The sequence below is a fragment of the Myodes glareolus genome, chromosome 1 (genome assembly GCF_982192425.1).
Source record: "Myodes glareolus chromosome 1, mMyoGla1.1, whole genome shotgun sequence".
Classification (NCBI taxonomy): domain Eukaryota; kingdom Metazoa; phylum Chordata; class Mammalia; order Rodentia; family Cricetidae; genus Myodes; species Myodes glareolus.
The window spans coordinates 15,996,084-16,068,172 of NC_142026.1; the positions used below are offsets into that span (position 1 = coordinate 15,996,084).

At 43.9% G+C, this 72,089-nt stretch overlaps 2 long non-coding RNA genes and 1 pseudogene across 3 annotated transcripts; 1 reads left to right on the forward strand and 2 right to left on the reverse strand.

Moving 5' to 3' along the window:
- Nucleotides 1–34,177: 34,177 nt before the first annotated feature.
- Nucleotides 34,178–37,488, reverse strand: LOC146896171 (uncharacterized). 2 transcript variants are annotated; one of them, XR_014999927.2, is made up of 2 exons: nt 37,300–37,488; nt 34,178–34,395 (listed from the first exon to the last, which is right to left on the reverse strand). It is a non-coding gene; the product is annotated as an uncharacterized LOC146896171 (long non-coding RNA). The 2 variants fall into 2 exon arrangements; XR_015735935.1 differs by lacking the exon at nt 37,300–37,488 and adding an exon at nt 36,194–36,295.
- Nucleotides 37,489–39,261: 1,773 nt separating this feature from the next.
- Nucleotides 39,262–40,270, forward strand: LOC125416433 (L-lactate dehydrogenase B chain-like; annotated as a pseudogene).
- Nucleotides 40,271–40,983: 713 nt separating this feature from the next.
- On the reverse strand, nt 40,984–59,342 carry LOC146896170 (uncharacterized). The gene is made up of 4 exons (XR_015004814.2): nt 59,129–59,342; nt 55,730–55,838; nt 54,838–55,020; nt 40,984–44,549 (listed from the first exon to the last, which is right to left on the reverse strand). It is a non-coding gene; the product is annotated as an uncharacterized LOC146896170 (long non-coding RNA).
- Between the last annotated feature and the right edge of the window lie 12,747 nt (nt 59,343–72,089).

Here is a 72,089-nt window from a genome sequence, read left to right on the forward strand (position 1 = left end):
TAAATGTCGATTTAGACTCCCTGGGGGAGATGGGGAAGGGTACTTGCGGGGCAAGAGCATAAAGGCTGTGAAGAGACCTTTGGGCAATCTGAGACACTGTCTGTCTCTAGTCTGCTTGGTTATTTGTGGGCAAGAGAATGTTCTGAGGATAATCCTCACTGTCTGTCAAGAGGGACAAAAGGGAATGTATGATCTGTGATTTTAGGTGGCGTTTCTCAACGTGGTTTATGGGTTCATATTTTGAGAGGAGCGTTTAGGAGAAATATGGAGGCCACTAAGGAACTCAATACAATAAAATTTCCAATGCTCTCCAACTTCCCTGGAGCATCATGACCTACACACAATATCCCTATAGCAGCCAGAAGGTCACTGAGCGATGACAAGTGACGGACATCTGGCCTGACGTAAGAAGCTTTTGAAAAGCTAACCTTGAGAAAAATGTTATTTGTAGGATAGCTAATCAAAGGACAAGATAGACTGATAGAGTGAAGTAAAGTTGGGGAAAGGGAAAAACCAGACATTTTAGAAGTTTTACTGACTCTTTTAACAAGACTAGAGCAGATGGAAGGTGAAAATGAGAACTGAGAAACGGGATGGTGAGTTGAAAAATTCATCATCATCACCACCACCACCAGCAGCTCTTAGTGAATATTTGATAAAAGTTCATTGGATATCAGTCATCTTTCTGATAATTACCTTACTTAGTCCAGTGGTTTCATGTGGGTAGCGACCCCTTTGACAAACTTCTCTCTCCAAAAATACATCCATTACAATTCATTAAAGTAGCAAAATTGCAGTTATAATGTAGCAACAAAAATAATTTTATGGTTGGAAGTCACTACCACATGAGGGACTGTATTAAAGGGTCACAGCATTAGGAAGGTTGAGAGCCCCTGACTTAATCCTTACCTATGCTCTTGTGAGATAAAACCATTGTTGCTGTCTCTTGCAGGCTAAGAGAGTGGGAGACCCACACAGCCTGCTTCCCAGAGTAGCCAAGAGAAGAAGTCTCAACTTCTGCAATGGCCCACACCCAGCCTCTAGAGGCCAGAAACCCACAGAGGAGCTGGGAGCCTGCTCTGATTTCCTACTTTGGAAATTTTGTTTGTCTCCAACATGCACTGTGTGTACTAACTCCTGGGATTCACTGTCATGCACTGGGTGTAACATGCACTGTGTGTACTGACTATTGGGATTCACTGTCATGCTTTGGTGCATGCAGACCCTATTCTCCAACCAACCTCAGCCTCCTTCCCCAGCATCTAGGAATCACTAATCTGCATTAAAGTCCTGATTTTTTCTTTCTCCCAAATGATAAATGAACTAATGTTTGCATATGGGAGAACCCAAAGGAGGAAAAGTGTTGTAAGGAGGCTGTTATTTAGTTCCTGACCACTTAGCCCCGAAATAATCACACAGAAACTGTATTAATTAAATCAATCAATCAATTAATTAATTAAATGCTTGGCCCATTAGCTCTAACTTCTTAATGGCTAACAGTTACATATTAATTTAACCCATTTCTATTAATCTGTGTATCGCCATGAGGGCTACATGATTTCTCCTTGACTCCGCGTCTTTTCTCCCAGCATTCAGTTTAGTTTTCCCTGCCTAACTAAGTTCTACCTTGCTATAGGCCAAACCGTTTTTTTTTAATTTACTAACCATTAAAAACTACAGATAGACAGAAGGACCTCCAACACCAAGAAAGAACAAAGGTGGCCATTAGAGGAAAAAAAATAGACCTGTTGACCTGTTCGCAAAATATTTTATGGCTAATCCTGAGCTCCTGGAGCCTCTGACTGTTCCTTTATTACAATGTCCTTGTTGAGACTGCAGAGACTTCTGCAAGAGATGGAGCCAATTCACCAAATCCTCTACCACTTCTCCAGCCTCACCTAGCCCTGACCCCTCTGGAAGGTATTCTGAGTGGAACTGGAGAGGACTTGAGTTCTCTGTGGGGGGTAGGCAGGAGTGAAGGTGGCCTCATGGGAAGACTCGGGGTCAACTCCTGTGAGTCACTGCCCAGAGTGACTGTCTACACAGTTCACTGGGCATCAAGAGGTACATGGGCAAATCTTTACTGTCCCTTGAGTTGTGCTATAAGACCCTGAGGTTTCTAGGAACCTACCGGATGAACTAGTAATGGTGGTTTATAGCCAAGAGAGATGAGAAAGGGAAAAAAAAATTAATATTACCACAAAAACAACCTGGTCAAATCAAACTGGGAAAATTCTACTAGGGAAACACAAAATGTGATTAAACCAACTTAGACTGTTTGGGGCATGTGTGTGACCATTAGAGATGTGTGCCAGGGGGTGGGTAGTTCAGCTAACAAACACTGCGAGCTTGGAGTCTGAAAAGGAGTAAGAATTCGGGCTCCTTCCTGAGGCAGGGACCGTGTGTTTAGAGTAATAGCAGCCTGGGATTGTCACAGGCATCGGCAGACAGGCACAGGGCCAAAAGCCATGTATTTTCAAGTCAGTTCCCAAATCCCTTGAATTATCCAGCGTTTTATTTTCCCTTAGAGTGGACCAGCATTACAGATCATAAACATTTCGCTCTAGCATTAAAGTTCTGGGCTGTGCCTCCTTCCTGCTCGCTGGTAGCTAGCCTCCCACCCACTTTTTTTTTTTTTTAACTTAGCCCATCTATAGAAAAGACACGATGTCCACTTACTTGAAGCCAAAAAAGAAGATTAAAAAATGGCTTTTCAAGTGTCACTCTGTGTTCGATTCTTCTCCAGGGTTGAATATAAGTGTCCTGGTACTGGGAACTAAAGTGACTCCCCTGGAGAGGTCCGTGTAACAGTCTCTGAAACCTGTGACTCTGCAGCCTTCCCTATCAAAAGGGACTTTTGGAGCTATGATCAAATTAAAGATCATGAGATGGAAAGATTAGCTTGGATTATCCAAGCAGGCTGGGCTTCATCAGAAAGGCCTCTAGAGAAGGAAGAGAGGGCCGAGGAGACAGAAGGAGCTGGCACCTGGAGAACAGGCCTTCAGTCTCACTCTGGGAAATCAGCTCTCTTTGTAGCAGCTCCCCTCACCCCATCAGCCACCTCTCCTGCGGAGCTGACATCCCCACAACTGCATTGAGTTAGATGAATTTCCAGCTGATCCTGTTAGTGTTGGTAATTCCCCCAGCACACTTGGAGGCAGGGACCATGCCAGCTCTGCTGCCTTCTGGATTCCCAGCACATGTGCTCAATAAATATTTGTTGAATAAACAAGCAAATAAAATGGTGAAGAGGGCCTGAGCCCCTGGGTTCTGAGTGTCCTTTAGTATGGGTGGAAGCCCAGCAGGCCACGAAGCACCCTGCTGACTCGCCCTTTGCTTCTTGTTTTCATATCTTGCTTGGACCAGCATATTTATTTATCTTTGCATATGGTCTTAATACATTTCTGCTGAGCGAACAGCAGTATCTGTACCTCCAACCAGTGGCTCAAGGAGTTTGTAGGAATGGAAAATTTCCTTTCTCTGTGTTAGGATTTGTATTCACATTGCTCTGACTTTTAACTCCTAACTCAGTTACTCTACTGGTGTACAGTGGTCTCTGTTGTTAGGGGAGAGATCCAGAAGACCTTCCCAAATGTGAAAGACCATCCCGCCGATCAAAAGTCAGGGTTGAGGTTGAAACACCCCAGAGGACTCCTTGTTCGAATCATCCCCACAGCTGCTGTTGGAAAGCACTCCAACTTTGCTGTGTTCCTACTTAATTTCTAGTGGGAGTTGTGGATGAGGTTACAGATAACCAGCCCTACATATTCTACAGCAGTAGATACTCTCAACACAGATGGGATGGCATACTAGTTACACATATAACCTTGAACACTCACACATTTGGCGTTCACAACTTGCTGGGTAGACAAACCTTGTATGACTCAGGTCTTGAAGTGCTTTAGGCACAAGAAAATTGTCCGCTGTGGCACCTGGTGTCCCATCCTCTTGTGTTGGCAGAGCATAGACCTGGATCAGTGTTTTCTAGAGGTGTGAACGGACACCTGGCTTTTTTGCCAAAATGTGTGTGTGTGTGTGTGTGTGTGTGTGTGTGTGTGTGATGTTTTGTATTTTGTTTTAATTGACTTCCTGGCACTACCTGGCAAATGAAGAGACTCAAATTTACAACCCAGACATTCCAGTTCCAATCTCAACGGCCTTTCCTTTCCAAAGCCCCTAAGTGGAGCCCTGGAGAAAAAGGTTGAGGACAGTGAGGACCAGAGTTTTATGTGGACGGTAGATGCATAGCAAGGCCTTTGGGTCTCTTCAGGCAAAAGAAAGTTAGCATAAAAGAAAGGAAGCCGTACCCGCTCAAGCCGCAGGAAGTGTTGATAATGAATACAAACAAAGGGGCAGGGAGGGAGGCCAGGAATTTTCTTCTTGGCCCAGCTGCAGTCCCATAAACCAGAAAGAACCCCCAAACTCAAGTAACTTGGGTATACCCCTGAAATGGCAACCAGTCCAGTCCGGGGAGGTTTATGGTCCTCAGGCTGTTTAAAGAAGCAAAAGTCCCGAGAATCCACATTCCAGGCCCGTTAAAGAAAGGTTATTTAAATACATTTAACATTTCTTTATTAAAAGCAAACAGGCAGGATATGAGCTCCATTGAAACTTTCCAAGGAGAGAACATTCTGGCATTCTGTGTGGAGAAATGATTGCCTTGTGTGGGAACCAAGGGCCCATTTCACGCTAAAGGTGGCCACACGTGGCGTGTTTTTCTTACAGGACTATGGGCAGATGGAAGAATTTTTCATTAAAACTGCGACTGGATTTCTCTTCCTGCTTCATTGCTCTCCAAGCTAGAAAGAGACTTGGGGCTAATTCTCAGAGCAGGATTGCTTAGAGCGTGCCCTTTTGGGTAGGCAGGGCTTCCTAGTGCCTCTCAATCAGTACTGTAAGGATGTCAGGGGAGCCTCCCTTCCCTTAAGAGATAGAGCTCCCTGTGGGCGTTGAGGGCCTGAGTTAGAAGTACTAATGGACACTCTTGGCCAAGGTTGCTTTCTCCATACCCAGGTTGAAGTCTGCCCTAGGAGTGTCTCAGGTGTGTGAATACAGACAGCCAACTTCTGCTGACATTCTTGTAGCTAAAGCTCCTTTGGCCACTCCTATGGCCACCAGTCCAGTCCAGATAGTGAAGAGGAGCAGCTTGTAGACAGGACCCTAGGGAAAATCCCGTGCAGGCCTGGGGAGCCGGCTCAACATCATTTGACCAGGGTCTTTGTCCACACCAGCCTTGAAGGACCCAGGTTCTGGTCACATCCATCTCCAGAGCCCATAAACTCTTAAACCACTAGAGGAGAAGCTAAAGGAGAGTCTCAGAGGTGCTGAACCCTAGGCAAGACTCTGCTCATCTGAGTTAGCAAAAATCATCGCTGGGTAAGTTTGGTAATTATCCCAGAGCCCAAGGTCCTTGCACAGGGTTTGTCGTCTTCCCAGACCCTGTGTCCCTGTCCTTCCCTCTGGTTCACCTCTTGCTCTGCATTACATCGGTTCACTGCACACGCATGAAATTCCCCACTTAAAAGATGTTTAGGGAGAACACAGAGAATATTCATTTGCAGGGTACTGATCATCGCTTTCATATCTCCTCCTCTTACTGAAGAAGAAGACAGTTCCCAGCCCTGTCGTCTAGAAGAAGTTTGCAGATAATGGTTTAGAGCTTAAACCTTCCCTTGGGAGACTACCCTCCAGGAGGGTGATAAATCAAACCCCAATAAAAACTCTGTGGAGCAAAATGTTCTCTTTGTTCACACACACACACACACACACACACACACACACACACACATGTCAGGGCGCATGTGTCAGTGCATAATGACATGCATCACTGGTGTGTAACAGGAGAGAAGAGACACACACCCCAGTTGAGCTAAGACACGCTACTGGCTGAAGATCAGCACAAAGCTCTCTGAGCTGTCCCCTCCTCTGTCTGAAAGCAACACTCTTCCACTTCCCTTGGATATTAAAGATCCAGATCTTAGGGAGTAGCTCTGCATCATCAATCACTACCTATATTTGGGTTCATGAACATTTTATTCTTTGCCAAAAAAATTTTTACTGAAGTTGACTTCTTTTTCACATAGTTTTTAGAATTTAGAGACAGAGACAAAGAGACAGACTGACTTCCCAAGGACAGAATCTGTTAAGAGTCGGGGAATGATTCAGACACAGCACACACAACTGCAATGGTTGTGTTCTTTCCGGCTGGTTCACTCAAAGAAGCAAGTTCATCAGACACCAGGATTGCTCACACTGTGGCTTAGGGAAAATCGGTTGCCTCTTCTTTCTGGAGTGTGGTCCCTTGCTGTTACCGATCACCTCAAAAGACTCTAACCCAGTGGCTGCAGTGGCTTTACTATGGTTAGGCTGCATCTCCCGAAGGTTCATTGCTGAAAGATTGGTCATCAGTACGGCAGTGTTGGGAGATGGTAGGCACCTTTAAAGAGGTGGGATTTAATAAAAGGAAATTAGGTCACTAGGGGTTCTGCCCCTGGAAGAAAGGATGAGGCTCTCACTGAAAGACTGAAATGGATGTGGTTGCATACTTGTAACCTGAGCACTCAAGTGGCTAACACCATTCAATACAAGCTTGTGTCCAACTTGGGCTACACAGCAAGGCTGTGTCTCAAAGAATCAAGGGCTAACCCCTTACTGCTCTGTATGTCTGTCTGTCTGCTGTGTGTCTCTCCCTCCCTCCCCATATTATCAAGTATATGTTCCCTCATGCACAGGTTCCCATCATGATCCCATCTGCCATGAAGTCCTTACCAGAGGCCAAATAAGTGGAGTCATCTGATCTTGGACCTTCAACCTCTACAACAGTAAGCTTCAGATATTTTGTTATAGAAATAGAAAACGAATGCACTGAACTATTACAATGTGTTAGACACATACAGGATGCGCTCCATCTTAATATATAGCTGTTGCTACGACAAGTCAAGTTTAGGCGAGTTGAGCCTCTCTCATTTACTCACACACAGGCAAGAAACACATGAGTGTATTTTTTGTTATATTCTTCTCTCACACAGTACATCCTGACAGAAGTGTCCCCTCTCTCCTCCACTGTTCCCCTTCCTCCTCCCCAGATATTCCTTCTCCATTCCCCTCCAGAGGAAAAACAAACTTCCCAGAGATATCAACCAAACACACGTAACAAGTTACAATAAGACTAGGCACAAAGCCTCATATCAAGGCTGGACAAAGCAATCCAATAGGAGGAAAAGGATCCCCAGTGTAGGAAGGAGAGTCAGAGACAGCTCCCACTGTTAGGAATCCCACAAGAAAACCAGCCTACACTCTGTATCTGCAGAGGACATAGGGCAGACCCTTGCAGGCTCTGTGGTTGTCTCTTCAGTCGCTACGGGCCCCTATGAACCTTGCTTAGTTGATTCTGTGAGCCACCTTCTCCTGGTGTTCTCCTTGACCCTTCTGGCTCCTATAATCCTTCCCTCCCCTCTTCCGTGGAGTTCCCTAAACTCTGCCTAGTATTGGACTATGGGTCTCTGTATCTGCTCCCATCAGTTGCTTGGTGAAGCCTCTCTGATAGTGATATTTGTGTCGAATATAAATGGGCTGGTTATTTGGACAGCAGGACTTCTGTGAGGTTATTAGGCTGTGAGAACAGAGCGCTCACGACTGGATTAGCACCTTTTTAAGAAGAAAAGGGAGCGAGCTTGCTTCCTTTCTCTGCTTGGAACCACAGGAGGAAGTGATCGCCTGCCACAGAACAGCCACGCTGTCACCTCCATCTCACACGTCCGGTCCCCAGAGCTGGAAGGAATCAGTGTCTGTGGTCTAAGTCACGTGCTCACTTTTGGTGTAGTGGCACGAATGGATCGAGACACACAGTCACATACACACGTGACACACACAACGGGAGGAGTAGGTGATTCCTTTATAATCACTGAATGAACCCTAGATTGTCAGTCTTCCCCCTGCCCCTCATGTGTTATTCCATTTGCTCTTTGCAATGACGATCTGTGTTTCAGAGACGAAGAAACTAAGGCTGAGGAAATTTAAATATTTGGTGAAAACTGCACAATGAGTACATAGCCGAGCTGGAAAAGAAAACCCAGGTTCGAATCCAGTACTCTTCATAATGCATTGTGGGCCTCAGCGAGCTCGAAAGTCTCTCTTGTTCTTCAGGAAGAAGATCTCACTCTGTCCCCCATCACTCAGGACCTCAGCTCCTTAGTATGATCCGAATCCTGCTCTTCGCTCTTGGCTAGGCCAGGCTATTGGGCTTGGCTGCCTGGTGCCCAAGGGAGGAGGTGGCAGCAGGGGAATGTGTTAGCTCTGCAGCTCCTGCCGTCCCTGGAGAGCTGGCATTTTCGAAAAGAATGCTGGGTTCTCAGAAAGACTACTGATAATGAGCTTGCTCATTTTTTTTTTTTTTTGAAACGCTGTAACCAGATATTCTAGGGGAGCAGACCTGCTTCCAAGAGTGCAGCTGTGTCGTCCGGGTTGCAGGTTTGAGGTCATGACTTAAGAAGGGTTTTCAGCTGGCCTTGCTGACCCGTCACAGAGCTGTCAGAAGACAGAATACTCCAGCCCTTGTTCTCACGCAGGAATCTCTGGACTCCTTGGAGCTTATGGCAACCGTGGCAGTTTCTGAATCTGGCATCGAGACCAAAGTGGACTTTTCAGACCTTCCTGGGACTCTGGGGAAAGTAGAGTAGGCATGTAGGTATGAGCATGCTTGCTTTTGTGTTTCAGAACAGAAGGAAGCCGCTCAGGAATTGCTTTGACTATCCCTCTAGCCTGTCAGGTACGGTGCACGATGAAAACGAACATGTGCTGTGGAAGGAAGTCTGGGCCACGGGAAAGACAGTGGCATGGAGCCTTTTCCCACACTTAGAGAGAATGCAATTCTCCTGAGACTCAGAGGGTTCAGCAGAGTGACAAACAGACGCTCGGCACAGATAGGTTCCTGACTCCGATAGCCACAGTCAGAAGCAAGTGAGCCACTGGTAGGTCATCATGGCCAGGCACTAGTTTGCTGGGCCTCTTTGATCTCATCTTGCTCCCATTTTCTTGATATGGGATGAAAAAGGAAACGAATATTTACTGCATTTAATTATGCTCTATTTGTTTCCCTTGGTTAATCATAGAGGCTACCATATCCTACTAGCTAACACTTATGCTGTTATGCATGGACGCAGGTCTATGTATGGGAGGCACTTTTACTTACATTTAATTCTCACAGTAGACCCCTGTAAAAGGCTGTGGCAAACAGTCCAGTTTTATGGATGAGGACACATAGGCCCAGGAATCATGCTTAGCTTCTAAGTAAAAGAGATGAGATTCTGTCCAGAGACCTCATCATCACCATAAGACAAGCCTTCAGCCCACATCCAAATGAGGTTCTTCTTGGACACATACTAAGGTTGTTTAAAACATACCCATTTCTAGAAACATTCTCTAGTACCCGGCCTCCACACCATCGTTGATACCTGGCTGCCTGCAATTAATCTATCAAAACATTACCATCTCCTCCTCAAGAATTATGCTTGCCCGGATAGCATGGAGGAGATCAGATACTTCCTGGAATCCCCAGCCCTCATCCTGTGCTTTTTCTACCTGAGTTGCAACACCCATCACCCCTGACGGATTAATCTCCTGCATTCCTGTGTTCTGTGAATTTCTGCAGACTGTGTTCCTTCTCCTCTGTTTTCAGATCTGGTTTCTATTCTTGGCACCCAGAAGATTCTCATCAATGCATGATGAGTGAGGAACTCATGTTCATAAATCTACTGCTTACCGAGTACCCTAGGGTTTTAGAGAAGTCAAGCTATACAAACCCTTTTGCAAAAAACCCTAAATGGACAACAACCCATAAAATAATTAAATGCCTAATTCAAATCTTTTCTTTCCTCTTAATTTAGTTTTCCAGTTTTGATAGATTTTTTTTTAATAGTGGGACGTAGCAATTAGGCCCATAAAAAAAACGAACTGATGTTAAATGTGTTGAAAGCAGAAATTGGGACAGACTATGGACTATATCAAGGTGCCTGCATGCAGAATTGAGTCCTTGAACACACTAGATGCTCAAGTGTGCATGAACACTGAGCCACTGTGGGAATAGACTACATATATCTACTCCATCTAATAAAATCTGGATGGGTAAAGAAATAGCAAGATACGGATTTTTCTATTTAGCATAATAGTGAATGTATTTGTTCAAATTGGATCTCATTGTTTGTTATGTGTATTAATATCTCCTTTTGGGTGGGATGTGATTTTAAAAATGTTTGTTGGCTTTTGCAACTCACTCTGGCCTTTTTGTTATTTGTAATAGTTTTACTCTATGGTTCCATACTGCCTGTTTTTACGTTGATTTTCCCATGTATAGAATTTGTGCATCCATAAGGAAAGGGGCCAAGGGAAGGAACCCAAATGCAGACAGTAAGTTCAAGAAAGTTGTCCTATAATTCTTTCTAGAAGCAGGAAATTAAAAATAGAAAGTGCATATGTGTATGTGGTGTGTGTGGGGTTTCTCTGTGTATGTGGTATGTGTGTGTCTGTGTGGTGTGTGTCCCTGTGCGGTATGTCTCTCTCTCTCTCTCTCTCTCTCTCTCTCTCTCTCTCATTTTCTGTGTGTGTGGTATGTGTGTGTCTATCTGTGTGTCTCTCACTTTATGTGTGTATGATATGTGTGTGTAGGGGGGTGTCTGTGGTGTGTGTGTGTCTGTCTGTGTGTCTCTCACTTTCTGTGTGTGTGTGTGGTATGTGTGTGTCTGTGTCTCTGTGTGTGGTGTGTGTGTGTGTGTGTGCATGTCTCTCTCACTTTCTGTGTGTGTGTGTGTGTGTGTGTGCATGTCTCTCTCACTTTCTCTCTCTCTCTGTGTGTGTGTGTGTGTGTGTGTGTGTGTGTGTGTGTGTAAAGACAGCGAAAGAAGAAAAGCCAGGCTCTGCCTCTCTGACCCTGAAAATCCTGTCTGGAATATAGTTGGCATTCATGTACTTATCCACTCAGCCCCATGACCTTGGCTAGTACCCACATCTAAACTGCGTGTGTGGCATCCACATTGCTAATTTGCTGCTGGACTGGCTAGGGATGGAGCAGGTAGGAATTAAAAGATGGGAAGGGGGAAAAAATTACTCAAACTGCAAAAGTTCAAATTTTTTTTGCCAGGTGGCATCCAAATCACCCAGCAGTTTTACTTGATACTTTGAAGTCTTCAGTCAAATAGTTCCAAATCTGTAAGATTTACCCCGCTGTCTCCAAAAACAAAAATTGACCTTGTTCTTTGAGTCAGTCTCAGTGGCATTTCAGCATGACGGATGAGGGAGGCAGCAAAAATGTTATGAGATGGCCTGGACCTCCTTGGGAAGCCTTTGTTATGGTTGGCTCACAGAAGCTCCCAAAGATCTCTCTCTCTCTCTCTCTCTCTCTCTCTCTCTCTCTATCTATCTCTCATTCTCTCCATATGTGCACACACATATACATATATAAATGCATATACATGTAAGCATACAAATGTATATATATGCATACGTATACACACACACACACACATTTTTATTTTCTTTTTAAACCTTATTTCACCTTCCATGGCCAACTTCTCCTAAACAAATCATCTGTTGAGTCATCCAGTTGTGTGTAACAAAGCCCATCCTAGAACAGAAATTGCTAATTTGACCCTGCAGTCTATGTTCCTTTAGCTCAGTGGTTGAACTTTGCCAATTACCCTCATAGACTGGGGAGACTGAAATAAGGATGGTGGAGGTGAAATTCTGGGTGTGTCTTGAAAATGAAGCCTGCCTGCCAACATAAATGGTGAAATGTAGAAAGAAAAATAATCTGACTCTATAAAATTTTAGGACCCCTCCCTCTGGGGTGGCCCTTATTCTGGCTGCTGGGATTTCGGGGACCTGTTACCTGATCACATGTCCTGTTTCCTGGCCACAGGTCCTGTTGTCTGGTCATTTGTTAGGCTCCCCCCACCTTACCCCATGCATGCTTCCCCTTTCTTGTTCACTTTTTTCTGACTTCCCCATGTGACTCTAAAAGGTTTTATCTTCTTTTGTGTCTGGCTATTACTTAATATCAACTATTAAAAGTATCCCTCAAACAGCCATCAAAAATAGTGATTAGCGGGGGACAAAGGGTGAGAAAGAGTGAGATATTCAAGGGTGCCATAAGGGTTTGAGCAGCTGAGAGAAAACACTCATTCCTTGCTCTGAGCTCCCATATCCTTTTCTTAATATCAAAACATCATAGGAGTCTCACTGCAGTCCAAATGTGCACATCTTTCCGTAGATATCTTGTCTCTCAACTTTCAGAACCGTCACCAGGCTGAGATGTTTATAACCATTATTAGCCCCTGCTAGTACAGAGAGAAACACTCACCTATATGCAGTCTATACACACATTTGCATTCTGTTTCAAACGTGTATGTGGATTCTCACGGTAATCATGAGTGACCTTATGATGTCTGCAAAGGGAGGACCACTCCTCTAGTATTACCAGGAATGTATAACCTATCCTTCTTTCCTTTCCTTACTTTACAAAGGAAGGCTTAATAATCTGTTACATGATTGTGGAAGCACAGTTTAAGAACTTTCAGGAAGGAAACGTCTATTGAGAGCATCAAAATTGAAGTTAAAAACACAGATACCCATGCTCTGACTCACAAGTCAGACTTGTCACTGCTCTTCGCGGATGACATTTCTACAGTGCCTTTTTGTCTTAGGATGGAATGGGTATCATTTCTTCATTACCAGAAAAAACCTAAGTCACTTTTGACTCAAGCAATTTTTTTTCACTTTCAACTTCAGTGAGAAAACATTACTGGGAACACATGGTGCAGATTTATGAGGTCCAGAACACTTAACAAACCATGTCATTATAGTTCATCATTAACTCATGAACTGAATTAATCCATAGCTGCAGCCTAGTCCAATTTGGGCCCAAGCCTCCTAGTAGCTGCTGCGAAGCAAAACAAAACCAGCTACAAAATACAAATTCTGATAAGGAAGGAGGCATGGCATTTTGAAAGGACAACATCAAAATAGTTCACTTAAATAGCACAGGGTGTAGAAGGCAGAGAAAGATCTGGAAGCAATCACCTACAGCCAGGACTGTGACATTTCACAGGGTGTGTGCTTCACTAAAAGTCAAGGGCATCATATTAAAATACAATTCAGTAAACAGAGCAAAACAGACCTGAAGGGATGCAGTTGGATCCAAGGTTGAAGGGAGGCGACTTAGCATGTACTGTATGATACCGCAACTTTGAGCCCTGCCTGCCTTGAAATGTGAGTAGCCCACGCTGGGGTCGTAGGTTATAAACATCAAGCCTGAAATAAATTCTGCAGCTTTTGTATGATAACCAAAAGGAGGGAACATTAGGTAAAAGTTGAGATAAAAGTATGTTAGATGTATTGGGCTTAATAAAATTAACTTCGCTTGATTATTTGTGTGTGTGTGTGTGTGTGTGTATGTGTGTGTGTGTGTCCTAGAAGGTTCAGAATCATGCATCTGGCTTGTGATTCGGCCTTGAATGCTGTCACCACTGATAATAGCAGCTCTAAAGGAACACTCTTGCTCATTCACTTTGAACTAATAATGCTCTCCCTGCTTGCACATCACCCTCATCTGTGACCAGCAGAACCCTAATATCCTCCACCTATGCTTAATTGCACTGATCTGAATAAAAAGCCTAACACAGCATCTCACATCTCAAAGCCCAGCATCTCCCCCTATGCCCAGAAACCTTCCCTGGGAGCTGAAAGTGAGGCCATTCTAGTTCCTAAGACAGTCTGCCTACCAGGCTCGTTAATCGACCTGTGACTAACCGACCATTCCCCCGAGGCCCATGTTGTTTCCTCTGCTTCGAGGAAGTTCGATACCCCATGGCCTGAGTGCCTTGGGACTGGCAGCCCCCGCCTTCACGGAATAACCAGGAGAATGACCCGCAGTGGATGCTGTTTACAGAAGACGGGGGTCGCACCCGGCCCAAGGACTTTGTTTAAAATTCTTCTTGCAACCACATGATGCTCTGTTTGGGTTTGCTGCCCTCATTAAATAAATATCTGGAGACTCCTCATGAATCATCACAGATATGTGCGACCAAGGTTTGTAAGATAATGGCCCGTACTCTAGGACTAAACTCAGCAGATTCCCAAGCCAACTTGCAGTGGGCATCTGAGGACAAGCAAGAGTTTGAGGTGCAGCTCTTCGCAACAACACAAAGGGAAAGAAATGGAGTTGTAGTTTCTTACAGGGTTCCTGCTCACACGCTTCCCGTGCGGACTCCGTAGGGACAGTGAGAAGGCACAGGGCAAAGACAACCAAAGTGATGAGAGCCATAAGAGCAGAGCTGAGGGGAACAAGACCATCCCGCTAACCTTAAAGGTGCTGAGATTTAATTCCATGCTTGGACCAAGCATGTGCCAGTGGCTTAGGATTGTAGGGATAATTTGGTGTTTTATTTTAGTTAAATGCTGGCAGTGTAGGAATGTTTGTGGATCTAACTTTGACCCTCAGCGAATGTAACTCACTTTCAGAGTTTCCTTATGAGAGATAAGAGACAAGGCTAGGAAAGACCATACTTGAAATCTGATGTCCTTTCTTTTAATTAAGAAACTTTAATGTTTAGAGTAGTTACAAGTTTGTGGGTGGTGAGGAAGAACAGAAGACGCAGAGAATTCCCATATATTGCACACACAGAGAGGGGAAGGAAGAGGGAGGGAGGGAAGGAGAGAGAGAGAGAGGGAGGGAGGGAGGGGGGGAGGGAGGGAGGGAGGGAGGGAGGGAGAGAGGGAGAGAGAGTTCTCTCTACTTTTGCATTTTGCATCTTTGGCAACACTTATGTGATTTGTTTGCTCCAATCACAGTGACAATATTTATGCGTTCTTAGCTAACGTCCACAGTTTACATTGGGGGCTCACTCTTTGGACTGTACATGCTATGGGTTGTGGCAAATGCACACGGTCCCTTTCCGACCCTGATGGTGGCACGTGGAGTAGTTCCACTGTTCTCAAAACTCTCCATGCACAGACAACGCATTGATCTTTTTCCGTTCCTCCACTTCTGCCCGTTGTACAATGTCTACAGTTCGAAGTGTACAGTATTGCAGCCATTTCAGACTGGCCCAGCAAAATCTGCTAAAGGCCCCTCCGTGTGGACTCCTTAAAACCATCAAGAAAGTAGTGCCTCTTGTGAGAGACAAGAGCAAATAAAAAGCAGAGACGTACCAGAGAGACGTAAAGGAGAGAATTGATCTGGAGGAAGAGATCAAAAGATAAAAGGAACCGTGCATGTGTGGAAAAAGGCTATGGTGCCACAGACACACACACATGATTAGATGACCACACATTCAAACATTATCACACCTTCGTATTCACACTCAAGCACATACTCTCACACAACTCACACGTGCACTCACACAGAAATATGCCATCCCACACTCACATTTTAAATTCACAAACACGCCCACCCATGTGTATACACTCAAACACCCCCACTTTCACCCTCACACAGTATCATACGCTTAGACACGCACATACCGAAACACGTATGCACACAAATCTGAATTATTTGTTCATACTCACTCAGGCACACACTCAAACACACAGAACCTCACATTCACACACTCACACAGACTCACGCTCTCACATGCAAGCACTCCCACACACATATTCACAAACATACCACGCATTCGCACAAGTACACACTCACATACAAACACATCCACCAACATGCTTACACATGATCATATGCACATGCATACACACATGCTTTTACACGTGTTTGCTCAAGCAAACACTCATGCACACTCACATGTACGTGTATTTGGACCCATGCACATTCGCCCACACTCCCTCACCATAAAAGGACAATCTAGCAGTGTTGGCTACAGGTCAACAGACTCTGACTCTATCAACAAGACTAAAATGCTGACTGGGCCTTTTTCCATCTTTTCCCCAGAAGACCATCTTTCTGTCACTTTAATCTCTTGTTCGTTGTATTGTTTTCTCTTGTCCAGCCATTGGCTACAAAATATGACTTACTCATTCAGAGGATCAAACGAGTTGCTTTTGTAAGTAGCGTTTTTTCTCCATTGCCATCTTCTCTCGGAGTTTCTGTATCCTGGTTCTGTTCGTTAGGTGAGTATCCTCTAAGGTAAGTCCGTCTTAACAGAGATGCCAGAGTGCAGCGCTGCATCAGCAACCCTTCCTCAAGCAGCCTTCCTCTCAGGGTGCCCAGTTGTAGAGAATCCGACCATAAGAGGTCCGTGGGAGGCACACATGGAGGGAGGACTCGGGAGAGGATAGCGCAGTAGCGGCCTGGAAGGCTGCGGATTCAAGGGTAAGATGTCCACCCTCTCATTAACTGCTGTCCCTCCTCAAAGATGGCACTTCTCCAAAGGGTCATTGTAGAGACAATGTTCTGCTTACGGTGTGGGTTTAATGCAAGACCCAGAAACATCACTACTGCTGTCAATCCTCAGGTCTCTGATGGCCACCCCAGGAAAAAAATCTGACCGTCTTTGACAAAAGGTTTTAATCCACTAACTTACACCTCCTTTGGAAAATGCAACAAATCTTTGGGATGGAGGTGGGCTGTCCTAGGTCATTATAGATTCTATTAAGTAGACGGTATTAACCGGCACAGATACTAGGTAAAGACATTTGTACGATGTCGGCTATTGATTCTAGGCCCAGGCAAATGGCCACCAATTCTTCAGCTACTACTATGAGATTGACCGCCACCTCTAAGCAAGCAGGGTCTGGTCTGAGATGTTCTTCTGAACCAGGCCTTGGAGGCTGTCTGCCTCGGAGTCATTTAAGTACAGTCCGTCTAATATCCATGCTCCTTCTTCTTCTAGTAGCACCCTGCTCTCCTTTGGGGGACACTCCTCCCCACTTCCTTCAAGTAGTTCAAATGTGCTTAACTCTACACCCTGCCTGGTGGTCATGTGACTCAAACCTAGCCTAGTATCCAATCATTGTGTACTTCTGAGGTAGTTATAGGACACACCAGGGTAATGGAATACAACCCCAAGCTTTGCTAGTCGCAGGTGGAAGAAGGGCTCTTCTTACACAGTTTCTGAATTTTGAAATGTTAATTTGGGGTTGTTAACACTTATTCTATTACCTCATGCCCTGAGCCTGCCTGTGAGCAATCACAGCAAAAAGCCAAGGGACGTGACATGTGGGAGAGAGAAGAGTTGGTCACATAAAATATAGAATGTGATACGAGACATACATATCTATACATTTTTTTAAGAAAAAGTTTCTCTGAAATTGAAATGGACCTGGGCACCTGGCAATCTGAGCAGCCTGGCCCTTTGACTGTCTGCCTTTGTCTATACCCCTGAACTTTCCAGCTGCATAGATCACAGCCTTCCTGTCTAGGCATTAATCAGGTTGAGATGAGTTTCTCTCGGCTTGAGGAAAATAGAATTTCCCTGGTCATGTGGAAGTTCTACCATCTTCAAGAGCAGGGAGTGCTGTCTTTACAAAGAATGTAAACCAGGAAAAGGGAGAAGGCTAGAATGGTAGACAATAAGGCAGCAGTTCCTCGTTTATAGTCTGGGTTATGGGAGGCATTTAATGAGAGTAACTCATTATCCCAGAGGGGAGTAGGAGAAGCCAGGGACAGGGAGACCTGGCTTAGGATACAAACCCTGGAAGCCACAGGCTGTGTGACAGGCCAGGGCAACTGTGGGAGGGTGGAGGGTGGGAGAGGAGGAGCAGGGGAGCAAGTGTGTTCACTCCCATGCAATGCAACCAGCTCATATACCTGCTCACATCCCCCTGTGTGGGTTTTCTTACAGTCTGTTCCCCTGCCCTGACTTCTGAGTTATTTACAGAGAACAAGCACAGATTGAAATCTCTAACACAAAACCCAAGTGTGGAGAGAAGCCAAAGTGTTCTTACAGTTTGAGGGAGCAGAGGCAACAATGGAAGGCGAGGAAGGAGAGAGATTCATTTCCAAACAGCCTCTGTGGGTTGTCAGCCCCGTTGAAGGTGATCTGGGTAGGAGAGCAAAGAGTAAAAGCGGCTCCTTGGCACCTGGGAGCCAGCAATCTGATCCTAGGGTCCCAGAGAGGAAGGACAAAACTCTTTAGGGGTGGAAGGAAAAGGAGTCTTGTAGACAGTTTCCCCACCCTGCCCTGTCTCCAGGCGACAGCCAGTCACAAACTGTAGAATCCGGCCAGGACAAACGACAGGAGTATTGCAAATTGAGGAGGTTCCTAAGGGTCCAGTTGGGTAGAGCCATTGAAGATCCCTTTCCTGACTCAGATTTCTGAAATACCCTCATGGGAGTTTTTATTAAACATCTCCCGTGTGCTGGGATGAGGGTTTAGGCGGACCTTTTAATTCCCTTGACAGTTGCTCGCCTGACTTACTTTGCTAAGTGCTTTGGAAATGTATATCAAAGCTAGTATCATCCTTATTTGGGGAACAAGAAACTGGACTGTGGGTTTCCTGAAGTGACACCAGACACTGATGGAGAGGAAGAAAGCACCGGAAACCATCACTAATCTCCAAATCTACAAGTCTTCCTACAAACCAGCCAGCCCCTATGGGGGGCAAGATTGTCAAAGCCTCTGTGGCTATTTCCCTGACTAATCAATCATAACTACAACAGAATCGAGTTGTTGCTGCTTTCAAAACCTGAGTGTTGTCATGGTGAGGATGATACTGAACAGCTGGTAAAGAGGATACTTGAGGCTCTTCAAGTTCAGGACTTGTCACATGTAGTAATCATTTTCAACAATTCTTTTTCTATTTTATTTCTTTATTACTATTTTATTTATTTATCTTTGCTTATTCCTTTCAGCAGATTTTAAAGCAGTCTGTCACTCCAATCTTTTGCGCACACAAAACACTTTTGATGTTTCAGATTTTTTTTACAGTTTTTATATTCATATATAGTTTTCCACTGAATAGTTTCTAAGATTCCTTCTTAAATGTATTCTGACTGTTATATCAAACACGAAAGATGCTCACAATAATAATTCACTGAGCGATTTTTGATACATGTAAACATTGCATAATCTGGCTAACCCATCCTTTGTCATTTCTTTATGGTGAAAACCTCACAATGCTTCCTTGGGACTTTCTGAGGTGTGCAGTGTGCGCTAGCCTCCCCACCTTTGTGAGTGCCTAGTAACACACTGGACCTTCTTCCTCTATTTTGCCTACCACTTAACTCCCATTGGAAAGCCCCAAAGGCAAAATATCCTGTTACTTTTTAATTCTTATCCAAAAATTAAGTTAGATCCCTGGTTATCCACAGAACCAAGTTGCCTACCTCAGTAACTCCCACCAAGAGCCCCTCCTTAATTTCACACAAGTGCTGAGGGAAATGTGTGTTTGATGAAACATATTGTTACTTTAAAGTAAGGTATAATGTAAGATGTAGCATGTCGGATCCCATGCCTGACAGAGCAGGGAGCTGCAAATGGCTAGATTACACATTAGATGTAAATTCAGACACATGAAGTCATTTATAAATACAATAAAGAAAATGCTGAAGACAGCCAGGGGCTACTAAGAATACCAGAGCAGACTGGAGAAAGCTGAACTAGAACCAAAGCCGATAGATATATCCAGAAGGACTTCCTGGAGGCAGTGGCATGTCTGTTTCTTGTTTTTTATATTTAACTATGATAAAAACCAAATAGAACCACACAGTGTAAGATCTTAACTCTGCCCGTGCAGTGTGGCTGCTTTATTGACTGGAGGCACCACGGTGAAGAGGAGGGCTTTAGACGTCACTCATCGGGCTCCGTGCAACCCAGTGGCTGTGGAAGCCGCCTCTCCTGTCCCCAGCCCCAGCAAGCACCATCTAGTCCTATATTGTCACTGTTTTAAACACACAAATGTTTCTAATTTCTCCATAGGCACCTACCGTACACGTGCGGCTCTTAGCTGTCTTTTCAAGCCAATTGTACCATCTCGCTGACTTAATTAACCACCGAGCAGTATAAAAACCTCTGACGTGTTTATTCTACAAAGCCTGAGGGTTGTATTTTTGCCCCCTGAAGATGAATTGACTAACAAGGACACGCTGCACATCAGTTTTCCCAGATGTTCATAATAAAGGAGATGCTTGGGGAAAGTATGAGAAGAACTTCTCTTCATGGTTGCCAAACAGTTGTTTCCTCCCCTCCTGGCCTCTTAGGGGAGCCTGCTCCTAGCCCTCCCATTCCTTCCTGCCGACCTAGTCACATGATCTTTGTCTCTTCCCTGGCAAAATCAATTTTCTGTAAAAGCCGTTCCTCGTCCCCATGAACGTGTAACCAAGGGATGTGTGTTGACTGGCTTCCTTCCCTGCCGAGTTCTCTCCAGTAGGTTGCCCGGGAACAAAGCCTTCCCCTTCAGAAGATAAATTCTAAAGGTTGAACTTTCTGGAAGAAAAAAAAATTACAGATCGCATTTTAGCAAAGACAATTTCAGGGGTTCTGACACTAAGCCCGTCGATACAGTGACACCCTCACCAAAATTGTTAAAAAAGAAAATATGTGGGGAAAGACACCACTGCCAATCACACAGAGCAGATTATTTACCTATGGAGCAATCCCAAGTCACCATGAACAAGCCTGAGGAATAGGGTCTTTGCTGGCAGCAGAATGTTGTCTGAGGTGAAAGTTGTGTCTCGTAGCAGAATAAACACCTAAGGATACAAAGTAAAGAAGACCAACACACTGCTGTGTGCTGGGCAAGCTCAGTGCAGCAGAGTGACTATGAAGAACTGAATGTAGCCAGCCCTAACTTTCTTGTGCTATTGGCTTTGGGGGTGGGGAGGGACTGGGCTTTCAGTATGCCAGGTTAATTTTGCTGCATGTCTAGTGTGACCTTCTGGATTGTCACACTAAGCATGGGGAGGAGAAGAAGGACCGTGCTTTCTAAGAACATACAGAGTAACTAAAGGCTTAGTGCATTCAAAGGCTAGCCTGTCCCCCGGCTGCTGCTAAGGTGGCTTCCCTTCTGGATGTGGTCAACGTTATCTCTCTGCTCCAGAGCAGAACCAGAAGGCTTGGGAGGGCGGCATCATTCACTGTGGGCCAGACTCGTCATCTTGCAGTCATGCATCTTGAATGGGGATAACTGATAAACAAGGAGACTTGGGCCACAACCAATCTGTGGTCTTAGATGAGCTGTGAGCATAAGAAGAATAAAAACATCAGCGATCATCATCAAACAAGCTCCATATCTCCCTCGTCTGCCTTCATCTTGCCACTGCCAGGCCTCACACAGATGTGGTGCAGGGCAGTCAGTACAGAAAAGAGTAAAGGATTGCTTTCACCAGCGATGCCACCGCTACCGCTCGGGACCTAACGCTAGACATGCTATGCCTCTCGGAACTCATCAACCAGCCTTTGGAAAGCATTCTTAAGTTGATGGTGGCCGTGTGATTCAACCCGTGCCCTTCCATCCCTTTTTCCTCATGCCAACGTCTCAATATGGAGAGAGTTAAGTTCTCCTTCGGGAACATGAGTGACGTGACTTTGCAGTTGTTGTCCTCCAGAAGATGACTTGATCCAATTCCACCAGAGTGTGACGAGTAAACAGTCCATGCGTGATTGGGTCGGTGTCGGTAGAACCAGCACACGGAGCTGGAGGTCAGGTCCAGGAACACAATCTGCTTGCTTGATTCACGTGTCAGCCTCTGCCTCCAGCCCTTAGCCTGTTTACCTCACTACCAGATGAGTTCATTTAGGGTGGCGAATAGAAAAGTCGCTTGCAAATAATAATTTAAACATAATTGACATGATACAGAAAACAAAAATACAGTCATTGTGTGAATGCATATTATCCACCGGTCCAGTGTGCTTCATGGCTGATGCAGAGATCTCTTTGATAAGTGATGTTATTCGTCCCACACTATAGACTTGGGGTGCTCACTGTGACACCTAATAACGCTCTTTAGCTTTTGTTCTGGATTCCCTAGGTTTAAATGTCTTTGGGAGAATTTGCAAAGACAAAGAGAACACAGAGTCCCCACACAGGCTCTTGCACATATATCCACAGTCCAGGACACTCACTCGCCAACGCGGAGTGGAGGAAGGGATGCCATGACAAAGGTGGGTGGCATTATTGAGTAAGAACAAGCAGGGATCTCACTCACGGGGCATTGTACTCTGCCAGTCCCTGTGCCTCTAGGCTCACTTCCTTTCAAACACCATGCGATTTATAAAATATGTCACCTGGACTGAGCCCCACACCAGCTCTCTATTTCCCAAGCAAGCTGAAACCGTGGGTGTTTAATTACTGTTTTTATTACTTCCTATATGCCAGCACTTTGAGAGGTGTTCTTAATATTGCATTGGCTCACTCAGTCCATTAGCATAAACATGCACTGTAGCGCCCCCTCTCTGCTGATGTGACTACTGAACCCAGCAGTGACCAGACCTCGCAAAGGCTAGACTCGTGTTGAAACCACTAACCATGGTATGAAAAGCGATGGATTTTTTGTCAGCTCTGTGTTTTGGTTAGCAGCCAACCTGTTTATCTTGAGCATCCCTGTGGTGCTGAGGGAAGAATCCGTGTGACTGTGGTTCCCCAAGAACGTTGCTCAACATTCCTATGATTCTCTTAACAAGGCTGATGTCACTCCTCTGGGTAGTGTTTTGAGGTATGGGAAAGGACTGAACCATATACCATGTTAGGTATCTGTTATTTCACTGTATACAGCCTAGGCATAAAGAAATGCCAGTGATCATTGGATAAAATGATAGCATGTATTGAATTTACACAACCTTATAACACTTTATAATGTCTAACCATGTCTATGTGTATCCACTCATTTCATTCTCATCACCATTGTAAGTTATTCTTAATGAGTGTTATCAAGATTCAATGAGAACATAGACCAGCACTTGGCACAAGGCCCGATACGTATCATACGATCCCAGATTATCTATTGCCTATTATATCTTAATTCTTTGCGGTTAGTGGACAACGTGATCCATTTCTTTTCACATGTTCAAAGATTTTTCAAGGGATGGAGAATCCTGGATTTTTTTAAGGGTTTTATTTTATTTTTATTTGTGTGTAAGTATCTGCGTATGCACGTGTGCAGTGGGTGCCAGGGCACACCGAGTCCAGAGAGATCTGAACTCCTGAAACTAGAGTTTCAGGCAGCTGTGCTGCCTCGGACGGGTGCTAAGAACCAAACACTTGTGTTCTGGAATTGTGGCAATCTCTCCTCCCTTGAGTTCTGGATTTTCATGACAATTTTTCCCCTTATATTTGGTGATCTCATATTTATTTGTTTGTTTGTTTGTTTTGCTTGCTTGTTTTTTGGTAAACGGTCAAGCATATTCTTTTGCACCAAAATTGCCTCGTTTTGCCATAGGCTGTCTGCTGTGATGACAGGGTGGTAGCCCTTTCTCTTACACTGAAATTTGGGGCAGGGGACAATATTCACAGCCAGCACATGTGAGAAGGGGACAATGGGGTTCCTCGCAGCTCATGGCTGCCTTTGGGACACCCAGTGAGCAGCTGTGGAGAGCAGTGTGAGGTGCGGACACTGGGCCTGCAGGGAGCAGCGTTTCCCCAGGAAACCAGGAAACAGGAGCCAGGGCGCTCCTCTCCATCTACTGAGTTCACTGAAGAAAATTTGGCTCTTCCACCCTCCGTATGACCTCTGAAGGCTTCAAAATGGCCTGCATCTGTTCCCCTGATGGGAGCCACAAAAGCTTCACTACATGAAGTTGTAGAAACTTGTTGAGGAGATGTAGGCCTGAGATACTTGTTTCCAGTCAGTTTAAATACTTGGCCAGTCTCAAAGTTCAGAAAATCACTCTTAACAGTTAACCCAAAAAGGAAATCAAAAATAGCCTGGAGTATGGACTTAGGAATCATTCCTTGGCGATCATTGAACTGTTGTTTGCTGACCAGAGACTGTCTCCACCATGGGCATGACCAAGCCCAGGAGCTCCAGCCTTTGGGGGCATTGGATGGCATTTCTTCAGTTACTCCCTCAGTACTCTTCCTGGGGCTACAGGATGAACTCAGCTGCAAAGCAGGTCATTTGCGCCCAGGAAGGAGATGACCATCATAGAAGGGTGTTTGGACCCAGGCCAACATAAATGTCTGGTAGGGTTATTTCCAAGATGAGACTGGCTTTGCACTAAGCAACAACTTTTTTGTGGTGCGAATGTTTCCTTCAGGGAAATCCTGAGGCAAGAATACAAGCTTAACTATTTCTGTAGAGACCGGAGATGTGATAAGGACCCACAAAATACATACCATGCTCCAGGGACCAGGAGCTCTGAAAGGAGAAACACAAGAAAGTTCTCCCAGACACACACACACACACACACACACACACTGTGTGTGCTTGTGCATGCATGTTCATGTCATATATAAATACACCACCCACAATGTCCAAGTAAATATTCATATAAAAACAAATACTAGTTTAAAATCTGGGTGGGAGGGGTAGAGAAGCCCATTGTGGGAGAAGAACCTAAAGAAGAAGGCAGATGTTCTTGTGACACACCACCAGTCACCCATTGTGCCAGGGTGCATGCCCAATGGAGTAGGTAGAAGTGGGATTGAATTATATCTCCCCACATTTCGTGTGCTGATAATCTCACCCTAGTACTTCAGAATATTACCTCATTTGAAACCAGTGCTTCCAGAGAGAACTGGGTCCAATGAGGTCATCAGGATAGCTCTTACTCTCTAATCTGCCAGGTAAACTCATAAGGGGTGGATTTGTATATAGATAGGATACGCAAAGAGGGATGAAAGTCAAAAAAAGATCATAAAACTCTGGGCCATCTACAAGGTAAAGATAATACCCATGGCAGAGTCTCTAATTGCAGCTCTGGGAAGGAACTATCCTGCTAACAATTCAATGTCTCCATTCAGAACCTATGAGAAAATAGATTCCTGTCCCTGCCGCCAAGTTGTAGTTGTTGTGGAAACACTGTGGTTAGAAATGGCAGAACCTTTCTAGCCTCCAGGAGTCAGGCTCCTGAGAATTCACAACAGGCCTCCTTCTGTATTCTGGTCCCAGAAACACAAATTGGCAATATGAAAGTGGTATCTGGTCTAAGAGTACAGGCCCCTGCGAGCACACCGAACAGTACTGAAGAATACATTTTCAAGGTAACTCCTGATGAATCCCACAATATGCGTTTCTTTTACCTAGCAATGTAGTAAACAATGTACAGCCCTACAAGTTGTGTGAGTTTTATCCCTTCACTGTGGGTCTACCCTGTGCTCATCTATGCATAAAATATAGATAATATAATTGTTATATAATATTTATGACATTTATTATTATATAATATTCCCACAATGAAATATAATCTCCTGACCAGCTATAAACTCCCAACAAAGGCAGCTTAGAAATGTTCTGACAGACCCTCTTGTAATATCAAGGTGATGGGGACCAGGAGAACAGAAGAGTTGGAAAGCCACTTTGTTGATGGATAAACATGTCTTGTGTCCTAATTCCAAAGCTGGGGTTTTGGGTTGTATACCGGATTGCTTTCTTTCCAGAGAGAAATGGTCTTATGGGATGGTTGTTTAGTTTTGATTGCTAAGACTAGGTCTCACTGTGTAGCTCACACTGGCCTCAAACTCGTGGCAACCCTCTTGCCTGAATTTGTGCCTGCTCTCTTTTAAATTTCTCCTTGGTGCTCGGGACTGAACTCTGGGCTTTGCATAAGCCATGCAAACACTCCACCACCAAGTTATAGCTCCAGCCCTGGAATCGCTTTTTAGCATGAGAAATCCGACAGCATTCCCTTTGCTCTGCAGAGTTCTACATGGAATGAGCTTTGAGTCACCCAGCTTCTGTGTACCTATTTGTGCAGGTGGTTTGCCAGTTCCAATTCAACACTTGCAAGCAGAGGAAGCTTCCTCCTTTCTTTAAGACAGCCCTAAGGCTTACAAATCCCTTGATACCAACCCAGAAAACCATACCAGGCTGTCGAGGGTAAGGACTTTTTCTCTTTGTATTTTAAGTTACTTGGTGTAAGTTGCTGCCCGGGGCCCTTAGCCCTCAAAAGGCCCTTTGATGAATACAGTGGTGCCATTGGTTCAGATGGCACCTCTTTTCTGATGGGAATCATAGTAATGCACAGCTCCTTCCTGGGTAGTGGGGCTTGGTTTCCAGTTCAGAGAACACTGCAGTTGTCTGGTCTTTTGGTAGAAAAGCTCAAAGAGAGAGATGGGGCAGCGGTTTCAGTTGAAAAGAATCGGTAGTGCTTCTGCATTGAAGAACTGTTGCTACTCCTCTCTCTCTCTCTCTCTCTCTCTCTCTCTCTCTGTATCTCTCTCTGTCTCTCTCTGTCTGTCTCTCAGTCTGTCTCTCTGTCTCTCTCTCTCTGTCTGTCCCTATGTCTGTCTATCTCTCTGTTTGCCCCTCTCTCTATTTCTCTTTCTGTCTGTCTGTCTGTCTCTATGTCTGTCTGTTTGTCTCTCTCTGTCTCTCTCTGTCTCTGTCTCTCTCTCTCTCTCTCTGTGTGTGTGTGTGTGTGTGTGTGTGTGTTTAGGCGTCACTCTCTCTTTAATGAATAGCAATTGATGTCCATGAATAGATGATCCTAAACCCTGTACGGGAAACCTAAAGAAGATCAAAGCTTTGCAAGCTTGCCCTGGGCCACTGAACTTCTTTGGGCACTGTGTTCCCATCGATCTAAGCAAGAAGACTAAAGGTAAAAGGACAGCTCAGTTCCGAGGAATGCATATTCTAAAAGTCCACACTGCCACCCACCAACCCTTCATCAGCCAAAGGACATTCTCAGGAGATGAGTTAGAAATGACTGGGTCAGAAACAATATTCTTCTCTGGGCAGAGCTGGTTTAGGTTCTAATAGTAAAGGACTGCTCCCACCTATGAACAGATCATTCTAACATAGCAGAGAGCCTTTCCTCTAGTCCTCAAAGCTCTGGGAAACAAGCAGCAACCACCATCCTAGAAGCGAGAAAGTCAATGTTTTGGCAGAGCCAAGTAATTGGCCTACACTTGCTAACTGGTAAATGTGAAGTCAGTGTTAGACTCTAAATGGAGTGATACCAGAATTGTCAGACTTGGCAGTATATCTGTGCCATAGAAATAATACACGTATCTACACAATCCATGAAACCCTATGAGCACATTCATAAAATCACAGGGAAGAAATTGAATTGTATGTCTTTATTTCTCTCCCCACTTCTGTATACATTTTAATATCAACATTGAAATCAAAACGTATATTGACATATATATATGTTATATATATATATATATATATATATATATATATATATATGTAATCTATAGCAATACACAACTCTAATTCCATAGGGATTTACTTTATGGACTAATGTGAGAAGTCCTTCTGTATAGGTGTTGCTTTTGTTAGCTAATGAATAAAGCTGTTTCAACCAACGGCTTAGCAGAGTAAAGCCAAAAGGGAAATCAGAACAGAGATCTAGAGAGAGAGTAGGCAGAGTCAAGGAGATGCCATGTAGCTGCTGAAGGAGAAAGACACCAGCCTCATGGGGATACACAGATTAAAAGAAATGGGTTAATTTAAGATGTAAGAGTTAGCTAGAAATATGCCTAAGCTATTGGCCAAACAGTGTTGTAATTAATGTAGTTTCAGTGTGATTATTCGTGCCTGGGTGACTGGGAAATGAACAGGCAATCTCCTGCTACAATAGACGAAGGGTCCTTTTTACTGCGATAGACTGAGGGAAGTCATTATTTCCCAGTTAGAACTTAGAGGAAGACAGATGACTGACAGAATGCCTCGATGCCTCAGATGTCAAGGCTGATGCCTCAAGGTGGGAAAAGGAACTGGTTCCAACCATTGTCCTTGACTTGAATGCTGTGCCATGTGAACCTGTATGCAGACAAATACAAAGCGAGTGAGTGAAGGCCAAAACTAACATCACCACTAAATACTGAGGCAAACTTCAGGTCTTCACAGTCTTAGCAAAACCATCTGAGGCCAACTTTGTCACATAGAATATTTTGTTTTCCTCAGCATTTTTATTCCTAAATGAACAAAGACTTTAAAAAAATCTCAAAATAATCCCTCCCTTTGAATCCACCTCCCAGCCAGCACTTATTTGATATTTCCAGCAGTAATTATAAAATATCAAATGTACATGACTTAAAAGCACCATTAGAAAGAGAGAGAGAAAATAAAGTGTTTCTCCTGTCCTCATCTCACTTTCAAATCCTCTTCAGGCAGATGTCTGCCTTTAACACCTCTCTCTTTCTCTCTCTCTCTCTCTCTCTCTCTCTCTCTCTCTTGCTTTGTGCATGTGTGTGTGTATATGTCTTTCTCCTCCCACCCTCTCTCTCTTTCTTCTTCAAAAGGTTCACATACCTTACACTAAGCAACTTCTATCTTCCTTTAGCTGTTACTGTATACCATTGTTACCTAATCTGCTGCAGTAAACTAGACTGATTCAATGGTTTTTGTTGCCAGTGGAAACGTGTGAGATACAGATACCAACACCAGCCCTGTATTCTGGGCTCTCTCTCATTCTGCTAATCACATTACACTTGCGTTTCCATCTAATTCAAAGGCTGCACAAGGATTCTACTAGATTCCTTAGATTCTTTCCATTTGCCTGTCCAACCCCAGTACACATTGCACTTCATGGAAAGCAACCACAGTGCCCTTGCTTCTGGCTCTTCATTGGAGTCAGTCCCATGACAACAGAAGGGATGGGGAGGGAGAACTAGGGAAGGATTTGGTTTCTGGATCTCCCACTGGTGTCCTCTACTCCTGAGACAGAAAGTCAGAGTTTTGATCAGGTTGGCTTTCTCACACAGCAGTCTTAGGCTTGGTAGATAGGTATCCCCTCCTCCCATTCATTCCCAGAAATTACTCCCCCACGTTTGCTAGCCCAGGAATAGACACAGCCTCTATCATAGTTGTCCTCCTATTGCTGTGATAAATTACCTTGACCAAAAGCAACTTGAGAGGGAAAAGTGTGTTTCACTTTCTAGCTTATATTCTATCATGAAGGAAAGTCAGGGCAGGAACCAAGGCAGGAACCTGGAGGCAGGAACTGAAGCAAAGTTGCTTACTACCTTGTATGTTTGTGCCTTGCTCAGCTTGCTCCTCATTTCTTATATTTTTGGTTGCGATCCTAGTCTTTCATGCCTGAGCCATCTCTCCTGTGCTCTTTATGTCTTATATACCCTAGAGATGCAATGAGCAGCCCCTCCACATGAATCACTAATTAAGAAAATGCTCCATAGGCTTCCCTACTGGCCCATCTGATGAAGACATTTTCTTAATTGATGTTCCCTTTGCCCAGCTGACCCAGGCTTGTGCTAGCTGACAACACACACGCACACACACACACACACACACACACACTAAAAAATACAGCTTTCCTACCCTTGTTAAACTCTTGCAAACAGTCCTATGTCTTCAATGCTCTTCAAACCACTCAATTTGAGTGTGTGATTCGCTTCCTCCTAGAATTCTAACTCATGAATAAAAACTGTGATCCCCATGATACCAGTGACAAAAAAAGAGGCAAAAAGTTACCTGCCTATGAAAGGTACATCAGCCCCTGGAGGACCTGGCTTGACCCTTGAATTCACACCCTGGATGCACTCTCAACCTTGTATTCTCACCTCTCTTCAGAGTCACACATCCAAGTCACACAAATCACCTACATGACTTCCATACTTGGAGACCCACAGAATATTTCTATTATACAGTGTTCCCATGAATACTCTTCTAAACCTATCTTGGTAAATGTATGGGCATATTAGCAGTGCCAAGCCCATGTATACACATATACATATATAGACATATATATAAAACATAATTTGTAAAGATATCATCAAATTGGTCCCTTTGCTAATCAAACTAAATAAACTCATATAGTATGCTCTAGTAAGTCCATGCTAAACAGATATGAATATTTAGATTTGTAGATATGGAGGCAGATATGGACATGAATGTACGAAGAAACGCTGGCACATTCACGATGGGGTATCCTGCTTTGTTAGTGGTTGCAAGGACCTTGCACCGTCGCTTCTCTTCAGCCTCCTCCAGCACATTCTCCATTCACAGCACACTTAGCTCATTCTACAGGTTCGGGCCACCTCCACAGCTACTGTTGTCCTTGGAAACCATCCCATAGTCCTGGCATCTGCAACATTCTGGGGTCTCCACAGTCTGTACTTTCAACAATGACCTCCTATTTTTTCTTCAGGAACACCAACCCTACCATATGATGCCAAGTCTCAGCTCTTCTCGACGACTCCTTTTATCCAGTGACCTCCAGTGCAGTGAAGCTATTCTTTCACCTGTGGTGTCTCCTTTCCTCTCATGATGTCATGTTTCAGAATACTTGAGTTCAACTCTGCAAAGATGTATTACATTTTTTTTAACTATGTAAAGATGAGTTGCACTTGTTTAATTATGTAAAGTGTGTTGTTGTTTTACTTTTCTGCCTAAGGAACCTGATTGATCTAATTAAACGCTGAACAGTAATAGTGAGAGAGAGGGTATAGATAAAACTTCCAGGCAGGGAGAGTAAGTAGGAGGAGGAATTTAGACTCAAGAAAGAAAGAAAAGGAGACAACAAGGAGATGTCAAGAACCAGGCAGATAGACATGGAGGACACAGGAAAGTAGGACATTGTATTGATATTTCATTTGTATTTTAATAAATAAAGCTTGCCTGAAGAACAGAGGGTAAAACAGCCACACTGACCAATCATACAGACCAGGCAGTGGTGGCTCACACCTTTAATCCCAGTAGACACACTAGTTTGCCATAGAAACCAGGCACTAAAGGTGTATACCTTTAATCCTAGCACTAGAGGAGCATTAGATGGCAGGAGACAGGTTTCACTCTTATCTGCCCTGGCTTAGCTTCCTCTCCTGCCATGCCCATCTGCCTGCAGCTTCCTGTGGCACCTGAAGCTTGCCCTGTGCACAGCACCCACATGGCTTCCCACAGCAGGATGTATAGAATAGAAGATTAAAAGCCCCAAGGCAACATAAAGATGAATCGAGACAGGTTAAAAAAGCTAGTGGGGCAAACCTAAGCTAAGTCCAAGTATTCATAATTAATAAGATGCCTCCATGTCTTTATTTGGGAGCTGGTTGACAGCCCAAGGAAAATGCTAACTACAAAGCCAGACCTCACTTGATCCAAGGGTCTCCAATGCAACTGAAGCTGCACCAATTTCACTAATGGCCTCTCTTGACGTCCCACAATGTCAAACTTCACCTTTCCTCCATGACTCCCTTAATTATGCAGCTCTCATGTATCCAAAAGCAATAACATGTAGAGACTCTTGCGTATCACCAAGTTCACTTGTTAGCTTGAGATGCAGCCTTAACCCCCACTGATCAAGACTTCTCTGCACTGACTTTGAGAAAATACTCCCAACAGACTTCATCTCAGTGATACTGGATTCTTCCTAATCACAAACAATTTCTCAGACCCAGGTGGCCCCATAGATTTTCTCAGTAAAGCAAAGTTTCACTTCTATATATTCTTAATCCAAAACATGACATGAACAGCCCTGGTAGAGTCTTTTCTTCCCTGCGAACTTTGCCAGCCAAACCTCCATAGTCTTCCCTGTTCTCAGCATTATCATCCATGTTCCCACGATGAATGATTAATCTCTGAACACTCCATGGCTTTTCTAGCCTAAAGTTCCAAACACCAGCATGAATCTTTCCCCAAACAACACACCCAGGTCTTCAAGGCAATAGTCCACTCTCTGGTACCAATTTTGATCTTAGTTTGCTTCCTGTGGCCATCATAAAGAAGTGTGAGCAAAAGTGTATTGGGGAGGAAAAGGTTTATTTCACTTTACAGATTAGAGTACATAATGAAGGAAAGACACTCAGTAACTCATGTCAGAAACCTATGGGCAGGAAGTAGAGACCATTGCTTACTGACTTGCTCACTCAAGGTTAACACAGCCTGCTTTCTTATACAGTTCAGAATCAACTGCCCATAGTGGGCTGGACCCTCTCACATCAACGACTAACTGCTGACATGCTCCACTTGCTTATAGGCTATTCTGATGGAGGTCTTTTCTCAACTGAGATCTTCTCTTTCCAGATGACCCTTACTTATGTCAAACTGAAAAAAAAACCAACCAGTACAACCTTCTTACCCACACTAAGTCTTTATAAACAGTCCCACTCCTTCAATGCTCTTCAAATCATTCAACTTGAGTGTGTGATTTATGTCCCCCTAGGACTCTGACTCATGAATATGAACTCTGATCCCCATGATACCAGTGACAAAAGAGGGGCAGGAAGTTACCTGCCTATGCAGGGCAATTAGCCCGTGGAGGACCTGGGCTTGAACCTTGAATTTGCTTCCTGGATGCGCTCTGAACCCTGCATTCACTCTTCTCTGCTGAGTTATACACTTTAGAAATGTTGTTTCCATAAAACTTCAGAAACCCACAGGATTTTTCTCATACACAGCTTTTCTGTGATATCCTTATATATTCCTATCTTGATAACTGTATGGGCACAGATTTTAGCAGTGCCAAGTTCGTGAAAAAATTTTATATAAAGTATATACATATATTTTATGCGTGTGCATGTATATATATACATATATATATATATACTTATAATTTGAAGAGCTGTTATTACATTGATCTCTTTGACAATCATATAGTATAATACATTAAGTCTATCCTAAATGGATGTAGATTTATATTTGTAGAAATAGATACAGATAGAGACATGGATATACAAAAAAAAATGCTGTCACATTCATGAAGGGAGTGTCCTGCTTTGCCTTCTAGTATTGTGTTAAGGTCCAAAAACCAAAGCAACTTGTGGGCAGAAATGATTTATTTGACTTACACATCCCAATCACAATCTAGCATTGTGGGAAGTCAGGGCAGGAACTCAATCAGGAGCAGAGGCAGAAGGGTAGAAAGCTGCTTACTGGCTTTCTCTCATTGGTGTGCTCAGTTTGCTCTTTTGTATAACCCAGGACCATTTGCCTAAGGATGGCACCACCCACAGTGTGCCAAGCCCTTCCACATCAATCATTAATCAAGGAAATGCCCCACAGACCTGCCAATGGGCCAATCTGATGGGGACATTGCCTCAGTTTCAGTTTCCTGTGCCCAGAAGACTCTAGAGTAGCAAAAAGCCAACCAGGGTAAGGGAGTTCACATCCACTCTGGGAGAGGTATTTGATTGCTGCTTCTGTTTGGGGCAGAAGGGAAAAGCTGGCGGTGAGTGGAAGTCCATCACTGCGGAATTACTGGAGAAACTTTACTGGCTGGACATGAGAGGGTTCTGCACAGAAGTTTGAAGCAATGGTGCACTTGAAAAGAAATGTTGGAAATAGACTGCCAAATTTAAAAAGTAAAATACACGTTGTAATGCCATTTTTTGTAAAATAAAAAGAATCCTCATAAAACAATAACCCACTTTTTACATGAATCCATGCAAAATATTGCATATGGTACCTGTGAGAGGCGATTGCCTAGGAGCATGGAAGGCAGTGACGAAAACATTAATGTGGGGGTCAGCATAGAGAAAGGAAACGTCAGGTTTCCTTCTAGACAGCTAGGATGACTTACATCGCTCCTTACAATTCGACTACTCACCCCTATCTACAATATTTCTGTCAATCAATATTTCCAAACTTAGGAGGAATTTTCCTAAACTGATGACTACAATCAGTCTTAAGTTCCCTCAGTCTTAACCAGTTTATCTTTCTCCATCATTTTTCTATAGTGTGTCTTCTTCTGTAACTCAGGTGAGTTTGCACTGATAAAAAGATCTCTTGCTCCTCGGGGTCTCATTGGCTGCATGGGCAAAGTCCGTTAACAAAATGTTTCCAACTACTTGAAAGCACAGGGGCCCACACAAGTCAAGAATGAAAATGAATGTGGGTACCATGTTACCATCAAACCCTTCCTCCTACTTGAAAGTCTCCAATGTCCCAGTGCCCCCACGATCTTTCCAAGGCAGGAATCCATCTGGTCTCCCCTGGTATCCCCGCTGCATGCCCAACTCATTTCAAACTCTGCTTTAACCCTACTTACACGTAATACATCAAAAGATGTATTCTTCCTTCCCTGAGCAACTCCGTGCTGTGGAGCCGTCTCCAGGAGCCCTTTTTGTTTAACTAGGCTTCCCTGCTTCTTTCTGAACCTCCTTCCACACCCTCCTTTTTTTCTATGCTTGGAAGAATTTGATCTTTTGCCAAAAATAAATGAAACGCTGGCTCCAAGTTCAACTCAGAATTTACTAGCTGATAAATTGAAAACGGAGAGTGGGCTGGGAGAAAGTGTAGAGAGGGAGGGAGGCTTTCATTTGGGGCAAGTACAAACTTGGACTGGGAAGCTCTTCAAATGCCCCATCTGTGCTGAGTCACGTGGAGGAGGAGGTCAGGGGCTGAGGTTGGCTCCCTGCCAGCCACACGCTCTGCCCAGGTTGATGAAGAGCCTGCAATGGAATGACAGCAGGATTATACTTTCAGTGTTTTGAATATAACATTAGACGCCACGTGCCTGCCACAGAATGAGCAAAGACCTAGATCTCTGTGTTCATCAGACTAGCACCTGAACATAAGCGTTTCTGGGAGCTGACTCCCACTTTGTCCTTATGCTGACTTCACCCGCTCTGACCCTGCCTACCATTCTCCCGTTCTCCTACAGTTGAGTCTCTCCAGATGCCTCCGGTTAACAGGGAGTGAAGTGGAGCCTCGGGGGAAAACATCAGAGACAATAAGCCTTGCTAAGACTATGGGATGATGGTGATATTAATTAATATCCGAAGCAGTTTCAGGAGATAAGTGATGTTATGTCCATTTGCACAAGGAAGGAAGACGAAGACGAAGTGCTGTGACTTCAGCCGCTTCTCCCGGCCGACCAAGCTCGAAAGCACAGGGTCGAGATATGAATCTAAGAAGTCTACTCTGTTCCCCCAGTCCTGGCAGTGTTAGTTGCCTCTCAATCACCTCTGTATCATTATATCAAAGGATAAGTACACCTTCATGTCATCGATGTGTCTTCTACGGCAAGGAAAGCCAGCAAGGGTAGTTTCTTGTGACCCTTCAGTCCCCCTCCCACCGTCTCCTTGTTTGAATCCTGGTTCTTAGATGATTTTGACATTCAGATCTCTGTTTTGTTTTGTTCTGCTTTCTTAGCACATTTTGTTATGAACAATTTAAGCACAGAGCAATGCTGTGAGGATTGTGGGTGAGCCTACACGTACTCATTGTGAGCTCCGTCAGCTAAGATCGGTCACATCTACCCATTTCTCCACACCCTTCTTCAAACCCATCTTGCCTTCCACTTACCAAAGTCAGACACATTAACATATGATGTAACTCAACACTTCCGTTCCCCTCCGTTAGGTCACACAAAGCAAGCATCATGCCTACCAATTACAGAGGGGCTTGCAGCCAAGTGCAATGCCAAGCACTTTCCGGGTGCCACGTAACTCGATCCTGATGGAAATCTTATGTGATCCCTGCAGTTACTACCTTCATCTTGCAAACAAGAAACCGCATTACAAAGGACACAGGCCAGGTTAATACTTGCTTGCTAACTATTCCAATGGCCTTTGACTGCATAAATTCTTTTCATCCCTTATCTCTTCTGATACCTCCTAGGGCCAGTACTGTTGCAGGTGAGGAAACAGAGACTTAGAATGGTCCAGCTCATAGTAACTACTAGACCTTGAGTGAACTGAGAATGTAGAACTCCATTCAGGGGGGGGGGGGGCTGTCGCGTCCATCTTATCAGCAATAAAGACTCAACACCAGACTCTTCTTAACTGCGGTTTATTCAGGCCCTTAAAATAATTTTCTCATCCTTTCCCTACCTCTCACAACCTCTCACCTCGGGGAAAAGTCAGTCTGCAGCTTAAATAACCTCTGGGTAGCCAACCCCAACAAGCCACATGGGAGACACAGATAGATCCAGAAATGCGGAAGCAAGCCAGATCTTAGCGTTAGCCATATATGGAGTTGTTACACACCTGAGAGCATTCACCCTTGGAAAGGTGGAAGGCAGGAATCAGGGCCACCTGTAAGGCATGGCATCACGTGGCTCTCTACAGGGACCACTTGTGACCCAATCACCTCACTATGGGCTATGGCATATGCACAGTTATTTGCTATCTACCATCTCATTGAATCCCTGTTGTAATATATCTGAGAGCCAGCTGCCAGTATCCTCGGTGTTTCAGATGAGGAAACAGACTGCGAAGCTTAAGGCTGAATTCAAGGTCACATTACCTCCCAGAGAGAAAGAATGGCTGGTTCCAAATCTGGCGTCCTTAGTGGGGTTGGGAGAGCAAGGGCAGACACAGCATTTCAGTTTTTGTTTGTTGTGTTTTGTTTTCCTGGTCTGGTGCTGTATTAACTGGTGTGCCAGGGTTAGTGAGTAAAGACATCCAAGGAGCCTGAGAGATTAGCCAAGCCTAACATTGGAAGAGCTTGGTCACTTGTTACATGAACTTTGCTCCAGAGAGTCTTTTGATACAGCTCTTTGGTTCCGAGCGCAGGCCCAAGCTGACACAGGGAGTCTAAAGCGCAACCTCTCTTTGCTTCAGTTTCCCTGGCTTGCAGAACAGAGAGGATTATACTTCTGTACGAAATAGTTGTAGGGACCAAATGGTATCTTATAGTTAAAACCTTCAGCTGGCACAGTACTTAGCAACTGTCGATGAAAAAGGTATCTTAGCCTGTCATTTATGTGATGGGACTTGGGTACATTGATATACTCAGATGACTTCAGGTGAAAGGGGTTTATTCTGAATACATGGTTTTCAAGACGTGCAGAAGTCCCCAGCTACGTAGGGGAGCATCCCAGATCTGGAAAAGCATACTTTACCTTTAGACTGCTGCGTCTGGGACACACGGCTAGCCTGGGGTTTGGGAGCTTCACTGCGGAGGAGAAATTCTTTGTGCCACTCCCTCATTTTCTACTCCCTTTCTTTTCTTCACTTCATAAATAGGAGATAAGCGTACATCACATGCCTCCAACCTGGGTCTATTACCTATTTAATTTGTTTATTCATTTCTTTTTACCCCCGTTCCTGTATTCTATTCCTCTACTCCTCAATTCCATAGGTAACCATTCCCACTGGGCTTAATTTATATTCATCATTTGATTTGTATATGCTCTTTAAAATCCTTCATTTTCTAATACATGTATTTTCAGTTAAAAAAAAGTATTTTTATGTATTATACTTCTTCATTCTTACTTTTCTAGAACAGGATCTCACTATATAATCCTGGCTGGCCTGAACTCATTCTGTAGGCTAGGCTAGCCCCACATTCATAGAGATCCATCCACCTGTTTCTGCTTCCTGGTGCTGAAATTAAAGGTATGTACCGACCACCATGCTTATCTCTTGCTTCTTAATTCTTCTCCAGCATTGTTTACAAGCGTGTCTATGTTATCGACTGTTTACCCAGGTTCCCTCTTCCCTCGCTTGCACAGCTCACATATTTATGATGCGACCTATCTAATTTGCATTGGCAGATTTCCATATTATCCTCCATCTCCTATCACTGCAAACCCCACAAAGAGCATACCCCAGCATGTACCCTGTGGACTTTGCTGAGATGTTCTCGGGATGGATCCCAATGTGGGAGCCATGTTAATTTGTCTCAGAAGTGTCAGATTGCTCACTGGCAAACCTGTTCCTGGCAGCCCTCCCAGTAGCATCGCATAACTCCCAACTCCACATCACACTTGTAGCATGCTGCTGTTGCGGCTTCCCAACTTCGAGGGCATTGCTATTTAGTCATCTTCCCATCGTACCCACTGCAGGTCTTCCTGTGGCTCCTTCTGTTTGGTCTTCTCCCCTAGGCTTTTATGGTGTCTGTTTGTCCTCACCACTCACTCATTTTAGTCTCTTCCACTCTCTAAGGATTTTCTCATAACTTGTGGCTTCTATTGCTTTCTCAACAGGAATATCCATGGACTACCTTCTCTTTCTATTTTATCTGCAAAGGTTGTGACCATCTCCGTTTGTTGTTTTCTAGAGAACGACTTTGGTGACGATATCTATACATAGGCAGAAAGATGTCTCCAGGATACAGAGGGTCATATGGTATTGATCAAACTGCCCAAGGGTAATAACTCTTTGCGAGGACTCTTGCCGTGGAAGGTATTCAGAGTGTCACAGACTGGCCAGGATACGCATCCATTCGGTATCCTTAATAGGCTAGTTAGGCAAAATTCGCCTGTCATGATGCAAGGTGGCTGAAATGATTCAACAGGAACAGCAGTTCTGAGGATTCTTCCCCGGCGGACATAGAAATCGCTGTTCATAGAAAACATTGCTCAGCTGTGTCTTTGCTTCTCTTTTCCTTCCTGCTTTTTTTCTACCAATGCACACATGTGCTATTGGGGAAATCCTCTCTTAATGCAAAGGATCTGTATTTCCCTTGTTGCATTATTCTCTCCTAACTCCATTGTGGCCTGACAGAAGCCGCCTCTTGCTTTTCACTTTGAATGTAACTTTTCTAGAAGGGTTTCACTGTCCTCCATTCTGGACCAGATTCCCCTAGCTAAATCTCCAATCTTCTGTCATCACACACTCCACTTTATTGTAATGATTGTTTTCCCTCATAAGAGATGAACAACCTCAGGTACAACTGCACCTGCCCTGTTTATCTGTCTTGCTGAGTGACGGGCAAGCTTTGCTTCTAGAGGGCTAAGTCTAAATCGGTACAGTTAGGAGGACTGAGAGGGAAAGCATAGTTCCTGCATCACCTACATCACAGAGTTCACATGAAAATAATTGTTTTCAAAATTATAAGCTCCTAAAAGCTACGATAAGAGAATGAGATGGATCTTTGGATAGCATTGTGCCTATTAAAAGAGGTTTCGAGGTTGAATAAGGATTAAACAGTTCTGAGATCCTAAGATAATTCCTTAAGTTAAAGATTGTCATCAACAGGATGTTGGTGATGGAAGGGAGCCTGAAGCTTGCTCTGTCTAGATACTTTGCTTGATTTGAAGTAAAACTTGACTAATAGTTGGTATGAATTGTTCAAATTAAAAAACTAAAGCCCAACAGTACTCAAAGAATGTTTATGTCAGTGGATGGAGGGTAAGGGGTCTTAATACTTCTGTGTAGGCGTTGGCCTCTTATTCGAGAGCTGAAAATAGGGCTCACAAGGCTGATGACTTTGTGGTGATTCTTCTGCTTCAGTGCTCTGCAAGCCTTTTATTGTCTGGGCAAGATGGTGACCTTTAAGAAAAGTTTATCAGATCTGCTACCGATGAGGAGAGTAGCTAATCCAGACAATAAGATTCACACGGGGTGGGGGGGGGGTTCAGAAAAGTTGTTATAGCCTGTGTTATCAGCATTCTGGGAAAGCATCTGGCTAATGAAGTTGCCTTTGTGGACATCTTGAAAGACAAACTCAAAAGAAATGATGGATCTGCACAACTGGAGCTTATTTCTCCAGACTTCTAAAACCGTGGTGGATAAAGATTACTCTGTGAAACTGAGCTAACCAGGGCTCATAGCACCCCACAGAGACTGAACTAACAGTCAGGGAGCCTGCACGGGTCTGACATAGGCCCTCTGTATATATGTTATGGTTGCATAGCTTGGTCTTCTTGTGGGACTCCCAACAGTGGGAGAGGGGCTATCTCCGACTCCTTTGACTGTTTTTGGAACCCTTGTCTTCCTACTGGGTTGCCTTGTCCAGTCTTAATATGAGGAATGGATAAGGGTGGACTGGGAGGGGAGGAGGGAGAGGAAACTACATTGGGGATGTCATATATGAAAGAAGAAGAAGAACGTTGCTTTGTGACAGCCAGTTCTAAGACTGTGATGCTGATTGCAGGAGTCCACCATCAGCAGAAGGGGAAACTCAACTTGGTGCAGAGAAATGTCAGTGTGTTCAAGCTCATTTCTCTTCAGACCATCAAGTGCAGCTGTGGCCACACCATCGTTGTGGCTTCTCGCCCAGTAGAAATTCATACCTATGCTACCTGGAAACCAAACGGGTTACTTCTGCACCATGTGATTAGGCGTGTTTGCAATTTGGCTTCTGCTTGCTCGGTTTTGCCATGTGATGATGGAGAAGGCTGGCATTCGTCCCAGCAGCCTCAGGGGTGGATTCTGGGAGAACATGGGTAACTCCAGCATGGCTGTGTGAAGTAGGGTGACCATGGCAGTCTTTCCTCTCCAGGAGTTGAATCCAGAAATGGGAACAGACAATGACAGAACCGGAAGGGAGTGTATAATATGTGGTGGTGGAGAGTGCCTTTGAAATCATTAAGCTAAAAGGATACACTACTGGACTATTGGGTTAAATGTGACTGCCCTCACTGAATCCAGTTGAAAACCCAATATTATACAATTGTATAATGATGCATAGGCACAAGATGTAAACAGGAGATTCTCCCAAATGTTTACTAGAGAACACAATTTTGCCTTGCTATGCACACACACACACACACACACACACACACACACACACACACACAAAGTTAAGATCAGATTATCCTCTCTGTTCTTTATACCATGGTATATTTGAATAGAAATTATTTGTTTGATTGTTGTTAGAGGCAAAGAAACTTATACTATTGCCCAGAGAGATGTATCCATGTAGCCTGATGTATGTAGGGGTTCTGAGTAGCTAGGTGTATCGAGAGGACTGCCACATACATGACACAGAAAGTAAGGAGCGAGGTCATGAAGATGGTTATAGAAGAGAAGGGACATGAAGAACCCAATTAGGGGTCCACGGAACTAGACTTCCTCCTAAATTTGTTGGCTTCGGGTCTCCTTGATTCTGTTCCTCACATCCCCTGAGGCATGTACTGTTGTGGGAAGAAGCAATCTTACTGCACATGCTCTCTGAATTCATCCAGCTGCCAAGCAGCCTCCTCTTTGGCTGTTGCCAAGCTGACCTTTGAGTCCAGCTTCCCACAAGCCGTTATTTCATAGAAGCATCGAATCATCAAATTCCCCCGTGTTTTTGACTTTTTCCTTTCCCCTCTCACTGACCCGTTTCTCGTCGCTGACCCATGGAGAAATAAGCAAGCAGAGATGTACACGCCAGGTCAGAGCCCCGTTGCTTTATGATCCAATGCACACCACACTGCACATGCTGGCTATGGCGTCTCTCTGAAGGAATCCAGCTCTAGATCTCCGAGTTCCAAGCCGAACAAAGTTACGCCCCAACATGCACACAGTTTCCCAGCACGAAGAATTCACTGTATTTACATTTTTTTTCTAGTTGCTACAGAAATTAGAAACAGTGCTAAAAATAATCCTAAGAAGGGCTCCTTTGTGCCCAACTGTTTTCAAACAAGATTTTTCATAGGCATTTACTCTCTGTCCAGAATGAAGTCCAGAAGTGCAGAAGTTCACCTCGAGCGATGCCCACTGCTTTTCTTCGGACTTTCCAAGAGGCTCACAAGGCCCCTGTTTTTCGTGGCCCATCTGGCCATAAATTGCGATCGACATTAATTTATAAAAACAAATGACACCAGCCTACTCCACGACATTTTGAAATGGAAGAAATAGGCAGGGCATTAAAGCAGGAATAAAATGAAAACATTCAGACCCCGTAGCTGTCCTGGCGACATCCCAAACAACACAAGAACTCAGAGAAGCCCTAGTTCGATGCATTCTGCTCCTGCAAAGTCACAGAGATTTAGTCACAAAGCCATGAAGTGAGGACTTTGTCACAGTGTGGCAGGAAATTAAACACGTCCAGGGTTTTTCTCCGCATGACTGGAATCACCATCCCATCAGCAGCGTTGGTGCCAAGGATGATAAACAGAGTTAGAGAACAGGTACTGGGTCATGGAGATGAAGAGATGTGCAGCTGATAGCTTAATTAGTGCCCTCCTGGGCAGGAATGAATTCATTCCTGGGACTATCACCTCAGAGTTGAGAGTGTGTGATTCCAAATAACAGAAAGAAAAGAAAAAGCATGCATTCGTGATTGCTTTGTTGCTGGGAGAAAATACCTGAATAAGTCAAAGAAAACGTTGATTTGGCCTCAAAGTTCCTGGATTATAGCCCACCATGCCAGAGAAGACAAGGCAGCCAGAGTTTGAGGTGGCTGGTAGTGCAGCATTCATTATCATGAAGGACACAGCTCACCCTCAGCTAAATTTCTCCTTTTCCTTTAGTGCAGGGTCCCAGTCCATTAGAGGTGCCTCATCCCATCTCAATAACCTAACCTACTCTAAATAACCCTTTACAGACAGGCCCAGAAACTTGTTTCTGCTATGATTCGAACTCCTACCAAGTTGTCTGTCAAGATTAAGTATCATAAGGTGCTTCACAAACACAAAGATGTAGATATGTCTGTAATGCCCTTATTGTGGCACCTCCTCTGCCAGCGTGAAGCAGACAAGATGTCATCGATATATTACGCCAGTTCAAATAACCCTGGGAAGGATGTGAAGACAGTGGGCTTCACATGTTTGAGATCCAAGGTGAGGCAGCTGGGCCTCTCTTGTCTCCACTTTTTTGGGTGCTTGGACCTGACAACGATGGGTTTTCTGGCAAGAATAATAACAGTGAAAATAGGGGTATGCACAACATTCCCAGGAGTTCCAAGAGACAATCAGCGTATCTGGAAAATGTTCTTACGTCTTAAAAGACTCTATTCAGTATAAAATTTTAGGCGATGACTGAAGAGGGGCTCCCATCATTACCTTCTAGTCTCTGTCCTACCACATCAAAAGACACAAGAGTCCTAAGACCTCTATGGGGATGGAAGGGAAAGGCCAATACATTGATGAAGGATATGCCTAACCATTCCTTAATAGTGAAGCATCTAGAAAAATGTTGGAGAGTAAGAACTGGATCTTAAAGAATCTGGGACTTCCTGTTTCATCTGCTGGTATCTTTGTCTTAAGTCCATTCTTTGGTCATTCATCTGCCTAGCTCCCTGCAGTATAGCTACAAGGAGATCTGCCCTGACTTCAGAACCAGTTGGAAAACATAGAGAAGATGACCCTCCATCCATCCATGGCCTCCAGACCAGGAGATGTGACTCAAACGAATTTCCATACAGAATGTACTGTGAGGAGAACACTCAAGACTATGAGCCGCAATTCCCCAGAGAGGACGTGAAGCCAAGCGCTAGGAAATGGTACCGTGTGTGAACTCTGCACATCTCTGAGCTGTGTGACTCCACCCACTGGTAAATGTGCCTCTGTGACAGTCAGTTCTTCCCTCCACTCCAGGGAGCGGCACATACAGCGGGTAAAAAATACAATGAAAGGATTCCGCTCCTTCACTAGCCGCCGCATCATGGTACAAACAAGGAAGAGTGCAATTGTCCCTTCATCAGGAAGGGCTTCCCAACTGGGACAACTGAGAAAAATAACCAGTCAAAGAAACCTTGGCAAGAGCTTTCCTCCAAACACCAGCACAGGACGATTTGGTTTTGCCTTTAACGAGACAGAAAACCCACATGGGACAGAATTCATTTCTCTCATAATGTATTCATATAGCTGATCCTATCCAGCTGCCTCCTTGGTTGGCCCTGAGGGCAATGAACGCTCCCTCTGTGGTACGGTTGAACGCTCCCATGTTCTCCGTGTGAAGTGAGAGACTGAGGTCCAGAAGCTGGGTCTCCATCGCCGGTGAAAAGCCGGGACTGCTCTGCACTTTCCCAAGGCTGACTCGAGAGAAGCATGCAGGCTGTGAATCATTCAGAATGGAGCGAGGCGATGAAAGGTCTGCAGAGCCAAAGCGGAGAGAAGATCCAGGAAAAGATTTCAGAGATAACGAGAACCGTTCCCCAGGCAGGCAGCTTGGAGAGAAGAGCAAGCGAGGCTCGGCCTCAACAGCTGTTTATTAACTCCCGGCCGAGCCCGAGCCAGCTGTGGTCTACTGAGGAACTTTTTCCATCCCAGATCCTTGGCAGTGAAAAAGAATAAAGCTGAGAACGGATGGCACCAGATCGTGTTCATGATTTATCAGTTTCATCTTGTCACCACAAATCAAAGGAACCCATTCAAGGAGGCAATGGCAAAGGCAAAGAAATATATTTGATATGAATCAGTTATTTGAGGTCAATCTGGGAAGTTTCGCTGGAGTGTAAAAAAAAAATAAAAGTTAAAACGAAAGAAAATCCAGTGGTTTCTCACGGCAAACTTTCAGTGAATAAAGAATTTAATTTGGGATAAGGATGGAGCTCGGTGATAGACCGGACTGCACACTTAGCATGTGCGAGGCCCTCAATCCAATCCCCCAGCAAAACACAAATCTATTAATTAACAAAACACAGAGCACTGCATCCTAAGAAAGAAAACATTGCCACAGGATAGAGCTTCCAGGACAACCATCCTTCCCCAGGGGATATTCAGGCCGCTTGCGGAGGTGCTCTGACCCCATGACCGTGGCTTCCCTAGTCATTTTGGAAGCAGTATGCTGAGAGAGATATATCCTTTTAGGTCTGTGGATTCTTCCCCTGTGTCCCTGTTTCAGGACCTTTGCACTTTGCACTGTGAACTCCCTGGACTCTGTGATTGGAACACGTGGTTGGCTCCTTCCCAGGCTTTTGTTGCTCTCTGGACTGTCCCCTTCCCACGAGTTTTCCGAGGGGGTCTCATCTCATGGAAAGACATCTCCTTTTGCTTCTGATTTGTCTGTATATTTAAATGATAGTAATATTCAAATTATTAAAATCTTCATATTATCAGATTATGAGCGAAGATCACAAAAAGAGAAAGCAACAACAACAACAAAAATAGATGAATAAAGAATTAATGCAGGACGCTGAAGTGGTACTCATGGGGGGAGGATGGCGCCCAGTGGCTATGCTATAGAAACAGGGTGATGGCTTCAAAGCAATCACTCTAGCTTCATCCTTGAACAACTTAAAACGAGCAGTGAGAGTTGGCTGGTGGCGAGAAAGCTCAGGCACAAGGATAGAGTTTGAATCCCCAGCAACTACACAAGAAAGTAGGATATGGTCACAGGTACCTGTAACCCCTGTGTCGGGAGACAGAGACAGAAAGATGTCTGGAGCCCAGTGACCAACCTGCTTAGCTGAAGTGGTGAGTTCAGTGAGAGACTCCGTCTCAAGGGAATAGGGTGGAGCATGCTAGAGGAAGGCGCCCAACATTTTCCCTGGGCGAGCCTGCACGAGCTTGTGCATGCATGCAGACACCACACACACACACACACACACACAGTATATATAGCCAAAAACTAAAAGAAGAAATTGAAAAAAAAAACAATAAATTTAAACCAAAGACCACAATAGAAGGAAGTGATGGAGATTGAATAGAAATCAAAAACTCAAGAAAATCAAGAAATCAAGAAAAGGGAAAAACTATATAACTATGTGTGGGTGCATGTGTGTATGTGTGTCTCATGATGAGATATAAGCATCATGTTTCTGAAAGCATGTAAAAGATCCACATTCAAGTCTCAACACTATACAGACAGGAGAAGCACTGTTAAACATAGATGCTGGAGGGAACTCAAAACTGTAAGATACCCAGGTTCTTTTCAAAGGGATAACTATTTTTCTATTATAATCTAAAACACAGTTTAATCTCAAAATAATTGAATTCATCAAGAAAAGGCCACCAAAAATGCTGCACCGTGAAGGTAGAGCCTGTAGCTCTCTGCCATCATTGGACAACGGCGTTCTGACGTGCTGACTCCCTTGACCCTGAGTACACTCATAGTTCTTGCTCGGAAACACTGTTTCCTGACTGTGCCGTCAGATAACAGCTTATTCTCTGATACGCAATGTGGACCATTGACTCGTATCCTGCAGCAAAGCCTCTAGACTCTCCCCTCCCTCATCTTCCACGGTCACCACAAAGCAATGTTCAGTGTGGACTGGAACTCAGAAGCTGCCAGACCTGGACAACTTCCATCCCACAGGGCAATCTTCAAGCTACAACTTTGATGCTCTGAGGTTAAAGGGGAAAGAAAATGGTGGTCATACAAAAGTACCCAGAAAAAAGACACAATCTCTGACCTCTACATAGATTATTATTGCCAGAATCTTCCAGAGTCGAGTGCACCAGCAACAGCCTCACCCTGCATTCTGACTCACTCATTCAGATCTCCCTTAAACGTCCCTGAAAATCTGAAGCAGTGTGTGGGCTGGAGGCTGAGGACACCATAAATGCATCCGCCCCCTCCTCTTTCCCAGGTCTCAGAGAAGTCTGCTTTGGGTCTCTCCATTCCCCTCTGCTTTGCCCTATGTGTGTGTAACATCAAGTTTTATTTCTAATTCGTTTTCAATCTTCTCCTCCACAAAATTGATCTGACACTAGTTCTGATTCCAATCTCCAAGTGAATTCGTTTCAGGGGGTGCCCTGTGGGGTTTGCCTTTATCACTTTGCCCCCTCTCTGGAGTGGGGTCCTGCTGTCCAGAAGCACTCTGGACCCATTCAAGACACTGCACTCTCTGTGCTCTCTAAGCTAAGGCTTGTCCAACCATTGGAGCTATGAGTTTCTCAGGACCACCTTTTTCGCAGGAGGTCTGTCTTCTCCACTCCAAGAATCTCATGTGAGATGTTAGCCTTCCATGTCCCCTGCAAGCTTCAACTTTAAACACTAGGTCCCCAGCAAGTAACACTATTGGGGGTAGTCTCAAGGCTTTGGGGGTGGAGTCTAGCTGGAAGAAGTGGACCACAGGGTGCTGGTTGTTTTGGGAGGGGGGTTTCGTTGGCTCATTATAGTCGTGTTGTTTGCTTTTCTGGTCAGCCATACTGTAAACAGTTATCTATATTCCTACTTTTCTACTGTTCTGCTCAAACAACTAGACTGAACCCTCCAAAACCACGAGCCAATATAAATTCTGCTTTTAAGTCATTTCTTTCTTGTGTGTGCCAGTTATTTGGCCATAGCGATACAAAAGTAATGAATACATGAACTTATGCACTAATGTGATTTTTGTTTGGTTTTGGTTTTTCAAGACAAGGTTATTCTGCAACTTTGGAGACTGTCCTGGAACTCGTTTCTGTAGACCAGGCTAGCTTCGAATTCACAGAGATCCTTCTGCCTCTGCTTCTCAAACTCTGGGATTAAAGGCATGTATCATCACTACCCAACAGAACTTACATGGTTTTACAAGGCCGAGGACTTCTCCCAGTAATCTCCACTTTCCATCACTCCCCACCAACTCAAACTACTGGCCTCATTATTTTCCCCAGACTGTGAGTAGAAAAGGTGGGGAAAGCAAAAATGAAATTATTATCCCATGTTTCATAAGCCTAAATAGAAGAAGGACTCACATGTAGCATGCTTAGCACCTAGAACCAGGGACACTGGATTACTCTGTGAAGTGTCAATGTGACTTGTTCTTAACGAAGGGTAAATAGAGAGCGACAGATAATGACAGAGGAGATGATTGTGAGATCAGAATGCTAGGCCCCTTTGTCTGTCTCCCTGGACCGATTAGGTGAAAGCCCAGAGTTCTGAGAAAGTTGAGTCATTCCCTCCCTGCTTTGCCCATCGCTGGACTCCTGCTGTGCTACCGCTGCCAAATATTTGAACATTTTTGAGAGATGATTTTTTTTTTTGTGGAAATAAAAGCCAAAAGTTTAAGGGAAGTGTGAAAGTTTCTGAAACATTCAGCTTTAAGAAAGGGTGCCATGTGAGTGGAAAGAAGTATTTTAAACAAATATGGGACTAATATTCAAGATGGATTCAAAAGTGATTAGCATTATTTTAGAATTAATGGGAAAGATACCAAAGGACAGGAATAATTATATGAAACAAAGACTAAGCTTTGGACATGTTGCCAGAAGGCTAGCCTGTTTGCGTATGACTGCTTCCTTTCTCTTTTGTCTTTTTCTGCCTCCTTTAGCTTGTGTGTTTGCCTGTGTGAGCCTGTTTGTGTCTCTCTGTATGTGCGTGTCTGTGCACAGCATGGTTTGAGAATTCCATCCATTACTTGGGGACATGTTATCCAAATGTTGGCTCACCCCCTTAGAATGACAGAAAAGTCTGCCGCCTCAAACACCTGTGTTTCCATCTCCTGTCTTCCTATCCAGCTATGCTCCTGCGTGTACCACTCTTTCCTGAGTATACTGTGAACACAGCTCCAAAGATGATGCCAGCATGGTCCCATCACACCTCCAGGTAGTGATGTCTTCTTCTCCTCTAAGGTCATGTTCTAGTGTATGCATGGAGTTGGACATTTTTAGATATCGCAAACTCTGTGTTCTGCATCCTGTCTTTCCTTCTGTGTTTGTGCACTATGCAGCCTTGGCTGACCTGGAACTCATTATGTACATTACACTTACCTGGAAATTATATAGACCTACTGGTCTCTGCTTCCTGAGTGCTGAAATTAAGGGCATGTGCCACCATGGCAGCCTGTAAGAATCCTGTCATTCTTATTTGATTTTAAAATTAAAATTATGTCATCAACCGTGAATAAAATTCCCAAGGTAGGACTTTTGTATTCTACCACTTAGTTTCTTTATTGTACTAATCTAAGGCCTGTAAAATTCACTACAGAAGAAAAGACAAAAGAGGAGAAGTTAGACAAAGCAAGCAAATATGTAGGCGCATCGGGAAGTCTCTGTATGTCATTCGCAGACACAGAATGATAGAATTCAAAGGACCTTGAAGAGCGTGATCCAGTTCCTGTCAACTGACCAGCTGTGGAGCTATCCTGGGGAACCTGAACACACAACTTATTTGCAATCTCTGAGCTTTCATTGCGTGACAGAGCTAGGGCTGGAGCCACGTATACTGATATTAATCTTCTATAATGTCAAACCGTGCTACGTAGATGCTTGCTCGTTCTTCGTTGTAGATAAAGAAACGAGTGTTTTGGGTCCATCTGAGATGACCATGGCAGCCTGGGCTGAAAGTATTCCCACATAGAAAGACAAATTTGCACTCTTAAGAGGAAACAAAGCAAAAGGAGGAGGAAATAACCTGAAAGCAGAACGGAATTTTTAGAGAAGTGGCGAGGAGAACGGAGAAACAAGTTGGGTGGGTGCACATTATTAAAGAAGTGTGTATTCATGACTATAACTACCCTAATGAATCACACTAATTTGTACAGTTAGTGTGGTTTAGTAGTTATAATAAGAAATAAATTTTTAAAAGGGATGTACTCCTCACCCCAATAGCTATAGCTCAGGCTAGATTAGATTAGACAAGCTCCCCCACCTGTAGGGTAGATCCCAGGCAATCCTACAGAAGAGCAAAGAGCCTCTTGAGGGAGAGAAGCACCGACCCTATAGGGTTTCTCTATCCATAACAATGTTTTGTCTATCAAGCTTAGATTCTTATCAGACCCTAGCATCAGCCCTGAGCCGCAGCTCTGGGGAAAGGAATCTTCCTTAAAGCAGCACTTGACCTTGCTGACTGGAGAAGTGTTCATACATCATGGAAATTTTCCTAAGGAAAAGGAATGAATTTATCTTAATTCTACTCGTGTGTTTATACAGTGCGTCTCCCACGAGCTTCTGCTGTAAGCAGAAGACACAGGAAGGAAAGAAATTCTTTGAAGGGTATACTGTACAAGTCCCTGCCCTGGGCTTACGGATGAAAACACAAGCCCCCCAAATGCCTTGAAAGCACTGAGTAACTGCATCGCTGCACAAGACCAAGGCTGTGTAATCAGGCCCAACTCCTGCACTCGTTTCATGAATCCCAGCTCTTCTCTTCCTTAGAAGTGGGGTGAAATTTACTTTCTTTCCCAGCACTTCAGCTAAACTCTCACAGAAACAGGCTGGAGATGACTAATGAACAAACCAGAGAAAGTACGTATCCACCCATCCCCAGACAGCAAGAATTGAATTTATTCAATGGGTAGAAGTTTTTCTGGGAGGATTTGGAGCATAACTATATATATATTTTTTTTAATTAAAAATTCCCACCTCCTCCCCTCCTCCCACTTCCCTCCTCTTCTGCCACTCCCCCTCCCCCTTCTTCTCCAGGCCAAAGAGTAGTCAGGGTTTCTTACTACTGGTCTTTGGGACCTCTTTCCCAAGAGGTCCTCCCCACTCCCCCCAGGTCCAGGAAGGTGAGTATCCAAACAGACAAGGCTCCCACAAAGCCCATCCATGCAGTAGAATCAAAGTCCAACGCCATTGTCCTTGGCTTCTCAGTCAGCCTCCATCATCAGCTACATTCAGAGAGTCCGGTTTGATCACATGCTCCATCAGTCCCAGTTCAGCTGGCCTAGGTGAGCTCATCTCAGTGGGTGGACGCACCCTTCGTGATCCTGACTTCCTTGCTCATGTTTTTCCCTCCTTCTGCTCCTCATTTGGGCCTTGGGAACTAATTCAAGTGCTCCAATGTGGGTCTCTGTCTCTATCTCCATCCATCGCCAGATGAAGGTTCTATGGTGATATGCAAGATATTCATCAGTGTGGCTATGGGAGAAGGTCACTTCAGGTACCCTCTCCTCTGCTGCCCAAGGAACAATCTGGGAACCCCTCCTTATACCTGGGAACCCCTCTAAAATCAAGTTTCTTGTAAAACCCTAAAATGGCTCCCTTAATTAAAATATTTACTTCCTTGTTCCCATATCCACCCTTCCTCCATCCCACCCATCCCATTCCTCCAAGCTTTCCCAAATCCTCCCCTTCTCCCTTCTCTCTACCCATCTCCCCTTACATCCACTCCCACGCCACCCTGTGCACCCAAGTTTTGCCTGGCAATCTTGTCTACTTCCAATATCCAGGAAGATAACTATATGATTTTCTTTAGGTTCATCTTTTTATTTAGCTTCTCTAGGATGACGATATATCTTTAAATTGTCATAAACGGCTTAATACCTAGGTTAAACCGTGGGCAGAATAAAATAAAGATAAAAACTATTGAGTGAAGGCGATACTGACTTGATCTGTTTTCTCATCCAGGAACGTTGTTGGAAGCAGCTGAAAAGAGGTGCTCACTAATTTGAGGAGACCAACTTTCTTCAGGCATACTTCCTCTGGATCACTGTCATTCTTCCTTTGGCCTCTACCTCTCTTAGTCCCAACATAACATACTCATGTCCTAAACATTTTCTGTTGGCATTCGTGTGCTGAACTTTGTTTTCCTCTTCAAGTTCAGACTCTAAATTTGTCTGAAGTCTTCTGTCATTTTCACAGCCCATAATTTCTCTCTCATGGATTGAGTCCACTCCTCAATCTTACCCCTCCACCATGAGTCCCCACACTCAGTCCCATGTGGATTTACGAAGAAATGGATCCATCTTCAGAGATTTCGGCCATCACCGGCTCCAATCTCTCTCTCGTAGAGGGCTAATGATATTTATAAATATGGGGTGTCCCATATTCATATTCAATCTCTAAGTATCTTTTTAGACAAAATAAACCTTTCTTGGGGTACAAGGCCTAGTCTTCTAGGAGTCTCTATATCGCCTTCCCCTGGAAAACTGCCACCAAATACGGACTGGAAGACAATAATTCAGGTCAAATCATTAGATGCTAAAGCTGACCTCCAACCTGACCTGGAATTCTCTAGTCCTCGGTCTCATTTTTTCTTCTCAGTGTTATCCTGTGTGAAAGCAGAGATATTACAGGTCACTGCGGCTCCAGTTAAGGAAATGACTTTTCTACCGTGGTGCCCACTGCTTCATCTTCGAGCAAAAGCTATCTCCTTAGCATGGATCCTAGGCTTCATCTCTCTAATCCTCCTCTCTGGTCCCATTTCCTACTACTCTCTAACTCTTCACTGATTTCTGATTTTCATCATTTTCTTTCTTAAAGAATAATTTTCAAAGCTTCAGAACTAACTTTAAAAAAAAACTCATTTAATCATTAGTGAGAGATGCATCAAAACATAATATGAAGAACTGGGATGTGACTATATAGACAGATACAAACGATCCTAAGAACTCACTAATATATATATACAGCTGGCTAATAGTCTGTAAGATTCCAAAAAATGTCTTCATCAGTAAAAAGGACAAGCTGACTCACCAGTACCAAAAAGACCCAAATTCATAAAAGCCAAGAAGAAATGTCACAACTAACATTACATAAAGAATAAGATTTATAGTGGTATATTGTGAACAGATATATATCAAAAACAATTAAACAACTTACATGGAATGTATACATGCCCAGAAAGATTATAAATTACAAAGTATAAATGCATACTTGAGATGTAGAAAATAAACAAATAAATGAGTGATGCGGAGTGCAGCTAAATCAGTCAGTTTCAAACTTACCAAGCATTCAAAGAAAAAATTAATGTCAATCTTAAGGATTTTTTTATCAAGCAAGGATAAGAAAACAAGAAATACTTTTCAATCTGTTATAGGAGGCTTAAATAATTGGAACCTCATACGTGAAGACAGTATAAGAAACCTTTATAAAGAAAGATTGGAACAAAATACTTAGCAGAATACTACTGGACATCAGGAAATTAAGCAGTGTGTAAAAAGGAGTAGGCACTGGACGTAAATGGGACCTGATCTAGAAGTACAAGATTCATTTAAATGCACCATGTTGTAAAATAAAAGAGTAACATGCTCATCGATATGTATATGGGAAAAAACTGACAAAACTTCAACACCATTACATAATAGCAAACAAATGAGAATAGCTTTCCTAACCTGGGAAAACTGTTTATGAAAAATTTATATGTCACATCATACTTAATGTTAAAGACTAAATATTTTAGTGCAAAGTCAGTATCAAACAACAATGTTCATTCTTGCAACATTTACTCAATATTGAGATGGAGGAACTAGCCAGGACAATAGGCGAGATTAGGTGTGGTCTTGTTGGAGGAAGTGTGTCTCTGGGGGTGGGCTTTGGGGATCCAAAAAGCTCAAGACAGACCCAATGTCTTTCTCTTACTGCTCCTTGCCAATCCAGATATAGAACTCTCAGCTCCTTCTCCAGCACGGTGTCTGCTTACAGGCTGCCATGCTTCCTGCCTTGTTGATAATAAAATCAACCTCTGACCTGTAAGCCAGCCCCCAATTAAATGTTTTCCTTTATAAGAGTTGCCATGGTCTTGGTGTCTCTTCATGGCAATAGAATATTGACTAAGACACCTCCCTGCTAAACTTTCATTTATACAAAGTACCCTCCCACTCCCATTTCTGGAACTTGACAACCTGGAGCTAGGAACCTTTTCTCCCTTTCCTTCAATTCCTTTGCTCTGATTCTTTAAAAATCTATCTTGGGGGAAGACACAGGCCCGACCCATGTTAGGATAAAAATCAAATGAACTCACTGCACCAGTTTGCTTTTTTGGCCAGTCTGGGTTCTGGAACATCCCTTTTGCAAGAATTGCCCTGCAGATCTACTTTCACTTTGTCCCCATGTTCCTCTGTGATACTGTGTGCCTGTGTTCACTCCTTGTGGCTTTCTAATACCTCTGTTTCAGGTCCCCTTGCCCTCTTCCATCTCTCCCACCCCACCCCCACTCTACTACTGCAGAAGCCCTTATTACACACATGCATTTTCAAATACACACAAGCAAAAATCCAAAATCTAAATTTAAACCCACAAAAACTTACAGAAGAAAGCATAGTAAAATGTTCGTGGGTTTTGTTTGTCTTTTTTGTTTTTTTTCAAATGAGTTCTTTCATGAATTCCTTTCATGTTTTCTTTGAAAGCATAAGCAACAAAAGAATAAATGCATATGTGGGTAAAGTTGGAAATTTGGTTCTCAAGCAAGAGCATCCACAAAGTGGGAAGATGAATTCATAATGGTAGGAAATAACTATAAACCATTTGTGTCCTTAAGAATTTCTTTCCAGGATATATAAAGAATTCTTAAGATGCAAAAATAAGGGAAACATGTTGAATCATCAAAGAATGCAAATGCACATTGTGCTAAAAAATGTAAAAATGGTCAAATAAGCATATGCAAAGATGCTCAATGTATTTAGCCATTAAGGAAATGCAAATCGAGACCATACCAAGAAATTCTCACACCTTTGGAATGGCTTCAACAGGGTAGAATTTACTTGTGTACCCATGGACAGTATTCTTTGTATTTTCTTAGGAAAGATCATGTCTCACCATGAGCTGAATTCTAACTCTAGAGAATGGTCAAGAACTGAAACAGTAGACGACTCCATTAGTCAATGAGGCAATTCCCAGAGGAGGCGGTTCTAGCTTTGAAATGATGGTTTCATTTATGTGTGTAGGTCTTGGGAGTCCTTAAAAATCCAAGCATGTTTTAACCCACAGGGTCTTGCTACTTCTCTTCGTCCCAAATACTCTTCCCTCTTTTTACTTTTTCTGTTTGACAACCACCCTCCAAAACTACCTTCCCTGTTAGGGTTCCAACATGAAATATCCTCCGAAGGCTCATGGGTTTGAACCTTGCTCCCCAACCTGTTGTCACCGCTTTTGAAGATGGTGGAGTTGCTAAGGTAAGTGACCTAGCTGGTAGAGGTGGGATACCATGGGCTGGGTCTGAAGGTTGATTTGCGTCTAGTGTTGGCTGCTCTGTCTGCTTCCTGGTCTGCCACCACACGAGGACTTCTGAGACATGCTCCTGCCACGCGGAGTTGTTTCTCAGTGTCTTCACTGCCATGATGGACATAGGTCTGAAATTGTGAGTCAAGGTATCTACTTCCCTCACATTTCTTCTGACAGTTATTATATCATAACAGTTTGGAAACAGTTAATTAGCTCCTTGTCCACACAATATATGTTGTTTATTGCTACTTATTGCTATTTAACAAATTATTCCAAAATCTGTGGTTTAAAACTATAGATAGATAGATAGATAGATAGATAGATAGATAGATAGATAGATAGATAGAGGAAGGAGGAAGGGAGGGAGAGAGAGAAAGAGAGACAGGAAAAGAGAGAGAGATAGGTAGGTAGATAGACATAGGTATATATCTATAGCTATATATTGGCATAGATACAGATTTATGTCCATATCTACATTGGATATATATCTCTATCTAAATTGGATTGTCTCAGTTTTTTGCAGCTCAGGGACCCAGAGTCAGTTTACCTGGGTGGCCTGATCCAGGTCCCCCATTCCACTGTGGTAAGCTCAAGATGTTGGCAGAAGCTGCAGGTATTTAACAGCTGGGCTGGAGCTGAGTGTCTGTTTCCTGGATGGCTCCATTCCACAGGGTTGGCAAGCATTCACCATTATTGCCACATGAGCCTCTTTATACACCACTTGTGTATCCTCGACACAACAAAAGAGGTAGAAGACGTCACTTTAAGCACCTAGCTTCCAGGCTTATGTATTATTCCCGTTCTTCCTTTCTGTAGAAGTCACTAAACACAGCCACTACTCTCCAGCAGACAGAGTTTAGGACTTACTTTTCAAAGAAAGGGTTAAAAAATTTCTTGGGAAACTCATTTTACAACCTGACAACATTCTACATAAACACATCCTCTTGTCTGGTACTCTCTACTGCCTTACTCAATTTGTGTTTTGTATATAAACATTATTATCATTATATCTAATTGCTAGTCTTAGGATTTAAGATCTATGACAAAGGGACAATTGCAGTTTTCATTCTAAATACTCTACATCTAGAATAGTTACAGGATGTTTTGGCTCAGTGACCACCTAATTTCCCAATTCGATGACTGTGAGAGAGGTGACATAAGCCAGGAACATAGCCAGGCATGGAAACCACTTACAACATTTCAAAACCTAATATATGTATTTCAAAAAGTTTCATCTTAAAGAAATTCCAGTGATTTACATAAAATTACCATGAGTTTCTAGCTCAGAAAATGGGAACCTTCATGGTCCTTCAACAAAGTCCACTCCAGTTGAGGGCTCTCAACTTCTTAGGCTCATAAACTCTCCCGACCGAAAGTTAGTGATGTCTTTCTTGGTCCCACACAGGAATAAGCTCACAACGACAGCAACGAAGTCTCACCTCGCATCCTCTCAAGAGTCAGCATGGGGCTTTGGTTAGTGGCATATGTCTTTTATCCCTTCAATACACTGGAGTGGCCCGGAGACAGAGTTTAATGCAAGCACTTCATCTGAGGTTAGGAAGAAAAGATCCCACAGGTTACCTTGCTGACTTTATTTACTCAGGATTTAGCAGCATTTTTAAAGCTATGTGTTGATGCTCCTTGGCTTTCGGAATAGGGAAATCCGAATGCAATTAGGAAGCTGACAGTAATGGAAAGTACACAGGACTGGGAGGCCAAAATACATTACTAATTACAGAAAGCCTAGTCTTCCATACCTATAAAAAGGCAGAACCAGACTGATGAGGGTAGAGATGGCGTCCAATTCCTATTTTGGTTAAACTGTGTTAGAGAGCATGGAGATACCTAACATCTCTAGAAGAGTCTTTGCCAGCTTCTTACCAGAAATGCCAGGTAGCATTGTCAGGAGTATTCTCTCTCTCTCTCTCTCTCTCTCTCTCTCTCTCTCTCTCTCTCTCTCTCTCTTTCTCTCTCTCTCTTCTTAGCCCAGGACAATGGGTATGAGGATGTTACAAGAAAGAACTCCCCACACACAAAAGACTAGAAGTATTCAAGATGAACTGACCACTTCAGCACCACATGAAGTAAGAAACAACTTCAGTGGACAAGGTGTGCTGCCTCCAGCTGTTTCTTTTCTCTGGACTATTGTATGGTCAAGAGAAACAATGCTTTTTGGTCATTTCTCACACTGAGGGCAATGCTAACCAGGGGCATCTTCGGTCTACCAGCTCATAGCAGGTGCACCATGTCACCCTTTTCCTTGGTGCTCGTCGGTGAGGTTCTTAAATCAAGGACAAAGGAGGACTTTAGGAAGCAGTGGAGTCTTAGGAGCAAGCCCATTAACTCCACTGCCTTGTCTGCTGGGACAGAGAGTGGTGAGGACGGAACAGAGACAGAACTTACTGCTTGCCCCCTAGTTAATTTTCAGAGGGAGCAAGCATCTGAGGATTTTCCAGCTGCATTCCTGCTGCTGCAGCAAGAGAACAAGTAACTGTGATAAAGATGAACAACAGGAACTCTGTTGAGCCCCGCCTCCAGGCAGCCCCGCCTCCAGGCAGCCCCGCCTCCAGGCACCCCCCACCCCCCCACCCCACCCACCCCCCACCCCATCCCACCCCATCCCCACCCCAGCCTCCAAGAGGCTAGCTCCCTTCTCTGCAGGGAAGGTAGAAGGGCAAGAAGGAAACCTGTCTTTCTTAGTAATAATTTCTGGGAAATCGCCCTGTCCATAGGTTTGGTTCTGAGGGCTGTCAGAATTCAAACAAAACTCTTTTGGCCTACTGAAGGAGGATCTGTAAAAACTGGGGGCAGAAAGGTTAGCTTTTCATTTTGGGTACTGTAGTCTATATAAGCTGATTGTGTGTGTGTGTGTGTGTGTGTGTGTGTGTGTGTTACATATATATGTATATGTAATCTATACAATCCTAGGTCAGAACCAGGAGAAGATTCAGAGCTATGGCTCAAGACCTCTCTTGTTTTAGACAAAGAAACAGCACTTTGAGGAGAACGGATGTGCGGAGTACACAGTGGTTCTGAGCACTGGTTCTAACTGCTGGTGGGGCAAAGGAGCCTGGAGAACGGAAGAACACAGTCAAGATCATCAGACTATCGGATACTGATCAATTTATGGGATTTAGTGACTATTAAATGGCAGGGGCAGGAGATTATGATAGAGTTCAGGAGGTCCTCAAGCCTGGGTATATTTTGATGTCATTTATCAAAATGACACTGGGGAGGGAATAGGTCAACAGTTTGAGACTCCGTATCTTATTTCTGAGAGAAATTCAATTGCAATGTCCAGTGAGTACCTAAGCGTGCTTCTTCGGGAAAAGGCTTAAGACAATATGTAGTGACTGTCAAAGTCCTGGGAGTGGATGAAACCTTACAAAAGAAATTGTGAAAGAAAATGGAGAACAAAGCATGTGGATGCTGGAGAAGCAAAGCGAAAAGGAACTGGGGAAGCTGAAGGGTAGCAAAGGGTTAGGGACAATCTGCCGCAGGGCACTAAGGAGACCAGAGGGTAGCAAAGGGCTAGGGATAACCTACAGCAGGGCATTAGAGCAAAGGGAAGCCCACTCCAGGATCCAGAGATGAGAAGACCATGTTAGCTTAGTTACACTCTGGAACACAAGTCTCCCCTAGCCAGAATAAGGCAGGCATGTTTTCAATGCCCTTGCTTGGTATTGTTCTCCTCGGTTCCCAGTGTGAGGTTATAAGTTTCCAGAAGTCAGTGTTCTCAGCTGGAACTCAAGGCGGATGCCTCTACAATCAAGTTCCACCCCACTTTTACTATTATACACCAAGAATCTAACATGTTATGCCTCTTCAAGATGGCAGATGCACTGACATTTATTAAACCTCAGCTACCTGGACCTTCTCCTGCTTGCTGGAGTTAGATAGAGCCTTGCAGAAATATCAGATGAAGAGAAAACACAGGAAAAGGCAGGGAACAGCAAGGAAGAGACACCAGGCAAACCGCTGAGAAGACACGATTGTACTTTCTTTCCATTTCTTTCCAAGCTTAACAAAGCATCATTAGCAAATAGGCTGTGCGTTTCTGCTTTGTGCCTCGGGTCAATTAACAAGGAAAGCTGTGTCCTTTTCTAAGAATTGTTGGCTCTCTGAGAGAAGACATAGCATGAACAGTGGAACAAACAGGTCAAGATTTCGAAAGGGCTCTGCAAACTGAAGGGCCGAGAGTCAGAGGAAGAGGGAGGAGGAGCATTGGGGTGAAAGTCAGTGAGATTCGAGTTTTAAATTCAGTCCTAACTGTAGTAGGTTGGGAACTAACTCCACTGAACAGTTTCCTAAGCAAAGTCTAGGCCAAGTCTGTGTTAGAGACAAGCAGCAAGTAAGACTGCCATTCCTAATGAAGTAAAAGTCCTGCATTGACAACATAAGAATGCAGAATTCACAGAGGGAAAGAGAAGCTGGAGGAAGGAAGAGTGGAGTTTGAAAGATGAAAGTAAGTTTTAAGATGCATAATTAGTAGCCATGCCTTTAATCCCAACTCCCAGGAGGCAGAGACAGGCGGATCTCTGTGAGTTCAAGGTCAGCCTGGTCTACAAGAGCTAGGACAGGCTCCAAAGCTACAAAGAAACCCTGTCTCAAACACACACACACACACACACACACACACACACACACACACACACAAAAAAAAAAAAAAAAACATAGTTAACAGGAAATGCCTTATGTAACAGTGCCCTGGACAAAGTACAGAGACAGGAGGCATATGGTGGAGAGCCCTGAGCTTTCCTTTTCCCCATCAGGTGGGAACACACGGGCAGGAAGAGACCCTAACGCTGGAGATGAGAGTCGTAACCGCACAGACTCACCTGTGCACTCAGAACTGGGAACCCAGGGCAGGCTCTACCCCGTGAAGAGAGGGAAGACTGTCTTTCTTTGCCAAGGTCAAATCATGCTCGATACTGCTAATTCGGCAACATGAGATCTGCGAGACCCTGGGAGGCCAGGAAGATTGCTGCCTCAGCCACTCAGTTTCTGTGAGCTTCCTTTTCATCGACTTAAGAGAGAGCAAGCCAACCGATCCCACAAGGCTCCAGGCTATTATGACACGCTGGTCAAAGTTTAAAGAGAGGAGGCAAATGGAGAACAAGACAATTCTTACAAGAGGAAAATGCCACACTGGGAGAATTTGGTGTATGCATGTGAGTGTCTACATGTCTGTGTGTTGTATGTATGTGTACACATAGAGGTCAGGGGCTAATGTGCGATGTCTTCCTCTACCACCTCCCTCCTTAGTTTTTGAGACAGGGTATCTCAGTGAACCTCAAGCTCACCGATTCAGAAAGACTGGCCAGTGAGCTCCAAGAATCCACCTGTCTCTACTTACCCAGTGAAAGGATCACAGGTGTGCACTGCCACACCTATCTTCATTTAAAAAAAATGCCAGCTTTTTTGTGTTAATGTGGTGTTGGGTATTTGAAATCAGGCCCATACACCTTATTGGCTGAACCATCTCCTCAGCTCTCTGTGCTAATTCTTTAAAAATATATTACAAGATTTCCCCCAACACTTCTTACTAATTTTAACTCATATCTCTGTGCTAATTTTTTAAAATTGTATTACATGATTTTTCCCAACATTTCTTACTATTTCTAAGATTTTTAAGTATAAAAGTCACGACTTTCTCATTTTCCCTGTGTTTAATGTCAAGTGGGCCAAATGCATTCAAGGGTCCTAAAAACAAGTATAAGGATACTTGGGCATTTAGCATACAGATATGAGAGAAAATGCCAAACATTCAGATTCTTCATTTGGGATGCTATTTCACCCTGGCAGTTCCCAGCATCCCTTGCCTTGGCTTCCCCAAAGTTTTGGTTCTCCAAAGCATTTTAGGAATGAGCAGCCATTATTAACATTACCTGCTCTTTTAGTTTCTTTTTTCTTTTTATTAAAAGTTGTACCAAAAAAAATGCAGAACATTGTCCAAGTATGCATTGATCTCCAGAAGTAGGGACTATCTCAACACACTGCCCCTCACTTTGATTTTCCAACAAGGGTTCCAAGAAGGGTTGGAAGGTGCTCAATAGTCTTCAGATTATTGCATATCTTGCCTCGCCAGCTCCTCAGGAGGCATGGAAAATAAGATTGCAGTCTAGACCTCAGATCTGTACACTTCCAAGGACTCCCCCAGCATCCTAATCCTGCATCCTTCAAAAAGGTCTGTTCTGGCAGGGACCATCCTCTTGATTTCAGCTCAGTATCTTGCCTGCTTGGGCAAGGATACTTACACCAAGCATGAGTATCATGCAGTCTCAATAAAGAGTGATAATCAAACACTCTGTGTTACTTCCTTTCCTTCTGAAACAGTTGACTGGACTCTTCACACACTTAGTTTGTGGAACAATTTTACCTGAAGCTATCTGGGAAATGTCTTTCTTGTTGTGGGATATTTTGTACCCACTCTGACACTCTTTAGACTGTCAACAAAGTTTCCTTTCAATCAGAAGACAGAACTAGCTATTAGCTGGTTAAAATTAGCCATAGAGGTTTGGGAAGACCAAGGACATATAGAGAGACACAGAATGTTGTAGGGAGGAGTTTAGAAAGACTCTTGGCTCTTTTAGATCAAGGAATGAAAGAGAGAGATCACCAGTTGCTTCTCCACTACTTCTATAATAAATCAGTTACTTCCCATTCTTCTCATTCAATTAAGAAGTAGCATTCAGGACATGATTATACATCAAATAAAAGAAATCTGAAGGGATGTCATTCAAACACAGATTGATTCCTTGGTCAGGGTCCTACAATACACACAGCAAAGTGCTGGATAAACAATTATATATAATAGTATAGGATCCTCATCCTGATCAAGATGAGGTTTTCATTCCAATATCTGACTCCTGAGTTCTTAGTGATAAAGAATAATTAGATAGATGCTTCATCTGGAATCCAATGTGGGGCATGAAACCACAAGGCAGCTGCTCAATGCTGGCTTTGCAGCGACTGGAGCTGACTTTCCCTCCCTCCTCCCAGGCCCTCCGCGAGAATCTGGGGTTTTCCCATTACAGCCTCTCTACAGCAACCTTCAACTGCTGCCCATCTCAGTCCCAAACACCACAGGCAGCCAACTAAGAAGGAAGATGTTAGGTAGAACTTCTGGAGACAGAGAGGACTCTGGGAAGAAGAAAGGTGGCGTCACCAACCAGACACAGAGAGGAAACAGGAGGTCCAAGATGGAAGAGAGGTAACACCACATGGTGGATCATAGATTGATATAAGTGGGTTAATTTAAGTTATAAGAGCTAGTTGAGACAAGCTTTCATAATTACTAATAAGTCTCCATATTGTTATTTGTGAGCCGTCAATCCCAATGAGAAAGAACTGCTACACTTTCTTCTCGAATACTAGATAAAGACAAATCTACATTTGTCCAATATAGAGATAACCATGATTTCTATACTCTCTGTTGTGTGGCCATGCAGTCAAGGATACAATGATTGGAAAAGTGTGGTGTGCTGCTTCCTCTGCTTCCATCAATCCCTCATTTGAGAATTCATCTGTAACCCAACTTCAGAGGATTATCTTTCTATATTGGCAGTTCAGGGGTATAGAGCCCCATGTCTCACCCAAAGTGAGAAGTCCAATCAAGAGAGTAGTTCAAGTCTGACCCACACTGATGTGTATATTATAAACCATCATGTACTCTATAAATGACTCTTGACTGAGCTTCACGGGTTATTTTCCATCTAGTTTAGAATACCAAGATACAACCCTGGATCCAAAGTTCAAAAGTCAATTACTTCCCACTCTTCTCATTCAATTAAGAAGTACCATTCAGGACATGACTATACATCAAATAAAAGAAATCTGAAGGGATGTCATTCAAACACAGATTGATTCCTTGGTCAGGGCCCTACAATATACACAGCAAAGTCCTGGATGAACAATTTTATGGAATAGTATAGGACTCCTCATCCTGACCAAGGTGAAGTCATCCACCTTCACCCAGCAAGCGATTGGGTAAGACCCTTGCTCTCTGAGGACCATTCAAGTGGTCAATATGCATGCATGAAGACTGGAACCACTATCCTGAAGACCACACAGCACACTTTTGGGTCTTCATTTTGCTTTGGGATCTTGATGGAAGACTTACTTTGTGATGGAGCAGCACTTGTCAACTAGAGTTTCCACTAAACTACTGGTGAGATATATAATTAGCTAGATTGCTATCCATGGAAGGGAAAATGATCTAGAAGAGACTAGACCAAGAAAAAAAAAAGAAAGGAACAGGTCAGATGCAAGAAAAGCATGGGCGTCCACTTTCTGTTTATTTCAACAAAAAAAAAGGCCTTTTCTTCTTTTCAATTCCAAAACCAAGTGACAAAATAGAAAGGGTTACTGGAACATCGGCAGGTGAAGGCATTGATGTCTGTCAGTCTGGCTTTCCTTCATAAAAACTTGCCAGACATTCACCCCAGCCAAACCCCTTTAAAGATCCAGGCATATCAAACATCTGGGAGCAGGCCTAGGCTGTTTCTTTTTGGTTGACTAACATCTTGCTTTGTAACCCAGAGCAAGTCATTTCTCTCTGGAATTTTCCATCTGTAAAATTATATTACAGCTCTAAAATTATATTATAGCTAAGAAGTGACCTACTGGAGGGCAACAGATCCCAGCACTTTCAGCACCCTGGAATTGCATTGGAGTTACTCAACCTGGGGTCATGACATATGATTCTTTGGTCGTGGAAAAAAGGCTTGTGTGGCTACAGCTTTGGGCCGTGCCTCCGTCCCAAGGCCAGGAAATCGCCTTTCTGTTTTGTATTAACTTTTGTTTGTTTATGTGCTGTCTGTTCCCTTCTTTGTTAATTATGAAGAGTGGAGGTAAAAGAGGAGTCAGCTGACCCTGAGAGTACAGGAAAGGACTTCAGTCCTGCACTTGGGCACTTAGCTAGGCCAGATGTGCCTCTTGATAGGTAAAGAATGGATGGTAGCCAGCAATGCAAAAGGAAAAAGCAAAACAGCACAGGGTGGGGGATAACATAGCATTGAGATCATAAGACTGGACCCATAAGATTCCCACGACCAAACAAAGGACCCAGACAGAAGCAGATCCTTGCAGTTAAGAGCTGGAACCAGGAAGTGAATTCAGGCACAGTTGGGTCTTTCAGGCCACAGTGGTGCCTACATGGTCTGACAGCCAATTCCAACCTGTTCTCCAGAAATAGGTATTGAGGGTCACTGTTCAAGCCACTATGAAAGTACAACTGGCAGACTCCCAGACACCCGAGATTTCACCACTGTCCCTGGTATGTTGGCAGGCCTCATTTTTCACCCTCTTCTGAGTAGGCTGACCTGTCTGCTTTGTCTGAGAGATTTCCACCGTGTTTCTGAGAAATGCTGAGAAGTGAGAAGTTCCTCCCGGCCTCTGGTCTCCCCAGTGCAGTCCAGCTACACAAAGGACCTTGTTCCCCGCTTCTGCCTTGATGGACAGCCCACCCACTAGTCTGCATGCTGGCAGAAAAGCCAGTCAGGCTGCTATGCTCCCTCCATTCCTCCCCCCTTCCTCCCAATGCCAACCCAACCAAGGCTGGAGTACCACCTGAATTTGGAAACCAAGACCATTCTATGCTGAAGCAGCAGAGATTTTGAACTTCCAGAATATTCTGTAGTCTGTTTTTGCTGTCACACCCAATGTTTATGGTCCCTGTTTGTCTGTTCTTTCCCTTGAACTTCAGTATCATACAGTGTCCCCACGGATCAGAGTGACCGAGACAGTGCAATTCTCACCATACATGACATGCATGCACACACATACATGCACACAATAATATATGAAGATTTCATGAGATCCACAGGTAAAAAGAAACAACATCGAGCTACTTCTCAAGCTATATCCTGACATCCTTTGCTTATAAAGAAAACTGCATTGCATCTACTGTGGGACAATGGTTTGTATCCTGTCAATTATATTTTAAATAAACACTGATTGGCCAGTAGCCAGGCAGGAAGTATAGGTGGGACCACCAGACAGGAAGGAAAGGTGAGTCACTGAGAACAGGTGAATTATGGGAAGAAGGAAGTCCTAGTCTGCAGTCCTGACCCAGCCACAGAAGAAGCAAGATGTGACTGTCTCGCCGAATAAGGTGCCAAGCCACATGGCTAACATAGACAAGAATAATGAACTAATATAATTTATAAGAGTTAATAAAAAGCCTGAGCTAATGGGCCAATTTATAACTAATGTAGACCTCTGTGTGATTTCTTTGGGACTTAACGATTGTGGGAACTGGGTAGGACAGAAACCCCGACAACATGTAATAAATGATATAGCATTGTTTTTAAATGGTGTTTAAAAACCATCAAAGCATTGAAACACAAAGAAGGAAATAGGAAAGACACCCAGTAATCTATCATTAATATAACCCTCTTTATATTTTTTAAAAATTAAAAGTTAACTTATTAAAGAAATTTGCTTGAATTTATTAAAGAAAGATTATGATCTGACAGAATCCCTAATATCAGAAAAATATTCTGATATTTACCATAGCAGATATTAATTGCTGAAAGACTTGTCTTTGCTGAAAACCTTAAGACCTGGCAATTCCTTTTATTTTTTTTTTCTGTCTCTTAAAACACAACTTGTGTTTTTATGCTCTGTTCTTCAAAACTAAGATCAGAACAAGACCAGATGTTTCCATTATTCTTTATATCCTGGTGTGTGTGTGTGTGTGTGTGTGTGTGTGTGTGTGTGTGTGTGTGTGTTTCCATCATGACAAAGCTCCCCTCTTATCCTCCAACTTGTGCAACTGTCTAGAAAAGGAGACACAGTGGGGAAGCTGAGGAAGAGAGGAGTGGGGGCATCAGCCTACTGGAGAAACCCATCTGAAGGAAGGCAGTTCGGCTTTCTCCCTAACTCCCCTTTCAGCAGCTGCAGGTTAAAAACTAACTTCATTCAGATTTCTAGCAAATTCACCTTCTTTACACAACCTGTCCTATCCCATTGTGACCCTTATTAAGCATCTTGAGTTATGTGTGTTCTTATAAAACTGTAGAAAATGCAAATAAGCCAGCACAATGCTTACAAAGCAATTGAGACAGAACAACGCTGAGTCCGGGCCACCATGGCTGCATGGCTGTTCTGACCTGTGTTCACACATTCCCTTCAACATTTCAGAAAGTTCAACAAAATCAAGTCAAAGGTGCCTGTTACTACCCTTGTTGTCAGGGGTGGAGAGAAAACTTGGCCAATGCTTGCTACCTGAGCCTAAGGAAGCATATTCACTCCCCAGCATCCACAAACAAACCAGACATGGTGCTGTGTGCCTTCTATCCCTCTGCTGGCAAAGCAGAGACAGGGGACCCCCCCCTCGCCCTCAGGGCTCACCGGCAAGCCAGCCTAGACCCATCAGCACCCCTGAGCCAATGAGAGAACCTGTCTCAAAAAACAAGGTGAGCAAATTGGCCTGTTAAAGAATCTCCAAATTAAATTTAAAATTTAATGGTTTGAGTTGTCGTACTCATCCCCATGTATAGCTGACACACTCGGGGGACCTCATGAGTACAGTAATGTCTAATTAAAAATGTTAAAGGGAAAAATAATGTGAATGACTCCAGAAGAGGAACAACAGATGACCTCTGGCCTTTGTATGTACGCATGTGTACATGCAACGCACACTTCTTTAGTAGCCTAAACTCCCAGACCTGCCCTATTTTCGTATTCCAGGGGCACACTCCATTTCTTTCCTGTCATTTGCTCATCCACCATTCCTCCATCCCCAGTGTACTCTGGGATTGTCATGAACCCTGGCAACATATAGTCCTCTCTCAAGGATATGCTTGCCTGGCTTTTATCCTCTCTTGTGAGATCATGGGGGGGGGGAGGGGTGATGTGCAAACAGAATCCGGATGTCCTGCAAGAGGAGAGGAAGGCAGGGAGGTCCCAGTTCCCTGACACCTTGGGAATAGCCATACTAGCTTCCGGGACCCTGCGAGAGGTGGGAATGCAGGGTAATGAGAGAAAGACTGAAAACTCTCTCCCCTGAATTATCTCTCCCCTGTTGGTTTCTTTACTCCGGAAAGCAAAGAAGGAGAGAACGTTAGACTTGTGGCATGGCTAAGGCACCCTTTTAGTGCCCCCAAATACATGTGCAGCAGATTCTCTCAGCCTTGCATGGCTTGGAATAAGGACCGTTTTAGATATCATTTTCTGACTTGAGCCAAGATCTCTCTGTTAGTAATGCTGAGTCTAATTCCCACGTGTGCCTGTGTGTCTCCACAGACAGTCAGATAGCAGTTAGGGTGTCAGTCCCCAAGACTGAGTGGTGGGGAAGCACAATAAGAAAAGGATGCACACGGTGTCTGAACATCCGTCTAAATAACGGCAGACAGCAGAGAGATGTCTGCAAACAGTGTCTGCTGTGCCCAGAGTCCGAGAGATGGAGGAGGCATAGCAACAGAGCTCTGATTGGGCGGACCCGTGACGGGATAGGCCTATGCCGAACGCTCTGAGCTGTGTTTCTTCAGGCACAGAGATGTAGTAGGTCCCTGCCGGTCCTGCACAGTCACACTCTGAAGCTGCAGAGGCTCTGCTGGCTGACAGGACGTGGGACTCCTGAAAACTGAGGCTGTTGATTTACCATTTAACACTCCAGTCACAGCTTCCTCTGCCTGTGGACTCGTCTGCATGAGCTCACATGGAAATCGTGTCTTCACAGATTCTAAATTCCTAGAGACAGGCTCTGAGAAACAGGCCTAATCCAGTTAGATTCACTTCGAGGAAATTGGCCGGGGACTCGGGATCTTACACTAGGCATTAATTACTGTGTATGACTATTAGAAAGACGGCCGTTATCTGCTTCATATTGACTATCTGCTTCACAAGGAACCATGATCACCAGAAGCCTCGGGACAAAGAAACAATTATAGCTCCACCTTCCTGATAAGGCAGCTGAGTTAAGGATGTGTCCAGGGATATGAAATCCATACCTGTGTTGGGATATGCATCAGTCAGTAGGACTCATATGGCAGCTAGAGGTTGACCTGTCATGCCACTGTAGGAGGATGAGGGACAGGAAGGATGGAGATTATGTGCTACTTTAAATTAAAAGAAAGAAAAAGAAGTCCGTGGCCCCACATTTCGAAAGGCACAAGTGTAATGCTGCTCCTGTGCAGGAGGCTTGTCTGCTTCAGTTCCCTTTCTCAGCCACAATGCAGCCTTAAGGATAACTTTCTTTCTTCATGGGTTACCTGCCTCTCAACTTCAAGAGCTGTATATACTAAGGTAACGACTGTATTTTTAAAAACTGCAAAATCCATATTGCATCACCGAAGCCAAGTTCTGGTCCTTGCCTTTGTCTGTCTATATCAGGGAACCAGGAGAGGAAAGGCATATCTCAGGTCGGGATGCTGGGAAAATGACCTGACTGACCCAAGGCGGTCTGGAGGAAGCAGACTGTAGTAGAGCGAAGAGAGCAAAGTCACCTGACTTCATTCTCTCCCCCTTGGAAGGAGGCAAAAGGACACACAAAGCAAGGTGGGGGCGGGGCCAGGGTCAAAGCTCCAGGTAGATTTAAAAGGACCTGGAAACACTTGCTGGAGGTCACCAGCAGTGATGCCACCAGCCAAAACCTGGCAGAAACTGTGAGCCTCTCAGAAGAGCCCCAGGGAAAGGCACAAGCACCATCGACTTCACAACAGCTCAATAGCATAGCAGGTGCATGACCAGGGAGGAAAGCATACAAATTATATACTTTATACCTATGTATCCTAGAATGTATAGCCCTACTTCTGTACTCTGGGATCTTCAATATTAGCAATGGACCCAGAAACTGAATTTGCTCCAGAAAAAGGCCAAAGTGATACTGATAGAACCCCAGATTAAGAAGAAACTGCATTGTCCTCAAGGGCCATTGGCACTAAAGACCAGACATTCACCGCAGTGGGGATCAATCGGAATCTAAATATCGGAATCGATATAGCACGTTGGTTCAGAGTATCTCTTTCTCTTTTTCCATCATGGTGTTCAGATAGCGTCTTGAAAGGAGAAAGGAAGGCATTCCCAACCAATACAGAGTCCTTTAAGATACAATGTTACCCATCTCGATGAGACTGACACCAGCAATGTCCTCCTCCTAACTGATGCTGTTAGGGCTCATACTAGAGCAGTCAGAAGAAAAAAACTCAAGAGCTAAAAGAACATTTCCTTTGTGTCTCTGAGTGCAACAGGAATCCATTGGTGAGCATGGTGCACCGTTCAGTTTCATCTCCTGTCAAGAAGATAAGTACTGGATATCACAACTGAATAAAGGACCCAGAGGGAGAGTTTTCCAGGACTCTACTCCTCAAATGTCAATACCTCTTTAAATGCTGAGATCCTGGCCAACAACAACACCACACGCAGGCACGCATGCACACACACACACACACTGCTTAGTTAAGACTTCTGAAGCTGAGTAGATAGATGGTAGCGGGCATACACTTGAAATAGTGCATATGGTAAACAGAAAAAGAAATAAAAGGGTGTTTTTCTGTGTAAATGCAAACTCACACCCACATGCAGAATGAACAAATGAGCCGCCAGTGGTATGTTCTATTTCTATATCCTTGGGCAATCACTTTGGTTTTAGGACCATCAAGATTCTCAAGTCTACAAACTGAGTGAGCAGTTAATGAACTCAGCTTCCACCTTCCTAAGCTTGTGGAATGGTCCTGTAATTCTTTGCTGCCATCAAATATAAACGAGTGCCTAAACAGAAATGTGGTTATACGCAAGCAAGGTTTTCTTTATTGGTCTGGGCCAGTGGATTCTGACATGCTTTGCAAATTGGAGCCACCCTGCTAATGGTGAGGTGAAGGCAATGCCCCAGGTATGGCAGGGCTGCAAAGGTGAGAAGGTATCATTTAGTCCTGCCTCTCCTCTGACATTGGTAGCTGCAGCAACACATCTGCCTTCCCTCTGACCCATTGGTTGTCCTAAACTGAACTCTGCTTAGCCCCATCCTGCTGCCTGCTGCTCACTGGCTCCCTGTGGAGCATGCCCGCCCCTTGCTGGCTTGGCCTTCCCTGCCTTATTTGGTTTAAATTACTTCTTTGAACTTTGGTCTCATTATTTTTGGATCATCATTTGGTTTGGAAGATTTTCCTTCTCCCGGTTCCTTCTGCTCTCCTCCCTTTGCGCTCCTTTGGATGCGCTCCCCAGAGCCTCCTTTCACAGTTTCTTTGGGATGGTTTTATTACCCCCATGCATCTAATCTGAGTGGCAAGAAGCTCCAAGAGCCTGGTCATCTTCCCTCCTGGACGCCTGCCTGGTTGGTCATTAGGAGAGGGCTTCAGCTGAAAGCCCTAGGACAATTCTGTCTCCCCAGGCACTCATGGCCCAGTTCGCAGATTGCCTTTCTCCCTCCCCAACGTGATACAGAAAACCAAGGCTAGCTGTCTTCCTGGCTGCCCCATTCTCAGGAAGAAATGGTAGATCTGAGACTGCCCAGCACTTCCTCTCCCCTCAGGGCAAGAATTTGGTTTGGTAGTTCAGTGACTCTAGATGCTCTAGGCTACAAGGAACATGAATCTCTACCATCTAAACTGGCTTAAATAATGAAGAAAGTATATTATATCTGGAATAAAAGTCCTTGGAGCCAAGCAATTCTAGACTTGATTAATTTGGACCTCACTCTCACATCAGCAAAGCCCGTGTTCTGTTTACTCCACTCACTGTGAGCTGGTTAACCCACTGGCATAAAAATAGCTACCATAGTCTTACTCACCGATGGTAAATGTTTGTATTACCCCAAACTCACACATGGAGGCAAACCCTCTTGGTCGGTATGCAGAAGGGATGGAGGGATGGAGCGCCAACTCAGCCGTTAAAGGCTAAAGCTTACAGCTAAGACTTCAGGGAATGGAGGTTTGAATACTCATTTGGTCATGAATATAAGGTCCTTATTAAATGAGTCACAAAGCAAGCATTGTCTTGCCCCTTCTCCCATGCAAGGAGACAGTGAGAAGGCACTGCCTAAAAATGCTAAGGTGTGGTTAAGTCCAAATCTGCAGTGGGACCAGTAGGTCCTAGATTCCCAGTTACGCTGACCCAGTGTGAAGACAATCTGTCAGAGAAGTCTTATAAATGAGAGAGCTAGAGATGTTTAACTATCTTCAGGTCTTCACCTGACTAAATGCAAGGGTTCTGTGTGTGGTAAATAGCCTTAGTTTTTATGTATGTAAATATGTCTTTATTTTGCGTTCATCAACCGTCATTAATTTAGCTAGCTTAAAATTTTAAGTTGACTATTTCTTTCTTCAGTACTCTCCAGATTGAAATTTAGTTGTATCTGGTATATAGCATGACCACGGACAACAGTCTGATTTAGTTAAAATGTTAACTTCATCCAAAATATCCATGCAGAATTTCCTGGAATAAAATTTGAATGGATATTACATCACCACAGGCCTGATCGATTTGACATATAAAATTGCACTTCACGTCTGCCTCTCTTTACTTACTGTTTTGACTCTGAACGCTAAACATTTCTTCTTCCTATCATGTGATTTTCCCCCAAAGATGTCGTTAGTACTACAGTTTCTTTTATTGCTGCTTCTTTTATATGTGTTTAAATTTTTTGTTCCTTTGCATTATCGCTTCTTGTATCATTTAATTTGTCTTTAACAATCCTAAGCAGACTTATTTCCAAATCATTTTCAGGTTGTTCTATCAATTTAATTTCATCTGAGGTAAAGTTTTTTTCCATTAAAAAGTTTTCAGTAGATATCTGCCTTGTTAATATTCTCCAAGTATTCGGAACTTTGCTCTACATGCTCCCCTGTGTGACTCAACTTTAGATTAAATGTGAACAGCTTGATGTTTCCCTTTTGTGGTATGAGGAACCTCACAGATTCAGTCTCTAAGCCAGCAGGTGTGTTAACCTATGACTTTGCTCCAGAATCGTTCTCTGCCTTCTTCCCTCTCCTGGGCATCACCTTCCTATTTTCCAGGGACATAGGTTTCAGCATCGTCCCCTGGTGTTCATGACTGAATGGGTATAGCTCAGCTGCACCCATTTGCAAAGGCAGAGCTGAGCCTACTGCTCTCTCTGCTTTGGTTTTCGCCCATGACTCCCCTAGGCTAGAGATTCAGCCACATCTACATGCCTAGGCTTCTCTTGATTGCTACAGTGTTTCAGAAGCTGATAGAAGGCCTCAAGGTGGGAACTGATAACACCAAACTCCCCTCATTTCCATAGAAATATCCTTGTTATCTATTCTCTAATGTTTTGGGCTCAATATTCTTGGCATTCTCTGGAGCCTTGAGAGGAAACCGGGATCGTTACTTGTCTCTCGTTTCGTGATACACTCGGGTAGGGGTGAGAAAAGTTTCACAGGAAGAGGGACTTGCTAGGATGTGGATGAGTTAAGGAAAATCAGAAAAGCATGATGTCACAGGACTAACAAGGGTGGGGACCACTTAACACCTTTAGGTCCAAAGAAGCAACCATAGGAAGGTAGCAAGGGACAGAACTGGAGAATGCTTCAAGAAGCTAGGTTTTGACAAAACGTGACACACTGCTGAGCTTCAGTCTGAAAGAAAGAGAGGAGGAGGACACATGGACTCACCCCATCTTCTGGACTCCTAAGGGGAAATCCAAATGAAAGGTAGAGACCACTTAACATATTCAAGAAATGTCAGCCTGCCAGGAAGCAGAGCCACTGGTTGGCCAAGGGTAAGGGTGAATCTCAATACAAGAAGACTCACAACACTGGTACGCCAAAACTCATGTTACTCTCATCTTAAAGCAAACACAGACTTCATCTCCCTTTCCCAGCAACGCCTCTTAAA